The following is a 72,089-nucleotide window of genomic DNA, read 5'->3' as shown; positions in this document are numbered from 1 at the left end:
GAGGAAAAAAAAGTTTGGACGTATAATTTTACCTACGCACGTCCTTGTGTGAATCTTCTTTTATGCTATGGTGACCAATCATTCTCTTTTGCCCGTGCATGTGCTCTTCTTACACACTTTTCGAAGCGTCCCGAGATTTACGGGGTTAGGTAGCAAAATACGGACTGTTCATTTGTGTTAATTTTTAATTAATATAGGAAGGTTTTACTTGAACCATGATGGCAAGACGTGCCTTTTTAAGATCTTTAAGAAATCAGCAACAATTAGTGGTTTGCCTGTTGGAAAACAAATTGTCAATATTTTGTCACCTTTTGAGGCTATGATAAAAAGCATCATCAATGAAGCAGGATGTCTCGTCTTGGAGACTTCCAAAAGGATTCTAGGGATATTTTCAAAGGAAACAACCCCATCATTGAGTTTGTCGATGGCAGGATCCATAGTGAGTAAATTCAAATAAATATGGATTAAGTTCCATCAAATGCTTTACAAATTTTAAAAAAAACCTACGCTGTTGACGAATTAGTTGTTTTCTTATGCGAATAGGAACGTCTCATTACTGTAAAATATGATCCATTCACCATTGCGTTTGAGGTAATTTGTTATCTTCTTGAAGCTTCCAAACGGAAATCCATTTGATTTTGAGCTATCAACATACCTCAAAGATCTCCTTCTATCCCATTGGACAGCTTCAGAGACTCTAGACTTGCTCACCTACACCTTCCTGGCAAACTTTGACATGCTCATTGTTGGATTGACCTCAAACGCATGTTAAGCAGCCTTTGAGGTCAATTTTATTGTTGGGCCACTTCTAGGTCCCTTAGGCTTTACTCCCCCCTCTACAATATGGCAATTTCTAACTTTTTTGATTCCATTTTAAGTAATAATTAACTTATAACAATGTTAGACTACTATTTGTAAGCAAAGAAATCTAGCTTTAGGTCATGTAAACGGAAAAATTTGAAATGAACTTTACAAAACCTCTTAAATCGTCAAATATAAGTGGCCAAAGACTTTTCCGATGGCCGTGTAGTATTTACGACCAAAAAAATGCAAGAATGTTGTTCAATTCTTGTTATTTCTTTATTTTTTTACATGTGCCTTTTTTGCATGTATCCATGAATCAGATCCAATTTCAAACTATAATATGTTTGTCCAAATTATATTACGATATTTTTATTATTATTGTTTTTGTTTTTTTGGGAACATAATCATATTTTTCTATAGGTACATGATAGGTAGGGTATATTGAATAATATTACCCCTTTATATACATAGTAGTGATAGGACAATTCTAAAATTAATAAATGCCCAATTCTTTAAAATTTTAAATAATTGCTTGATTTATGGTGTTTTTTTGAAAAAAATTCCAAAAATTAGAACTTTTTCAAAAAAAAAATAAGAAATTAAATTTTTTGGATAACAATTTCAAAAACCCATGGCTATTTAAAAAATTCACAACTATTCACATAAAAATTAAATTATTTAAAAAAATAACAAATCCATTTTTATTAAAATAAGACTAATTTTTTTTTTTTTAAATATAGAATATTAAATGATTTTTTTAAAAAAAAATCATTTAATCTCAAGTTGTTCTTAAAGAAATTGTTTTTGGAAAATGTAAATTAAAAATAAAGGTTTGTGTAAAAAAAATTTTTTGGAGAAAAATTTCAAAAATACACAGAAAATTAAATTCTTTGGAAAAAAAAAAATTGTAAAGTCAAATTCAAATATTAAACTTCGTTTTTTTTGTTTTTTTCATAACTTGGAAAAATAATAAATGTTTAAATACAGGTAATAAATAAAATTGCAATTATAAATTAAACATTATTTTTCCAATGCCGATCCGAATTCCAGACAAAAAAAACGATTTTCCAATCCTGATTAATCGTCCCATCACTAAATATTACCTCTGTATCTATGTAACTAGGTAAGTATGTACAACTCAAAAAGTACCATTTTGACTCTTTTTTACACATGTCGCATCTTGATATATGATGATTCTAAACTTCTGTTTCTTGCATTCCACCACGTTGAAGTCTCTTTTTTTTTCTTCTTTTTTTTACTTTATTACTTATTATTATTATTGTTATCATTATTGGCGTCTCATTTGTTGTAGGAGAACCCTACTTTTTATCAAACAGAGAGGAAGACTACTACATTGTTACATCTAGCCAAAAAGGTTACGAAAAATATAATAAATATTTTTATTTTTTTGTCAAATCGTGCTTTATTTAAACTCAGAAAACCCGTGGTGTTAATTATTTTTGCAATAATGTGTAAGCTTGAAATAGCATGGTAAATAAATCAATGAGAAGCTACCATACATACATTTACAGACGTCCAATACAAGTTGAAAATTTGTATTGAACTAAAATATGAAATGAAACTTTTCAACAGAGTATTACGAGTGTCGTTTGACAAGTCCGTGCAAAGTCCGAGAAATGACACTATCGGAGCGTATTGAGGTAATTTTTAGTTAGTAGCATTTTTTTTTGGAAGAACACAGACCAACTTTCTCAAGTTGGAACCCTAGATCTACTAATTTTGCGACTACAACTTCTGGCCCAATCGTGGGCATTTACCTTGCAGCTCGGCGGCTTTCAAACGGTCCAATAACGATGAATAATAAGGACCTGTAATAGTTTTACCCTTTTCCAGATAGTCGAAAGGGATTATTCCTAGCGAATCTAAAAAGACAGTCCCCATAATCTTTCCGGGCGATTCTTCGATTTAAAAAAATACCAAATCATTAGAAATGCACTGATCTGGCTGAAAGTAGGCGTTCGTTCTTCAAAGAGATGCTATTAACTATGCATAACAGACAGAGGAGGAGAGTAGCTTATCTGTCATGACGTTTTATTAGATCAGCTGTAAGCTGCTGAGAAGGGAAGGAAATTACTTCCACGTCGATCTTCAATTACACGTAAATAAGGACGAACACAAGACTAGCTATGAGAAAAATTATTATAAACACAAATACCATTAATCTAAATCTACTCAAAGCGAGAATTTACACTAATAACTACCAACATATCCTCATATACGTTGGTAGTTTTCTCTACGTCTTTCATGTGTACCACACTTAAGAATCAAAGAAACTAAAATAAGAACAGCGTTAGAAAATAAAAGACCTGCTCAAGTTGCAACTACAAAAAGTCTCTCATGCTTTCTCCAGGGCGTCCACAGGGGTGGCGGAAGGGTCTATAGCCTCCCAAACTTTTGGAATTTTTTCTATTTAACAGAAAAAAAAATTCATCATTCCGGCAAGTTATGCAACAAACCAAAAAAATTAATTTTTTTGTCAATAGCTATGGATTTTGGAAAAAAAATTTCCAAAAAAGTTATTATTTCGAATTGTTTCAAAAATAAATTAATTTGTGTGAGAGGTTGTGGATATTTGTACTTTTTTTAAATTTTTTTTGGAAAAATTTAATATTTGAAATTTTTTTCCAAAAATTTAATTTCTATGAAAGGTTGTAGACTTTTTTCCAAAATATTTATTATTTGAAAATGTTTTCCAAAAATTTTAAAGTTTGAATTTTTTTTCCAAAAATTTTATTTTCTGTCTGTACTTATAGATTTTGATTTTTTTTTTTTCCCAATAATATAATTTGTATGAAAAGTTGTCGATTTTTGAATCTTTTTTCCAAAATATTTATAATTTGAAAAAAATTTCCAAAAATTTAAATATTTGAATGTTTTTCCAAAAAATTTATTTTCTGTCTGTACCTATAGATTTTTAATTTTTTTTCCAAAAAACTTCATTTTTAAAATTTTTTTCTATTAAAATTAATCTTTCAAATTTTTTTCTCAAAAATTTAATTCTTTGTGGATCGGTATGCATTTTTGAATTTTTTGGATTTTCTTTGAAAAAAAATCCAAAAACCTAGCCCCTTAAAATAATCCCGCTGACAGTTTTTTCACATTTTATACAACTCTACGGTAAAAAACTTATTTAGCGAGAGAGGAAAAAAAGAGATGAAAAAAAATTCAAAAATAAAATAGTTATTTAATGAAGAGTAAGACTATAATAACAACAAAACTAACTGAGCAAGTGCCATAGAAATAATAATAAAGGCCATATTGTTCAAAAAATGAAAAAAGAAAAAAAATTGTATGACTTTTCTACATAGGTATGTACTAGTGTTGGTTTCGGTCTGAAAATCATAGACCGGACTGAGCCTGTTATGATTTTTAATGTAAGGAACTAATTCGGTCTAGATCCCGGTCCCATAAGAAAAATTCGATTAGGATCGGCCTTATATAAAATTGGTCTGGATCAGTCTTATTTATAATTCGGTTAATGACGTCAATTGTGTTTCAAAATCGTAAAGATGGATCTACAATAACGTAATATGAAACTAAAAATGTTGCATTAATCAATTTTAACCTGCTTATTAATCAAAAGTAAATAGGACAACGTCAGTCTAAAGAACATATGTCTATACCGGTAGTTGCATAAATACGCGGACCATTTGTGGCAAATAATTAAATGTGTAATAAAATTCGTAAGGCGTATTTTTTTGAGAATTATAAAATAGATAATTTATTATCGTATAAAATTTAATATAATTACTGAATGTAATCGCCATCAGCTGCTATGAAACCCTCCAAGTGCCTGCTGGAAGGCCTATTTGTGCAAATAATTAAATGTGTAATAACACATTGATGATGTAATGGTCTTCCATGGCTACCTATTGCTCATTGACACTGGACTTCAATGAGTCCAAATTCGGGTGGAGGGTAGCACAGGCCTTCTCCTCAATTTGCCACCACACACTGTAGTCAAGGGGATTCATATCAGGTGATTGAGGTGGTCAAATGTTTTTGTGAAGGCCTCCTTCACCTCATCCACATTGATTTTCCGTGGTCTGCCGGTCCGAACACCTTCCTTCAGACCTTTTCCCTCCTTGACAAGCTTCTGGACCTTGAACACAGTAGTCCTGGATAGTCCAGTGTCCTTGATTATCTTCTTGACAGACCTACCGGCGCGGAGGAGAGTGGCAACCATTTGACGCTTGGCATCGTCATTCATCGTAAACGACTTTGTTTGATGCGAGTAAGAAAAACTAAAACAAAGATACAAATATACAGTTTGATATTTAAGCTGTTTTCAAAAATCCACAACTATTCACAAAAAATAAAATTTCTTGCAAAAAAATTTCAAAAACATGGGGTTATTCTAAAATATCAATTTTTTGGAAAGATCATTCCAAAATCTACAGCTGTTCACAAAAAATATAATTTTTTGCAAAAAACTTATTAATATTAAATTTTATGGAAAAAAAAAATCAGGTATATTAATTTTTTTGAGAAAAATTTCAAAAATACAAAGTTATGGACAAAAAATTAAATTCTTTGAAAAAAAAAATTAGAAAAATTAAATTTCAAATATTAAATTTCGTTAGACCATCATGTCATCAGGCCTGCAGATTTTGACAAAACACGCAACCACTCATAGTCTATGACGTTACTATTACTAGAATGTTCAATTTAATTTATTATCCGTCTGTTGGGAAAGAAAAACAGATTTTAAAAAAACACGTAACCACTAATACAATATGACGTCACTAATAAAAGAGCCGTGGAAGTCAAGCATGAGTTGTACACGAATTATGGTATAACCTTAGATTTAAGCAATAAATAGTTCATACCAGTAATATATAAGAATCAGAATCAAAAATTATTTTCCCAATCCCAATTAATCGTCCCATCACTAATTAAGCCCAAAAAGATCGCTCCGCGATTTGAAAACCATTATATTTCGTTCTATGGTTTGAGATCGCCGCCCTCTTAAAATTGATATAGAAAAAAAAAATAATAAACCGAACCGAAAAACATATTCGATCTTGGACTGAGTCTCAACACTAATATTTAGTGTGTGCCATGGCTTGAAGAATGAATGAACTCAAAGAATGGAGGTACTCCTCTCCTTTTCTTACTCCACTGAATTGCAATTCATTTTCTTAAAGGGATTTTAATGTAATACTTTCCAAATTTATATTGAAACGAGTTTGTTTTTTATATATGTATGTAGGGAAGGCCGGGGACAGTTGCAACAGGGGCACTGTTATTGAGGTGGGAAGAAATCAAAATGATTTTTTGTCAAGTTTACTTCGAATACTTTGGAATAAAATTGATTCCCAGGTGTCAAATCAGTATTTTGAGGATCATTATTTTCATAATGCTACAGTAAGTTTTTCATTTTTCTAGCTCTAATTTGTATCATATTTTGAAGAATTCATCGAGTTGTTAGAGTTGATATAATTTTATTAAAACTTACTCATTGAAGAGAGATTTGGGATATTATAGGGCTCACTACAAAGAGGACGTTTGCTTGTATTTACCTCCATTTATTTATTCACTTTTTATTTCACATAATCATACATCATATCAATCAATTTTTTTAGCAGAGATGGGTCCTGAAGAGGCTTCTGGAAGTCAATTTATCCGCTCTTTCAGGGGATAAGTTCAAAAAAAAAAATATTATTAGTAATCATTTTATAAGGTGTTGATGCTATAAAAACAATACCCATAACCCCTCCATCCCCCCTCCCATAAACCCCCCTATCTATAATAATGATCCGTGATCCATTATATCAATCGAATTATATTTTAGCTACTTTTGTAATACATTATAACTAACTAATTCTATATCACCAAAATTTTTAGCTATTTAGTCATATTTTATTACATTTCTAACTCAAAATCGTTATTTTTGAACTCTTGTCCCTTGACTAAGAGTCCTCACAATACATTTCAAGCCATTGCTTAGCAGGAATGGTATTTTTGCCTCCATCAAGAAGCAGTGTACAATTAAGATACGAAATTTTTTTGACCCATTGTTTTGTAAATAAAAAAAGTAGCATCACACTCTCCTGGAATAACTCACAAACTAAAGAATAGATTGACTTGAAGTTTTGATTGTTGTCTTTTGAAGAGGTCCATGAAAATGAGGTGAATTAAAAAATAATCGCACCATCTATGTGTGATGTCCAGGACTGGTCATCCCATGACTTATAATGCTACGTTGTGCTAAAATTTGGCGAATCTAAGTCATACCAGGTTGGATTAATTGAGTTAAAAACAAAAAGTCTGGCAACTATAGCGGTCTCCCCTACCACTGTTGTATGTATACATTTTGGAGACCAAAAATAATAAGAAAAAAACGACCACGATAATAATAACAATAACTTTGTACGTGTTAATTTATATAGGTATATATATTTTTTAGTTTATGGCCTAAAATAGATTTTGAATGATGAAAAAACAATCAAGAACGAAAAAATATATTTATTTATTTTTTCCATTGCAGGTGAGGATGATGAATTCATTAAAAAAAAATTCTCGGATAAATTAGTCATAAGTGGTTCACGAATTTTGGCTTTAACTCCCCCCCCCTCGTTTCTTCACACTTAACTATGAGTGTATACACTTAAATAGTTATGGCAATGACTGAGTGAGTCTGACTACTCCATAAGAGAGGGGGGAGTAGTAGAGATGAAGGTGATAAATGGCCGTGATGAGATTCAATCCTTAAATGATGACAGACTAGTGATGAAAAATACAAAAGTTTGAGTTTTGATTCACAACAGTTAAATAATGTAATTACACATTGATTTGTAATATTCAAGGCATTTATTAGCGTGCAAGTTTGTTGTTGTTGTTGTTGACAATCTAAACAGTGTTGCTCTTGTATTTTTACTTATTTTTGAAAGATGTTATCACCATTCTTTTTTTTTAAGGATAAAAAATTTAAATTTAAAATAACCCTAGTGTGTGAAAAACAATTGTAATTCCTTAATTTTGTCCTTGCTAGATACTAAAAGCAGGAGTAGGCTTTATTTTTGTAATTTTTTGTGAACATCTGTGGATTTTGGATTTTTTCCCCAAGAAAATCCTTTTTTTATGAATAGCTATAAGACTCGTTCTAAGTAAGAATAGACTAGACTAAACCGAATAAATACGGACTGGCACAAAATGACTCTCTAATAATATTCAAATTGATAGGGTTACTATATTAATTTTCGGGTTTCTTTTTACATATGGAATTTTCTTAATACCTACAGCCCTTATACATACGAGGGTCGTTTGAAAAGTATGAGCAAAGTCCACGAGAGGGCACTACTGGAGCGTATCGAGGTTATGTTTAGTTAGAAACATTTCTTGGAAGAACACACACAAACTTTCAGCTAGATGGGTCCATTTCTTGCGGCTTAGCATTTGCTAGAATCGAGGAATTGGCCGTAAAGATTATGGTGACTGACTTTTGGATTCCCAAGGAATAATCCTCAGGTACAGAGTCTCCATAATCTTTATCAAGCTTATTTTTAGTTTCCTGAGGCAAAATTATTATTCGTGTGTTTATTGAAAATCACTCCACTACGAATGCAAAACAAAAGAGATTCCAAGAGATGCTACAAACTAAGCATAACCTCGATACGCACCAGTAATGCTATCTCTCTCGAACCTTGTACGGGCTTTTCAAATGTATATAAACTATACAAGTGTATTCGAGTCGGATTTTTTTATTGTAACTTGAACCAAATGGCTTGATTATATTGCATAATCGAATCCTCAGGATTAACTTAAAGCACTTCAATTCCAATTTTGATTCTAGGTTCTTATAACCTAGGTGAATGGATGGTCATTAAAATCATCTTTTATTTCTAAGAAATAAAAATATTAAGTTCATTGAAAATCACTCAAAATTGAAGATTTTTTTTTTTTCTTATAAAATATTTTTGAATGGTTGGTTAGAAATGGAGATTTTGTAAAAATTTAATGTAACTCTGAGACTTATGTTGAGGATGCTTATAAAAGATGATTTATTTTCTACAAATTATATAACACCTTTAAAATTGTCTTTCAAGTTTTTTGTAATACTGGAAGAGCATTAATGAGAAACTCGCAATTTTTCATTTGAATGATACGTTGATTATATATTGGCAATTGCATCCATGAAGTCATATATTAAATATAGTACCTATGGCTTCTTTTTTGTTTTCTTTTGTGTGTGTATTCCTTGAATTAGTCAGATGGAGTTTCACTGATTAAGTATAAGTAAACATTATAGTATTATAATTATACCATCTGACCTAGGAATATTCTATGAAGTTCCTATAAATAAAGTATATTTCCTCTCTAGGAACAACAGGGGAACGAACCTACGCATATTGAGTTCAAAATATTATTCTGACGACCGCGTTGTCTATTGAGCTACGTCGTTCCATAAACGAATTATAAGGTTAATAACGAGTTCAGAATACTTGAGTCAAGTCGTTTAAGCTTTACAATGTGACTCAAGTCACAAGAGAAAATGATTATTCGATGTGTCTGCCGTTGGCGTTGATGACATTGTCGAGGCGGGTCCGGAAGGAGGAGCAGGCCTAGACGACGTGTACGAGATTTACCTTGGCACAGTAGCTCTCGATTGGTTTCTTAAGGTCGGCCAAACTGCTATGGGGCCTCGAGCAGACTTTTTTCTCTAACTCTCCCTAAAATAAGTAGTCAATAGCGTTCAAATCGGGAGTCGAAAGGGCAAGTCTACGGGCACCAGAAGTTGACATTTTCATTGACTTTACGTTATTATAGGTTCAGTGATTTAATATTTTCCCGTCCTTGTCTTTTTACTAACTACATAAAGCACTATACAATTTGCTTCATAATAAATAACAAGGCGTTTTTCCCTTATTGCACTCTATGAGTCCTAAATTGGAGCATATTGACTCTACTTGGTCCAATCATCTACAAGGTACGTAATGTCAATAATCCCTATCACGTTCGTATTAATTGTTATTTGACAGCTCTCATATATATATATACATATATGAGCCATAAATGGCCCATATATAGATTTTTATACGTAAGACTATATAAGTAAGTATTGAAAGTTTGAAAATAAAGGTACGATTTTATACAAAGTATGTGTTTATCTTAGACTGTTCCGTTTTTGGGTTAGTTTTTTTTTTGTTTTGCTTTTTTCCCCTAGAGCACAAACACAACGAAAATGACTTTGGTACAGGTTGAGACATTTCAGTGGAATTTTGGTGGTGGTGCTACAGAAACTATTTATATATTCAACAAAGGTTAAATTTTATCCATCGACTTTTTTGATAGCTCTCTGGATAGTCGTGTGTGAAACCCCTCTTGCATGGGCCCCATTGACTTGAGGGGTTTGGCCTGGGTTGTTTTCTTTAACACCTCTGGGTCCAGTTTGGCCTTGGAGGTCGAACGAAAATTCGTCGATCCAGTTTAAGTCTCATTTTCTCGACTTGTACGTAAGCTCAGATTAGTTCAATTTTGTAACTAATTGTTTCTGCTTTAAAATATCGAGATATGAATTAATTTCAATCACTCAACCTTCATTAATTATTAATATTTATAAATATCTTAGATACTAACATACATATATGTAGGTATTTGGAAAGGTAAAAATGACACCTTTTTAACTAAAAAACCCCTTCCTCAAGTTAAAATTGAATTTACCATGGCAAAAATGAATTGAGATCCCCCAAACTTTGCCAAAGCCAGTTTTGTATTGTCCTCAGCAGAAATGTTCTCTGAGCAGAGGGGCAGGAGCATGAACCCGAAAACGGCACTGCCTAATGTACCTACCATTTATGTTCCTCCACACCCCATCACTCAAAGCTAATAATAATATTATAAAGATCTTCTCTTTCTATCTCTTTTTAAATTACATTGGGTGACAATGAGGCATTACTCCACACTTTAAAAAAAGGCTGCTTTGATTCCTCACTCTTTTTATTTTTCGTCATACGTATATGGCAAGAAGATTTTTTTATTTTTCTAATGCAATTAAAAATTGATTTTCCATATTTAAAAGAATTAATGAAATGGTGAAATTCTAGTTTAGATGATGATGATTTGAAGACTTGTCCAGATATTTAAGAATGATAAACATACTTTTTATTTTGGAATAAAGCATTTGGCTGTAGTGATGCAAGGATTGTCTTTGATGTCAGTCGTCTTGGAAGGGCCTAAATGTAGTTCAACTTATGTAAAAAAAAAAAAAAAAACAGTTATTTCATTCAGATTTATGAAAATGGACTTTTATAAAATAAACTGTCAAAAATATATAGTATACTAAAAAAAAAAATCCTGTCTAAATTATTTTGTATATATTATATTTTTTAAGAACTAATGATCATTATTTATAAATTGTTTTTATTAGAAATGTCTTCATTTCATTTAGTAAAAGCATCATCTATGACCCCCAAGATTCCACTGTGACGTCAAAGAAAACGCTCTACTTTTCCCAATTAATTCCTTTAGGAAGAGTTAAAAATGTCTTGGAATAATCAAGGCTGTAAGTAACACTGTATAAGTCATACATAGTGTCGATATTGCTCAGGGATGGAGTCATTAGGGGGACTCACGACTGTCATTTCCTCGGAGAGTGTTGGTGAATTAATTAGGTACTGTTAGGTACTCTATATATATTTTTTTCTTATTATTATTGAGCAGTGTGCGTGCCTCACTACGATTTCCTTTGTCAAAACTAAGGATGTTAACAAACAATAACAAAAGTTTAAACGTGCAAACGGAATAACAATAATATTACGAATAAAAAGTCGCCAAAATGGATGTTGATGTGTGTTTTATGTTTATTTCATTTTGTAAAGGTTGCGTGATGTATTGATAAGGGTAGTATGAGGATGTATAAAACTACTACTGTAAGCACCTGTCCAAAGACTCACGGTATTTAAACACCGGTCCGAAGGCCCTACAGTCTAAAGGATAATAAAAAAACGGTCCTAAGACTGAATTAAATAAATTCGGACCGACATAAGACTAAGAATGTTAATTATGGATTAAAAGCCTATTATGATTTATAAGAAGGTCAATTTGGCTCTGATACATCTATCCTATTTCAAAGAGAATATATTAAACAAATTCAGATTTGTACCCATTCACTCTTTTTCCATTCAATCTGTAAAAACTTTCCGTTCAATCGTTCATCTTTGAACTTTTAGATATTCATTTAATATTTATCTAGTTTAAAAAATCCAACCTAAAAAAAATACTCACTAATTTATAAAGCCCTTTATGTCTCGTAATACATAAAAATGAGCCTCAAGGACGTAGCTTACTAAAAGCAAAACAGGCAATACCGGTGGTCCTAAAATAATACTCTCAATTTCTGTAAAATAGTGTCCAATTTCTTCAATTTTTGTTTTTTTAATTGCCTCAAAATAGAGGCAGTACTCAAAAGTCTCCTTCCTTTAAGAAATAGCTAAATCCACATATTTTTCCATAGTTAATTTATTAAACGAAAGATTTATTCGTGTCATAGACAATATAGGCAAATGCTAAGTTTGCCGGTCATTCAGGGGTACCATAATGGGTGCGTTGAAAAAAGAGGTGACCCCAAACCTTACCCAACTTTCGGGCTGGAGTCAATTTTTCCAATATTATAGTTGGGCCAAGTTGCACCCATAAAAATAGGGTCTGGTCTATTTTTAATTGTCAGGACCAGTTTCATTCTTCTTCTTTTTTTTTTTTGTTGATTTTTTAAAAAGGTTGTAAATTCCTCCTGTGAGTTCATCTCTGGTATACCCACAGTAGTCTTAGTTTGTCTATAGTATTGTTAACCTCTCCAAACAGGTGGGTTCTGTTATTATTATTGTTATTTATTGTTAGAAACATTAATACCCGAACTGAATGCACTGCTCCGACCGGTTAATAACTGCATTTCTTAGTACGAAAATAATCAGTGTACATACATCAACGGTATACACTATACATATATTCCTGCAGTTGATATATTTTACAAATTATAGTTTAAGACAAATGCTTTGAATTTAATATTACAATACTAAATCCTCCACGGCTTGCTAGGTCCATTCATGAAGCTGTGTATGCTACCGGGCCTTAAAAACATATGGTTTTTCCTCAGTTTATTAAATAATTATTTGGGGGCAACTTCCCAAATATATGACGATTTGATTTCATAGTGTTTTGGACCTTCAGTAAATTAATTACCTTGGACTGGAGTTCACGATGAAAATCTATATGTAAGTGTAAATTATATATATTAATTAACCTTCTCCAAAAATAGAGCAAATCAAGTAGGTATGTTACAAAATGCTGATTTACGGAGAGAAAAACACTTGGAGGAGGCGGGCAATGAGAAGTAAGAGAATAAGACAAAGAAAAAAGATTTTGGACAATAACATGAAAGATGAGTAAACGATAGTTCAACTCGAATATTTTTTCTTCTCTAAACCTTATAATCAATCCTCTCCTTTGAAAAAAAGCTTAGAGTTCAGAATTAGTTTTAATTTCTAAATGTATTGGGCAACGCTGCAGAAAAACCAACTCTATCTTCTTGTAAAAAAGAGTGTAAAGATACACCAACAAGATGCGAGAATAATGCTTAAAATTTTACGGTCTTTGTTTCATATAAAGCGTTTGAATTCTTTACCCATTATAATTTCTTGAGATCCCAAACTAATACTGTGAAGATTAACTTTTGAAACAAAGGATATATTTTTTAGCATGACCTTCAGCTTTCACATTTATTTATATCATTTTGGTTGATTTTACGATTATAAAATTGATGTAATAATTTAAATTAATCCTACAAACTTAAATAGTGTAACTTTAAGTCTTTATCTTTTATTTTTGGTTAACATTTTAGTAGTTCATTAACTGTGTTCAAAAAAAGATGCTCACTAAGTGTAATTTAAGGAAATCAAATTTCCAAAATGAAAGAAAGAAAATAGCCCCCGCTCACGCCTGACCTCAGTTGTTAATTACTTTTTGAATCCCTTCCTAGATTAGGATTTAGCCATTGTGCTATCTGCTTCGCATAGGGCCTCGCATTAGTTGAGACCAGTCCTTGTTTTCAATTTTATTTTCTAATTTTGAATTACCCGCTCTTAGATCTCGTTTTTATGTTTGAATATCTTTTAAACTTGGTTCTTGTAATTTAAAATACAGAGTCCACATTGGCTTTTCATTAAAATATACCCCCAAAATTCTTTATATTTTGATCAGTATAATAAACTTCAGACATATTGAGCAGTTGTCTTGATTGATATACCTATTTAGCTAATTACTATATGATTTCGGGTGTCGTTTTAGTATATTTTTGGATTAAAGGCTGCAAAATACAATAAAAGTAACAAACCTTATACTTTTTCTAACTCTTGGACAAAAAAAAATTTTTGACAACGATGAGTAAAAATTATGGAGTGTCCCTAATAACCATATTTTGGCATTTTATTGGTTTTCCAGTAAATATCAATCAATTAATAGGCTATAAGTATTATATTTCCCAAATTATTTTTGAATAAATATAGATGAATGAGCTAAACATCCGTGACAGCCTTAAAGTTTTTATTCGTATTTACATAATAGTATAAAACCATTGAACAAAGGACGACCCCCACTCAAAAAAAAAAAAAAACGGGTACCTATTGACACAAATTAGTTGTGTACTCAAATTTGTGAGTGGAATTTAGATATATGCAGTATTATACATGTATATATATATCAAGTCTCCTTTATTACGTCACATGGGTTTTTCAAATTGTTATCCTAAACTTTTAAACAGTAACGACAGGAACCCCCAGTGTGGTTTGTCCGGATAATTACATATAATAATTATTAGTCACGTTTTATTTTTTAATAAAAAAGGGATTGATAAATCCTGGAATAATTCTTGCCTGAAGGATGTGATGTGTTGAATTGAGCTTAGCCGAGCCGAGTCAAGTCGATAAATTAGACAGAGATAAATGAATTAGCTACGCACGCCCAGTACTGCCCACTTATTAATAATTATTCAATGCAATCCTTTTAATGTGTACTTTGTGTATTGCTTACCTAATTTTTACAATGTTACGGCGAATAGAGGATAGGAGCATTGTTTACATATATTAGTTAGTAAATAAGGCAACAGAGAGTGGCGCCGTATTGCGACAAAATAATACACGAAAACAACTCAAATCAATTCACTCACACGACGTATACATAACAACTGTGCCTCCCAAAATGTCTTGAAACTTTGGTGAGTAACTGTCAACAGATGCTAAGTAGATGCATGCGACTAGCTTTGTTTGACATCTTCATGTTGAGGTTCGAAACTTTTCAGATCCCCCTAGTATATATTTAAATATAATTGTCTAATATTTTCCATGCACTAATGATGTTGTAACTGTAGAATGTTAAACTTTATATTATAGTAATGCCTTTTCTCCTTCCAAAAGCATATCAGAGGCAGCTGATGTTAATAGGGTTATTAATTCTGTGGTACCATAACTATAACTCTCGACTTCTCCTCACACTCTACGGAATGCACATATATTTGATCAAACGTGTATCCTGGTACTTAAAATGATGTTCCTCCATGATTCCTCTGACACGCCATTATTTCTGAACCCTTTCAGAATCATAGATATTATAAAACACTATGAAATAGATATAAATATGTATTAATGACCACCCCCGTATATTGGAGTAACTAAGATTCGAGATAATATAATGTCAGAAGGGAATTTTTTGGGTGTGTCACGTTGCTCTTGCAATTGGAATCAACATGTATGTACGTATGAACGAAGAAACAACGAAGCAAACAACAAAATGATATAACCATTTTACTAATGATATGAAATCACCATTAATAGTAAAAAAAAAACCGAGTAAAGACAAAAAATAACAAGAATCGAATGAATCCCTCAAGGACAAAATCTGGGCACTTCTTCCTGTTGCTGCATTAACATAAACATTTTTATACCCATGTTTGTTTCTTCTGTAATATATGAGCTTAGATGACGTAGATAAGGATAGTCATATGTATTTACGAGGTCCCTATTCACCATCACTGGTTGTCCTGATCATCCAGTGGACCATTTTCAAGCAAGGATTTGCACAGTATTTTTAAATAGTGTTGGTCAATTTTAACAATTATCCACACAGTTTTACTTTATTCAAATTTGAAAAAAAAAAAAACGAACAGACTTCATACTTCAAAATTGAGACGGCTTGATTTGTATCACTAAACCTCATTAAATAATGTTTTGAACTTCCTGGCGCTGCTGTGTAAATCGATTGTCTAATCATTCACAATGTATGTATATTAATGTTCTTCTATTTCTAATCTCTGAGGAGACAGACTAGACATACATATACCATGGCGTTATAGCAAACATCAGACACAAAACTTGCATTAGCAACAAAAAAACGTAAATTTTAGCACCAAGAAAAGACAACTACAAATTAATTTGTTATATATTTGAATACTATATTTTCATTCAATATGTTCTCCTTCACACACAATCACAGCCTCAACAAACCGGTGAACAGATTGGCAGCTTTTGACGATGAAGGCTGTGTCCATGGTGTACCAACCTGTTATGATGGTATCTCGAAGCTAATCCAAATTTGAATGAAAGTTGTGGTAGATATTTTTCTCCCAGACACCCCAAGCTGCAAAGTCCAGGGGTTGAGTTCAGGGCTCAAGGATGGGCAATTGGAGGCATGTCACAAGTTAGACGTCACACCCAAATATGGACTCCCTGAAGTCCTTCGTAGTTGCTGCATGGGGTAACTTGTGGGAGGAGTTTCTCATAAACTCCTGCATGGCCTTCAAGAGACGTGTAAAGGCTGTGATAGACGATTAAGATGGGCATATTAACTTAAAAAAGTTTTACAAAAACCTTGTCTACATGTTTTGCTATCATTTTTTTCCGCCTATTATTGAAAATATATATTCGTGATGTATTTTTAAGTCCATCTTGCTACCCTACCTTGAGTACTGTATTTTTTGTCAACTCTCAATTTTTCGGCTTCTTTTTCCTTAATCAATGTTATGAACGTTGATTGAACGAACTAGCTTCTGTTAGGCTGTCTACATCAACCGAAATTGTTAAATAATAATTCTATAGTTGGAATTCCTTAGCTATATGTTGCTTTGCAGCCTTTCTTCCAAAAAGAAACAGAAAATGGTCCGGAAATCATCTGGTAGTTAATAATGATCTCTTAAGTAATCCCAGAAGTAATCCCAGAGTATTATTGTCACATTATTTCTCCACAACTTTTAAAATGAATTACATATACCTTTATTTATATTCATAATATGGAAATCCTACATTATTAAAAGCGTACCTAGACTTTTGTATTTGGATATGATAACCAAAATTATTGATAAAAATATTAAATGTCCAATATATATATGACGTGGGATCAACAAGAAATTGTAGTCCTGTCCTTTGAGAAACGGAACATAAGTATTTAATAACCTATTTATTCGTTTATTTATATCGTACACTTGATGAAAATTAAATACTAAGTGTATTTCTGTGTTAGCTAGGATAACGGTAATAATAAAAAGGAAGAATAAATGCGTGCTAAATTGTGCGTAAGCACTACAGTGAACCCACCTCTAAGGTCTTTAAATTAGAAAGAGGACACTGTATATAATCAGCTGAAAAGAGAATATATATTATATTATAACATCTGAAAATGTGGCTATTGTAGATGTGCGAATATGTCTAAAATGCTTATAACCCACGGTTGCAGAAAGTCTTTTTACTTTCACAACAAAGTTTTTGCCTCTGTTTGTTTCTATGTACCCGGAATTACACCACGAGTCACAGTTCAATTTTGATCATTTGGTACGAAGATTATATATTGTTACAGTAAGAGGACATTACATTTTGAGAGACCAAGGTAAAAAATGTATAATCGACCATAACTTTGTAACAAATTGAGAATCATACCTCAATTTGATTTTAGGCCTACCGAGCACCCATTCTAGTTATTACTTTTTTATAAATGAAAAATTATCTACAGAATATCCAAAATATTTACCCATCAAAATTTAGAACTTGATATTATCAAGGTTAATGGAAATACGAATTCATACCATAACACTTTTCCAATTGATGTTTGACATCCCCCACGCTTTTTAATAGTGACGTCAAAGAGTTATATACCTTTACTATTAATCATATAGTTTTTAGTATTATATACTGTTAATATACCGTTGTTATACTCTATGTCGTCAAAATCTGTTTGTCTTGCCCAGCAGTCAGTACGGTACATCAAATTGAAAATTCATGCAAGAATGATTACATGATGAAATAACCTTGTATTTCCATTTCCCTTGGATATTATCGATAGTGAATTTTGCAAGTGTCATATTTTGATACATCACTAATATGTACAAACTGTTTTTCTTGAGTAATAAAACAAAATAGAAAGATATGTGTAAAGTGCATTGATACGCATTGTAAATGAGTGGGACTGTTTCAATACTCTACTAAGAGTAGGAACAGTGTACATGCATATGTCATAAATGCAGTCGTTATCCTTTTCTTCCACTCTCAAGGGTTATATTTTTCGAAATACATACCACACCTGAAGATAAGGAAGGTCCACTAAATAATCACAAAGTATCAAGTAGGACATGAAATCTATTTATAATATAGTTAAATATTGCTCCTGTTTTTTTGTTTTTTTTTTAGACAATTTATATTTTGGCTTACAATCCCTTCATAGCTGATAGTGGATATCACAGAGATGTTTCATGTATGAATATATGCCTAATAATTCCTATATATATATGGTTGTATTGTATGTATAGTGATATGCCTACATTATATTATATCATGACGTTATAAATACATATAGGACATCATCACAATGGCATCTTGCCTCATATTAATAGTGTTCTGAAATAAAGAATAAACTTTACAACTTAAGAAGAGAAAAAAGAAGTCAAAAAAGTTTGATATTGATCGATATTTTCAGTTTTCCTTGTATTTTTCTTATACAAGTTATCGATACTACCAAAGCAAAGTGTATCTGTATGTATGAAGGTATGAAAACAGTATGAGGGTATATAGTTCTCCCCCTGATATATATCATATACCAATAATTTAAAAACTTAAATGGACACATGGTAGAGCGGAAAACCCTCAGCCAATAATCAAGTTAGTTATTACTCTCAATTTGTTCCAAAGTTATGTCCAATCATTCGTTTTGTACGCTTTGCGTTACCTTGACCTCTCTAAATGTAATCGCCTCTTACTGTAACTATATATAATCTTCGTATGCGTTTTTAATCAACGTTTTGTGTTACGTTGACTTCTCAAAATTTATTAGCGTCTTACTTTGACCATCTTTGTAGCAAGTTTGACCAAAAAAATCGATCCATCGCTTTTTGTGTAATCCTAGTGACTAATAAACAAACTAACTAACAAACATAGGCAAAACTAGAAATGTTACCTTCAACTCATATTAAAAAAAAAAAATCAAAGTAATTAATATAAAATTTAAAAAAATGATATGACTTTAGAATATGAGTTTTAGCAGCGAGCTAAATAACTCCCTAATTGACTTGCTTATATTTAATTTCTGAACTTTTTTATGCAGCCTTTTGTATTGCTCATTTGGAAAATATCTCATACGAAAATTAAAAGCTAAACAAAAAAAATCAAAAAAAATCCACCGTTTTTTTTGTTTTTTTTACGGAAAATATTTTAAAGTTGCGATATAAGATTTATTCTTTAGCTTTAATTGGAAAATAATAGCTTCCTAATATAACCCTTTATTTTTGTATGACTATACATATTCTTTAGGAACTGTATTCAATATAACTTAGCAAGTAATTTATCTGTTGAATTCTGGAATGTTTTTCATCAAATGTTTTTACTTTTAATTTTCATCTACATTGTGTCCACAATAAATTGGAACTACTTTAAACTTCATCCAGATCCATAATGTGGATATTCGGGGTTAAATCCTATAATATGGAAAAAAGGTTGCATGAACAAACACTTTATTGTTTTGACTATACAATTCTTTAGGAACTGTATTCAATGGAACAAGCAATACACTATTCTGGAATGTTTGGGACAAATGTTTTTAACAATTTTATCTACACCACGGTGTGTCATGGAACTACTTTAAACTTCATCCAGATCCAGAGATGTGGACGCCGCTTCCTTAAATCCTCGGAATATGGCTTGAAAATACACTATAACCTCCACCTGGGTGAGCAAGCCCTCCAAGGCTGTGAATGAGGTCCTCGGGTACAAGTCCCCTGCTATCTACAAGCTTCTTAACTACCCCAAGACACGGTGTACCGGATCTTCAATGCCTGGGAGGTTGAGGGAAAGGTCTCCACAAGGCCCAGCATGAGAAGTGACCAAATCCGCACTCCCCGCTTCCTTGAAGGCCTCCGGAAGTCCATCAAGGCTTCGTACCAGGGACTTCCTTGTCCAGGTTGGCCAAGAACCGTGGAGTGAGCAAGCAGCTGGTTTCAAGGCTGTGAATGAGGACCTCGGGTACAGGTCATACCGAATGGCCAAACAACACATCCTCACGGCATCCATGAAGGCCACCAGGCTCACCAACAGTAAGCGTCTCCTCAATGACCTGAAGAGCCATAGAGGAAGAATCATCTTCTTCTCCGACGAGAAGAACTGGACTGTCGACAGAAGTCTACAACGTCCAGAATGACAGGTGGCTGCCAAGGAGAGAGAAGAGGTCCATGCGGTCTTCACCACAAAGTTCCCGGCCTCCGTGATGACCCTGGGTGTCATTTGCAGCACCTCCTGGTGCGGTGCAGAAGAAAGGTACTGCGAAGTCATGGAGGAGTTCGTCATCCCCTGGAGGAAGGATACGGCCGCTGGGAGGGAGTTCATATTCCAACAAGACTCAGCGCCCACACACATCGCCATGAGGACACTAACCTCTTCAACTCCCACGACATCACTTTCTGGGATCATAAACCTGGCCCTCCAACTCAGCCGACCTCAATCCGTGTGATTATTACTGGTAGGGGAAGTTGGAGAGGGAGTTGTGCAAGTCAGGCACAAGAGCATCGTGGCCCTGAAAGGCTACATTACGAGGGATTGGAATGCATTCGATTTCGCGGAAGTCATCAGAGCATGCAAATCCTTTAGTGGGCAGGATGGAGAAGATGGTGGCTGCTGAGGGAGGACATGTTGAATAAATTTATTGTTTAATATCATGTCTAACTTTTTCATATTAACAAATACACTCCAAATTCCATTTTTATCAAGCAGGTTGAATTTTAAGATAGTTCCAATTTATCGTGGACACCCTGTATATTTGTAATGTACAAGTATATGTGTAATGTACAAGTTGTAATGTACATGAGGAAGTCAGCTATCGTCAAAGCGATTAGACCGGTGACGTAACTCTATTTATAGGGCTCTGAGTTTTAGGACTGATTTGATAACTGGACCGAACCGAGACAGTCTTGAGTCCTAAATAAGGACTAACACAACATTAGATACCATAGATTATTATCCAATAATTGTTCACAGCTTATAGAAGGTCATTCTGATTCAACCAATCAACGTTCAGGGCATTGATTAGGAGTAAAGAAGAAGAAATATCTATATCTGACACAAAAATACAGCTTCAATTTTTGTGTCCGTGAGGATGTGCCGTGATAGACCTATTGGCCCTCCCTTGTTCCATCTATACATAGGTAGGTGCGTATATGTTGTGGCCCATAAATAAAAACACGATTGGCAGCATTAAATGAAGCATGAGTGATGTCCTTAGCTTAATTTTGATTAATTATCCGTCAAAAAGAGCAAATACAAATGAAAAATTCAAACTCATCATTTATACTAGGATGGACCCTGTCTTAGGTCTCTATACGTATGTAGTTATCCCTATCAATACATAACTGTGTAACTACTCACATCAGTGAATTGCTTAATCATTATTATTTTACTCACGTGATTAGTCTCATGTTTTTTTTTTCTTCCTTTAGCTCTCTAGCTCCATGATGTTTATTCCTTTACTTGGGATTTGTTTGGTTTTTTTCTTCTTTATTCCTCTTTTTATTATTATATTTCTTACATCGTGAATGAAGATGTTCCTTCGTCGTAGGAATCTTATAAGAGGTGAGAGGAGTCATCTTGAAGATGAGGAAACCCCTACTGTGAATCCCCCATCCATCAAAATTGGTCTGAAGAAGTGACTGCCCGATTACAGAGAGTCTTCTTTCCTGAGCTCAATATATTTTATCACATTATTAATTCAAATAATATTTTAAGAAATTAATGAATAGGATACATTGATCCTTTTACTCAAAGCTGGGGTTTCCCATAGTTCAATGTGCACGATGCAATGTTATGGATCAAATCTATTAAAGAATATGCAAAAGGCAACTACGTACTATGAAATTACCTCACTTACAAAAAATTAGGCTGTTTTCTCTTTTCAGCTCTCGATGTACCTGCTTATTTCCCCTTAATCATTGTTCTAAACGATGATTGGTTGAATAATCGAATTATCGAATCATAATTTCATAAAATTGGTTAACTACCAACTGATTTGGGCCCCTTACTGCATCATTTTGTGTGAAAGGTTGCGTGATGTAATATAGATACCGATAAATAAAATATACATATAAAGAACTACATGAGTAATACGGGAAGTACAGATGAATTGGCAGGCTTATTTTTTTAGGAGATATTAAACAGTTGAAAGGCAGTTCAAGAACTGAATATAAATTAAAAAATATTTAAAAATACCTAAACCTTGTGTTTGACCTTGACCAGAAACAACAATTTATCTTTTAATTAATAAAAATGTTTATAGGGGCACTATTTAAAAAATTATAACGAAATAAAAAAAAATTGAAGACATAAATTTCAACACTTTACTATTGAATTAAGGTAGATAATTGTTCTTCCTTTCTGTTCCTCGCTTCTTCCCAAGGTAACTATATAAAAGGTGTGTCGATAAGAGATTTCTTTTCTTTTGCTTATAATTGTACAAGCTATTTTATTGACGTCACAGAGGAGTCAATTGAGGAGGAAATTCAAATTTATTAATACATCAAATAATAGTATTTTATTTTCTTATCAGACAATTCTATTAGTGTAAATTTTTACCCTGTGACGATTACCGTACTAAAATTAATTAAGAAAAATAGATTTTATGTTGTTTTGAATATTTTAAAAAATAGTTCGAAACATACATTTTCAAATAAATAGGTATAGTATAGCGAAGAAATCCATAATGCATTTAGCATAATAAATGGATATTATGCACTAAATATGAAATACTCATTTGAAAAACGTAAACTACCAACAAGATCTTAATTTGTCATTTATCTTAAATATAATAAAAATAGAGTTCAATATAATTATCATGCTAACATAACCGAATATGATGCCTTGAATAAGCTTCTTTTGCTTGTGAGTTTGATTCTTCTCTCTAGATATACATATATTAATAATAATGCTAGGGAAATCAAGTTTTCTAAAGCATCCCCACTTTTATATGCCATGGAATAGGTACAAACCAATAATAATTATTTAACTACTAATAGGAAAGAATCTCAATAACGAAATAGCATTCTTAAGGGCAAAATAAAATAAAATGAATCAAATGATCGTTATATAATTTAGATACATTTTAAATATTGTCTTCAATCAAACAACTTATAGTTAGCTCGTATGGCACACTCTTAGTTATTTATTTATTTTTGTAAAGATCCCAGATTTTCCATAGAGTGTTATTCCAATATGCTAAGAAGTAATTTAAACTGCTTAGATGAGGATTCCTGAGTCAATAAGTTTGATTCCAATAAATTATAAAGAATAAAACTATGAAGGAAAGAGAGGCACACTATCTTTAATGTCTATAATAATCTTCCACTTGTTTTCCAATAACAAAAGGGACTCACAAGTAATAAAGAAATCACTAATCAGGGGTCAGCCGTAAAGAGTCTACGTTATATAATTATCCATATAGACCATTCATGTCTGCATTATATGCATCAAGGACACTTATCAATGAAATAGAGTACATAGAAGACCAAGCAGAGTTGACTCAAGAAGAGGGAGACTCAGGTACTTCAATTAAGGAGTAGTGGATGGAGGATGAACTATCCATGTACCTCACTGGATGTTTCATTTGATTATTCTGACGTTTTATGGAACTCCGTAGTTCTTATATGTAGTAGTATACGATGATCTCGTAAAAGATCTGGAATAATTTATGTATTCCAGACCATAGAGTCAATGATTCACAAGGTCAGAAGTCACAACCATAGACCTTGATGTGAAGTGCATTTGCACAATGCAGGATTCTTCCATTAAATAAGATGATATCCACCGAGTGAGGCACAAATACTAAGAAGCGAGATTCCTTTAATATGTAGTTGAAGAGAAGATCAGAAGACGTAGTATTGGATATCCAAATGCAAAAAATATGAATTACTAGGAAGGGAAAGGATGGGTGGAAGCGGATGGATATATACGAATCCTTTGTGCAAAAGATCCATCCAAATCACTATGAATAAATGTATTTCCCCTCAGTTCACAACTTTTTTATCCTCTTAACACTTAGTAGTAGTGAGTATTAATGATTTTGTTTCCGTTGTGACGTCATCAAAAAAGTTGTCAGCTAACGTCAACCAGACTGCGTTGCATGTTTCTTATCGAAACACCTTATATTTAATAACCTTGGCTTCTTCCATTTGGCAGACACGTTCCTCTTCTGGTCTTTATATATTTTCTTTGGGAGATGTAGCTGTAAAAAATATGACATGCCGGTATGCTAAAAATGAAATCGAACATCAATATGTTAATCCTAAAGATTTAAAAATAGTAGCGAAACGAGGGCAATAATAATAGAAAGGTGGATAATTTCTTAGTTAGAATTTACTTTTTTTGGTGCGTCATAGGGAATATTATATTATTATCTCTACCTTCAAGTAAATAACAACTCTAGCTACTAGCTACAAACTAAAATATATTCGGTTATTAATAAATAAAAAAAATAACTAGAGTTGAATCCTTCAGTGTAGAAAGTAGAATATTAAATATATATATTATATTCTACTAATTCTAGCATTACTAAATAACTATAAAAGATAGTTTAGTAATTTTAGTGAGATGATTAGATGAATGTATGAGAATTTTCTGATAATGATCTACTTTGACAGCTTTGCAGCTTGTCCTTCAAGGTAGCAGATGAGCTTTTTGACCATATCAAGAGTAATTGTAGAGAGGAACTCAAATAGTCAACATTCAAGTCTGCAGTTTTGGATGAGTTCCATTCTAAAATTCACAAGGAGGTCCTTGAGGAGGATGAATTGACGTTTTTTTGTTCTCGGACGAGGCTTCAAACTTCAAGGCTCTATCTTTAAATCCGTCATGCAATAATTTGTTGGGCTCTATCCGGAGGTGGATAAATTGATGGACACTCATGAGGTTAAATCGGAAGTTGAGACAGCTCAGTACTGATCTGCAATGAAAATGCTCGTTTTTTTAGACGGAAAAGAAGGCAAATTGACCCCGGACTTAAGGTTTTAGAATTTATCTCAGATGAAGGATATATATTCCATAATGAATTAAAAGAAATAAAATATATAAATTGTGCTTGAACTTTCGTTCCTTCTTTTCAACTTGTTTGCTATAAAGCTTGTATTTGCTTTTTAGTTTTAGATTCCTTTGTGGAAAGATACTCACTTCACACATGTATCGCTATTGGGGAGGATCTTCTTATGAAGAATCTGCCTCCTATGAACAAGATGTAAAACTAATTAGGCTCCAATGATAATATAAAATAATAGTAGCAATATATCGTCAATTGGTAATTTTAATTAATTTCTTAGATGGTTTGTAATTAATGGTCTGTTCCTTTAGTTCTTATTAACTTGGATATCTCATTCATGACTATTTACTGAATCTATTAGTAATTTCAATTTATATTAAAACATTATACGGTCAATTCATGTATCGCAAGATCCTGGCATAAGAGCATATTTAAGGTCAATTTTTCCTGCAAAAATTATTTATATGAAGCCTGTGAGATGATCTTCGTCTACACTACTTATCAAATTCCATCGGAAAACTTGGTACCGAAAACGAAGATCCAGAAGATATATTTGAAAACAATGGGAGCGAGTGGATGACTTCAAGGAAACACAGAGGTCAAACTTCACTTATCCAAGGAAATACAAATAAATTGGGGTCTTAATAATATAAATGATATTTTGAACTTCATTGTAACTGCTTTCCTGTGATAGCGACTCTGAAAAGATGGTTTCAGCTCTCCAGATTTCATCTCCGTAGGTATACAATTGTTTTCTTCAAAGATGATGGTACACACAAATTTGCAAAACTTATGGATTTAGCATATTGATGTGTAATTTTATCTCCTTGCTGGAACCTCCCATCCGAAAAAGAGATGCCAAACCCGGACAAAATTTATTTTCTTATAAAACAAAGAGGCTCCTCCGAGAAGGAGACAGCCGGTTCCTTTACTCCAATAGAATCGAAATATTCATTGATCTGATGTGTACATATTTTCTTCTCAGCAGATGGAAAGCTTCCCACACTTCTTTTTGTCGTACAAAGGACTCATTTGAAGGGAAAGAGGCTACCAATAGACCTCCTTCCTCATCTTCCCCAGGTACCTCCTCATAGGAATCAAACTCCTCCAAAACATGAAGACGAGAATGTTCAACTAGGTCTCCGACAGTCGGCAGTAAAGTCTTACAATTAGGTTAAAATCCGTTGAATTCAAAATGAGTCAAAGGCTGATAAAAAAGCTCGTCAGCTCCTTAAAGGACAGGTTGCAGAGCTTACAGACTAAACTCATTATTAGAAGGCCCCGATCAATTAATCTTAACATCTGACATAATTAATTTCCAACTAAAAAGTAAAATAATTAACTCAACTTCACTGTATAAATATTTATAAAGACAAGTGTATTAATATAGATAAACACTTGCTATCGTTTATAGTATAAATAAATGAATAACGTCTTAGCAAAAGTTACATCTTGCACTCTTGCTGTCTATTCATAATACTCCCCACATTACTCTACTATGTATATGTTCTTTGGGTAATCCTGACAATTTGAAGAATGTTTTCCAGGAGGGCAGCTTAGCTGTCATGACGTTTCATTAGATTAGCTACAAACAGCTAGAAGATGAAGAAAATAAAGACAAATCCAACTCCGTATCTTACAAGGACATAGACAGGAAATACTCGAATGTCAATCCTCAATTCTACTCCGAGTTCAAAAAGACCTTACACTTATAAATCCGCAATAAAACCACAGTGTTACTTCTCGTCTTTTACCCACTAGTAATTACTTTATACTTAGATGTTTTCTCTTCAGAACTAAAGTAATAATGATAACGGCTTTAGAAAATAAATAAACACTGTTCATGTAGCAACTACAAAGAATATTGCACTCGTTCAATATTATATTTTTCATATTTGGAAAAACCATATCCACGGAAAATTATTATAAATTCAGGCATCAAACAATTTTAATTTGCTGCTCTCACTACTCAGCGAATAGAGTTAGTAGTATACTTCATAAATATAATATCAAAGAAGCATACATTTTTCTTCAAGATAAGTTTATTATAGGTGAGTTAAAAATAAATCCATAAGAAATCCATTATTTTAATTATTCGGTTGGACTCGGCGATTCAAAGGTTAATAGAAATACCAGCTTAGACCATCATGTAATCCGTCTGTCTAGAATTTTCAATGTGATGTATTGTACCGACTTCTGGGTAAGACAGGCAGATTTTGACAAGACACGCAACCACTCACAATCTATTACGTCACTATTGATAAAATAGTCAATTTAATGATTTTGACAAAACATACCACCACTCATCTACTATGACGTCAATATTAAAAGCGTGGTGGAAGTCAAAAATCAGTCGTACACGTGTTACGGTATAACCTTGTATTTCTATTAACCTTGGACGATTCCTATTATTTGATCCACTGTTTCGACAATTGGGCTTCCAGAGCGTGTTGCATCTTTGACATCCAAATTTGCCAGAATGGAATCCACGAAACCAAAGTTGCACTTGCATTGATTTTATAGTATCAGGACTATAAACACTATTCACATTGTCAGCCACTTGGCATATGTTTCCATTTTTACTGAAGAAAAACTGTAAAATGTGACATATTTTCTCTTTGCTGGCGTCCATCTTTGACATACACTCAAATGATACTGAGTCAAACAATCACACAACACACTTACAAGTTTTTTTAGTAGGAAATCTGATCTTTCCAACGTCATCCAGAATAAACGGATCGCACTTATACAACGTAAGATACACATTAATAAGGTCATTTATTGGAAAGATAATGGATTTATTTTTACAACAGCTATTATTCAGAATTTGGTAAGTTAATGCAACTTAACCTAACATAGATAAGTTAAGCTAATTAATTTTTAACTTAACTAGCTAATTTTTTAAGCAGCATTATCTTAACTTTAACTTAAACTTTTTAAATTCTTAAATTGATTAAGATAATTAGTTTAAGCTAAATTATTTTTTTATTCTCAGTTGAAAAAAAAAACATTCTTTGAATAATCTTTAGATCTCCGATAATTTAGTTAAACACTGAGTCGACACTATCTGTTTTATCAAACTTTGGAACTGGGTCATTCAACACCAAATCGTTTTTATATTATCTCCGATATTTTTATAATTTTACATATAGTTTAAAATTACATAAAAACTCAAAAATCTAAATTTAGGTTTCTTTGACCTTCATTTAATTAATTAATTTCTCTTTCATTGTTTTTTTGCTTCAAAACAGAATTTGTTGGGAGTTTGAATTTGTATTTTTCTCTTGATCGTTCAATTGGAAGAAGAGAAAATCCCAGCTATGGAGACTGACAGAATAATCTTTATTATAAAGCCTTGATAAATCTATATATGGACTAACTTAATTAGTTATTTTTCAATATCGAAATTAATTTGACTTAACCAAGATTGGGTGAGTTAATTTAACTAAAAGTACTCTTAATTTATTTAACTTAAACTTAACTAGTTAAAAAATTAAACTCGAAATTAACTTTAACTTAACTAGTTAATTTTCATAGAAATCGACATTAACAGTAACTCAATTAGTTATTAAAAAATAAAATAATAATTAACTTTTACTTGATTGGTTAAAAAGAGAAGTTAACTTGCCTATCACTGCTATTATTGATAAATAGAATCTTCTTTATTAATGTTGGTTTCCTAGTTTTTTTCAATCATTATTATCCTTATTATTGATCTCCTTTCTATAAAAGTTTTCAAAATATCCAAATTTTGAAAAAAAATAATATTATTTATTTTCTGGGTGTAGCTTTTTTTATTATTATTGCAACTAATTTATTTATTTTATTTGCTGTTCCATCCCTTCTTAATGTACCCATAAATATCACAGAAATATTTCATTGATCTCAAAAAAAGTAATTTGGCTAAATCACACAACCTTTTCTGTTAAAAGCATTATTTTGGATGAGAAAGTAATTTTAGCAAACTAATATGAAATTGAAACAGTTGTACCAATATAACTTGTTATTTTATCTATTTTTTTTTTTCATTTTTTTCATATTTGAAATCCCAACAAAATGTTTTTCATCAAAAAATTATAGACATGAGACTCACAACGTTTATATGTACAGTTTAAAATACTTGTTAATATTTATTTAAGGATTTTCTTCCGTAAATATTCCATAGAAATTGATTATTTTTATTAAACTGATGTATTTACTCTGCAAAATGATAAAACAACTTCAATTTATGTTTATAAAAGATTATTTTAATAATAGGACTCCATTAAGAATTTTGGAGAAATCATATATCTTATGAACTTGGAGGAAGTTTTCTATTGTCTTTAATTCATGCAAAAAAAGAAAATATAAAAAAACACAGCTCAACGCCAAAAGTTGAAACGAAGACATCGAGTTCAATATTTGACGAAATACAGAGTCCTACCCGACAATTTGTTTTTCCACTAGGGACGCTGATGGTGCCATTAATTACTCTCTAACTAACTATGCAAACTCCATAATTTTACCCTGTAAAATAAATTAAAAGTGATTTTAAGTCATCATGCGAGGAAGAAGAAGTTTACGAGAAGCCGAATAAATCTCATCAAGATAATTTTTGCGTTTTTACTAGAAAATTTAATATTTGAATTTTTTTTGTAAAGAGTTGTGAATTTTTGAAAATTTTTGTAAAGAGCTGTGAATTTTTGAAATTTTTTCAAAAAATTTAATTTCTCGAAAATAGATAATTGAAATTTTTTTCGAAAAAATTAATTTTTTTTCAAAAAAAAAAAACCACCTCCCAAAAAAAAATATGATTCTGCGTGCACCCTTGCTTTATTTCATAGTTTTGCTCTACACCTGACAAATAATATGTAATTATTTGAAAGTAAAATTAATTCAACAGGAGTACTCCCAAAAATAAAAGTAATTTAATTCATTTGTTCCTTCATATCTATTAAAAAATTAATTGATTATATATAATATCCCTAATTAATTGGCACAAAAATGAAAACGATTTATTAATGAAGATTCTCTTTTTTCAATTCCTTAATTAAATCACAAGAGAGGATGATAATTCATACCCATCATTAACATAAAGTATTTGGATATTTTATGATTTGTGTTTATATAGAGTGATTTATTCAATATTTTGATGGATAGAAGTAGGGCAGAGCGGGTCAGGTATAACTGGCTCTTCTTCAAGAGCATCAAAAAAGTTAGAGTCATAAAAATTTATATTAGTGTTGTATGATCTGATGGTGTTTTAAATATATATATATATATAAAGGGTGGCTTTTTTAGATGGTTTTTTGATTTTTAATGATGAATATCACCATTAGTATAAATATTTATATTTGAGTTGACATCACAACAAAGATTTTTTGTTTCAATGTCCACAAAGTGTGTTTAATCTTTTTTCATCTCAAATGACGAGAGAAGCAATATAGAAGCTGAAAGATTAAAAAATCATAATGCACCACAAACATCGGATTCCATACGGTGTGACAATCAACCAGGAGTATATTAAAAGTTCTTAAAGACAGCCATAGATGACAAAAAAATACTATCTATCGGTATGTTGAAAAAACAAACCGAAAATGAACGTAATGTTAATTTGAAGAATATTTTAGAGAAGACTAGCTTAGCTGTCTGACGTTTCATTGAATTAGCTGATAACAGCTATGAGATGAACGAAAACACAGCCCCTACTCCGTATCTATCAAGGATATAGTGGAAAAATTACTCCATTGTCGATCCTCAATTCTACTCTGAGTCCAACAATGACTTACACATACAAGAGCAGTGTATATTTGGTATGCAAGATTTTTTGTATGTTAGTACATTCGAAAAAGATGATTTATTAATTTTTAAAGTTATATAGTATGTTTGGTTTGTTTGTGAGAGGCATAATGGTTAGAAGTATTTTGTGTGTTCAGCGAATTTTTGCTATTGAAAATATGGATCAAAGAATTTGCTTTGAACTTTGTGTAAAAATGAAATTAAGTGCTCAGAAAACACTTGAAATGTTGACAGTGGCATACTGTGATACTGTTCTGAGTAATAAAAAAAAAAGTCAATAAGTGGTAGAAACTCTTTCAAGATGGCAGGGAAGATGCCAAGGACGAGCTTCGCTCTGGATGCACATGCACGTCGAAGCAGTGAAGAAAATTGAAAAAAATCGCTGAACACGCAAAATACTTCTAACCATTATGCCTCTTGCAAACAAACTAAAGATTTCACATAGATTTCAACAATAAATTTATGTTCTTTTTTTAATGTACTAACATAAAAAATAAATCAATCTAGTATACCAAATATACGTTACCCACGAAATTTGAAAAGTAAACTTACTTTTGGAACCCACCGTGTATAACTCCTCAGCGTTACTCATGAGTAAACACATTCGTGGTTACACTTTATACGTATGTATGTTCTCTCCTCAATAATGAAAGAAAAATCAGAGCGGCTTCAGAATATAAAAAAGCATACGAGTATATTATCAACAATAGACAGCTGTATCATAAAAAAATCACAGCCACAGGCAAGCACCGATTTGATCTTAACATCCTGTATAAGTAATTATATTACGGTGTTGATAATTTTTGGCGCTAACACCCCTCACCCCCAATGAAGAAAAGCTAGCAACGCCCCTGCATGAAATTATAAAAATAAATAATTGAGGCTTTATGGTTTTATATATTCACATGTTTGTGTTGCTCCAACCAGCATAAACCAACTTGCCACTCTCCAACTACTCTTAGACTTCAAGCATTAATGTCTCACTAAATATTTAACCGATCAACTCCATTCAACTCATAAATTAAACACAAATAGTTAAATTTTTATAAAGTAATAAGGGTTCAAGAATTAAGGTGAATACTCGAGTTTCAGAAGAAAATTAATGAACATGGAAAAATTAATTCTGAGAGACTGCTCAGGATTGAGTTTACTTACCACCATCAAAGGCCCTACCTAATACTATATTTATATGTGGTTAATGGTTATTCCACCGAAAGCACTGGAGCACTCCGCGACATTAACAAACACCAACTCGACCGGTGAGTAGTGCTGGATCGGTCTAAAAATCCAGTCCTAATAACATTTGTCAGTCCTAGAACTGGTCTATAACTACAATAGCTTAAATAATGTAGTTACAAACTACGTCCAAACTAAGAGTAAAGAAAATAAAAAGATAGCAGGCACTGCAGTGTTATGTCGGTCCTTATTTAGGACCGATGACTGCGCTCCAGTCCGGTCCCATCCAGTCCAATCCCACTTGTCGGTCCTTAAATAAGGTAAAATCGATCCCTCGTGACGTCAATGAGCGTGTTTTCCTTCTTTTAATTATTTCCTTATATAATAATAAATGTTATAAGGGTCATTCCATCTCAAATCACCTAAAAAAATACATAATTTGTAATCCTACCCTCTCCGATTTTGATGAAACTTGAGACAATTGATGCCTGTGGGTAGAAACTAACTCTTGTGAAATTTTATTCAATTTGGATATATAGTTTAGGAGATATGATCTTTTGACTGTTTCGACAAATTCGACCTGGACCCCAAATTTTAAAATCCCATATCTCCGAAACCACTAGACCAATATCGACGTATGAACTATCATTGAAAAGTTAATAAGCCCAGAAAACCAATTCCGGTATCATTTTTAGACTTGAAACATAAAAGGGGAGTAATGACCTTCGAAACTATAATTTGACCTTGGATTAGACCTTAAAGACCTCGTGACCTTGTCTTGATCTTACATGAAAAAAATGAATATTCAACATATCAAAAAATTGGAGGGGTATTATTCCTTGTGCATGTGTTATTTAGAGTTGAAGTTCAAATTTTATAACTTGTATAAAAATCAAAGATAATAGTTAATCCCTAAGTATTTTATTTTCTATTTACACACATTATCTCAATTGATTATTATATAAGTTAATTTATTAATTTGAACTTCAGCTCTAAATAACACGAAATTTATTTTATTATGCATTTGAAAAACAATTTACACATGATAGACGATAATTATTCTTTTAGAAGTAGATGTTAACACACCCACGACTGATTAAATAATGAACAAAAAAGAAGAAAGAGCACACGCATCACCCGTTTTTCCTTTTCGAATCGCTATACTTAATTTTTTTCTTTACACACATCTCATCATTACTTTTAACTAAGTAAATGACTTTTGGAACAACCTACATCTGATAATTTTAAAATCAATTAGAGAGCTCACTAACACAAAAAATTACACAGTATTTTCTTATCAGCTGTGAATGTTTTTGCTTCGTTTCTCCTAATCAGTGTTCGGAACGTTGATTGATAGAATTAAAATTAGGTCCTGTATTTTTAAATACGCAAATACCTCATTGAATAATATTATGTAATTAATAGTTATCTACTCAAGTCAATAATTCCATGTATTGTTTAATCTAAAGGACTCAACACTTGAGTCCTTTAGATTAATCAGTCAAAGTAAATATTATTTATAAAATCATGTATAAAAGTACTAGTAACTTGAATTAAGAACTAATTCGATAATATACTCTGTATTATAAAGGATTGCATTTTTTGTCAGGCAATGCCTTTAAAAAGTTGTTAAGTTCGCTGGAAATAGAAAAAAAGTTGCGTGAAATTACTTTTTTACGTAACTCCGTTGGATTATTTGTACATACCCATAGAAAAAGGAATAATTTTCTCTTTGGTACATACATACTTATTGAATTCAAGCGGGATACGACTCTTCCTGCGTTTAACTCCCACCTTGACATTTTTTTTGTAAATTTTTAAATGATTTAAACAATATGGTTAAGCAAGGAAAAAAACGTTTTCTCGTTGACCGTTCCAATTGGATGGGAGAACTAAGTGAGAATGTGAGAGAATCTGTTATTCTAAGTAAACTGTCAATACCTGGAACACACAACTCCTTTACATACTCATTAAATAAAACTAGTGCCATTGGTCCAGATTCACCCGAATGGCTTCAAAGTTTAGGAAAGTATTTACCCATCGTGAGGCCTTATTTCTTCTTATGGTCAAGATGTCAGAACCTTGATGTGAATAATCAATTGATGGTAGGAGTGAGATACTTTGACATTCGATTAGCTGTGAAATCCAAGAGGGAGATAAGAGTCATTCATGCACTCTATGGAGATGAAATCAGTCCTCTTCTACAGAAAATAAGGGATTTCTTACAGATTCATAAAGATGAGGTTGTTATCTTGGATTTCCAGCACATGTATGCCTTCAAAGAGGAACATCACAATCAGCTTGAAGCTCTAATAGATGTAACTTTTGGTAAATGGATTTGTCCGCACTCTGTAGCCAAAGAGCAACTTACGCTTAATTTCCTAAAAAGCAAAGATATCCGTGTTATTGTCATTTATCCGGGGAATAGAAGGCACTATTGGAGTAGGAGTGATTGTTTGAATCCTTGGCCTAACACAGTCAGTCCTAAAAAGATGTTATCATTCCTAAATGAGCGCCTTCCTCTTCGGGATCCAAATATACTCTATGTCTCACAAGGAATTCTTACTCCGGACGGTTCATTCATTCTGAAGCATTTACTTTCCTCATTGAGAAAGGCTTTAGCGCCATTGGCGTCTTCAGCTATAGTCGACTCCTGGTTACCTATTGTTAAAACTAATAATATCGTTATTATAGACTACATCGTAGATTATCCAAGTTTTATCGACAGCATATTGAGGAAGAACGCTGTTCATTCTCAGTAGTGGTCAACAATTATATCATTAGTTATTATGGGAGTATAAAATCTATCTTTTTGTGTTATTGATAGCTTATAAATCTGCTTTGTATCTTCTTTTTACCTCTCGATGTCAATTTCACACTTTGTATAAATAAATATATTTTACAGATATATGCACATATTATGTATACCATTCCTGAATTTGTAATGAAGTATTTATCCGTGATATATTCATCACATTACGAGGCTTTGCATATGATACATCTGCATAATAAGAAGCATTAACTTATTTAAATAAGGTTAGGACTATCATAATTGTTGTTAAATTGTTTATTCATATGAAACAAACACCTTGGTATAATACACAAAAGTATATTTCAATACATAATATAAATTATATAAACTACTTTTTGAATCAATTGAGAGAGCGCGTCAATATGAAACAACTTATGGATGTATGTAGTATAAAAAAAATAACAATCATGTAGGCTCAAAAACAGAGCTTTCTCGTATCACCAGCCAGTAATGATAAAAAGTGGATTTAAAACCCACGATTTGAATTAATAGAGGAAGCTCATTTAAATTTTTTGCTCTTTAGTAAAGCTTTTTTCAAATTCCTTTGTTTATCCACAAAGGACCGTTTGACTTTAAACTTAAGTTTGTGCTTCAACATGGAAAAGTTCTTCTTCTTGTTTTTAACTTTATGTGATGATCCAGAATTCTCATTTGATTTCCCTCGATTTGAGCCGAATTTTTCACGATCCTCTCTTCCTTTCTTAACGGATTCTAATCTTGCCTCCTTGTCATGTTTACGCTTTTTGTAGACCATTTCGATATTCGCCAAATCAACTAATTCCTCACGTCCACCCGAGGTCTCTGAATTGGTCGTCTCCTCGAATTTTCGCTTCTTTCCACCTTTTCTAAAGGCTGTGATTTGCTTCTTCAATTGCGCAGCGTCAACTTTTCGGAAATCTGCATCTGTCAGAATTCTACTCTCAGTAATCGCAGAAGCTTTACTCTGTTTTTCGTCCATGGTCAAAAGTTGTTTCTCTTTTTTCTCTTCTTCAGCCTCAGATTCATCCTCACTTTGAGAAATATCTTCCCATTCGCTGTCGTCACTATTATTTTTCTCTTCCGCGTCCTCTTCAGGCTTGTCCAAATCCAATGCTTCAGCACCAGGAATAAAGCTCTTAGCATCATGTTCTCCATAATTTTTTCGTGAAATTTCTGCAACTGCTTCTGTAGGTCGACCTCGATCCTTTTTATGTAGAAGTTGAGGACAAGATAAACGATAAAGTGATATAAGAGCCTTTGAGGCCATCATGACTCCTTTATCTTTGTACGTTTTATACATCGCCAAGTCACGTAAAAGTGTTTCATCAATGGCCAGAGGACAACGCTTGCAAATTTCTCGGACAGCATTTAATCCGACAGCCATTACTTCTGCAGAGTTTCTTTCAGTAATAAAATTATTGGCTAGAGCCTTGAGAATCGGCTCAATGACATCTGGAGGAATTAATTCATGAGCTGCTTGCGCCGAAAATTGGAGCATTTTTACAACTTCTCTTTGATGAGGATTAAGAAAGCGAGCAATGTATGTATAGTAATTCAATATAAAGAGTTGATGCGTACCAATGAGTCGTGAGATGAGATCTAAAAACATTAATTTGATTTCAAACTTTTCTTTCAGATTCTCCAACTTTTTAAATAATTTTTCAGCAAAGCCTTGAGGATCGTGTATAAGATGAAGTGCTGAGAAGTTGAAAGACTCTGTTTTTTCTTGTTTTTTCTTTTTCGTATGGGACTTTTTTATATTTTCTAAGAGTTTCTTTCGCTTTCTGGACTTTTTGTTGACTTTGTTAGCGAGAGCAATATCCTTCACGGAGGGTAATTGATCCTCATCATCATCGTCATCGTCTTCGACCTCGTCATCCTTTCCCAAAAAGAAGTTGAGAGCCGTTACAACCATTTTGAGATTATCATGGAGACATGCTTCAGTTATTACGTTGACAGTTTTAGCATCATGCCACGCACCACTCTTGTACAAACGAGTACACACGTCCAGAGCTATCTTTGCACCATGAGAGTGGGAGTGACGCACGTTGCTCTGTACAAAGTTGGGTATTGCCGTGTTTTTGGGAGCAGATTTGATATCATTTACAATGCGATCCTTGAGGAAAATCCGCAAGGTTTTATCAGAGCACTTTAAAAGAATGAAATAGAGCGTAAGTAGTTGAATGGGCTGGATGGACCCTCTTCTTCCAAGGAGTGCCAAGGCTCGTACCATGGAAAACCGAGTCTCCGAATCCAGGACAGTGCTATGACGTTTTAAAACATCAGACAAAACAGTGGGGAAGATCCATTCTTTGTAGGATTTAGAGTAGAGATGCCAAACTTGGGAGAGGAAGTGAAGGATCTCCAGGAGGTCATGGGAACGCGAATGCTCGGAAGGATCCAACTCTAGGGTCTTGAGAAGGGACTGACATCGAAGGACTTGGAGGTCAAACTCTTCAGCATACGATTCAGGATCCCTCTTAATGAGATTTTGTAGAGCTGGGAGATTGTTCGGCAATTGATTGGAGGCTGAACGTCGACTCATCTCGAGAATCACTTCAACGCACGTGGACACTACTGCTCAGTCCTCACCTACGTAACAAGTAACATCAGTTTTTTAGAAATGTAAACAAATAACACAAGAGAAATGACGTCGTGCTACTATTTTTATTATATCATTACTCTTCGTATAAATATACAATATGACGTCACTTTATTACTAAAAGTAATGTGACAAAACCATTTTTAAAATGTACTAGCTATAGATAAAGATATATTATAATTTATAAGCCAAAGACAACCTAAGACTCTTTAAAATTCATTGATTTAATGAGTTTCCCTCCTACCTAGAGATTGCAATATGTTCAAGACCTTGACAAACCTTCAGTACATGATGATCAAATTCTTCATCAATGCTATGTATAAACAATGTCACCCAAATAATATTAATATAAATTATTTCAACTCAAAAATCCTTTTTTTTTAGTAAATAATGTCTATAAAATACAAATAATTAGATTGATATTTAAACAAAGTAGTTATTTGTTACATAAAAAGGGGAAATATCGTAGAGCCATATCTGAGGCGAGGTGAACGTAAACATCATCATAGAAAATATTTGTATTACAATTTACGAATATTCATCTTTTCTTTCGTTTGATTTAAAAAGTTCAACAATGTCTTTAAATGTTATTTAAACGAATTTAAGTAGTTGTTTAATTGCATAGGCAGAGTTTGAAATTTAAAAAAATTATATGTTGGTAACCTGCAAGATATCAGTGCTCTTATTGGTTATTTCTCCCTATTTTGAACATTCAAATGTATAGCTTTTATAGTGATTTGATCTCTGCGCCTATCACTTATCAGATATAATAAGTCGTCTTTTAATGTTAATTTTGCCAACACTTTTCTTTTTGATTTACACTAACGAGGATTGCGTTAATTTGTACATCCTTTATAACACATATTTAGGGTCAAGGGGGCTAGCACTCTAGCAAGCTCCTCATATGGTTACTCGGGCGATGAAATACAAGAGCAAGCTTGTTAGTGCATATAATATAAACTACTCTTTGAGTATTTGCATTATATTTAAGAATCTTTATGAATCTCCTGACTCCCGGCTCACTCATCAGCTATAAATTTTACTTTGTATGTGCCTAGTTATTAAAAATTACATTATTTTCATACTTTTAAGCTCATGAATGGAGTTATAGAAAGTCTTGACTGATGTTTCCCATTAGTTCTGTTTCGGCACAGAATATAAGAATCTTGATCATCCAAATGAACTTATTATATTATTAATGCAACATTAATGTGGGGGATATTTCATATTATTTGAATTAAACTTAATCTAATTCAACTCCATACGTAAATACAAGCAACTTTACTCACTCCCTGCTCAATGAAATGTAATTACTTAAAATTACATTATTTTGATCCTTCTAAACTCAAGAGTACAAGTACTAATAGATGCATTCTGTTTGAAGTTTTGTATCCCTTTCTGTTCAGCAACTAACATAAATACATAAGCATCTTATTAATTAATTATATTTAATTATTATTTAAAGATCAGTGGATGATATAATATTAATAATCTTGTACAAACCCGATCTGAAGTTGACAATTTATTTTTGTTGAATAAATTCATCATTTTAAATGATTAGTTTAATAATGTTTTTAAAGTTTACTTAAGAAAACCCTTTAACATATATCTACTTTGATTTTGAGTTGTATACATTAGGTAAATCCATCATCTTTTTGCTCAAAAACAATTTTTTAGTATTTCAAATATTATCTCAAAATGGAAGAATTGCTTAAAATACCACGTTACGTTGCGATAAAATTATAACTACGACAAATATTATGTAGAAAGCTCATTTGAGTTCACCACGTAAAATTTATTATCAGAAAGATGTTTTTCGCCACAATAGGTTGCGGGATTGGAGCTTTGTGCTCCGCCAGGTGGTATTAGAACTCTACAAGGGTATATACCTTGGACATCTGTTTATATGTCCTAGCATATCATTATAAGGGTGATAATTTTGATAAGAATACAAAAGCGTGCTAGGAGAAGGGAAGAAATACTTATGGCATCATTGATTAAATAATATACATCTTCTTCTATCAAGCAAGAACGTTATCATTCCGCCTTTATTATTCAATATTAATATAATATTAGATGATGATAGTCGATAGAGAACTGAATAAAATGCCTAAAATAACTTCGCCTTCTGTCTGGATTTATGAAAATGGAGGCCCAGGAATTTGGAAAATACTTACCGGATGAGAAACAGATGGTTTGTCGATATAAATGTGCCTTTAGTCTCCTATCTAGAATTACACGCCACTCATTATCCTCATCTCATATGAAGAGCATGGATATTCATCTAAAAAATCAAGTTAATGATGAATACATCAAGTCAGACTTTAACTCTGATCTCACAAAGATACTTATTGCTTATAATATAACCTTATCCATTGCTAATCATCTATGTGCAAAAAATTTATGGAGAAATACAAGGGTAAACCTATCCCTTCCCGAGGAACCATCATTAAATTATCCACACCAAATCACGATCAAGTTATCAGTCAAAAGTATTAAATATTTACTAATTTCGAAATGGAACTCTGAATTTTGTACTATGTAACAGTAAGTATTCAAGTCATCAATTTGGCTTCCTTTCTGGGAGCAAAGAAGAATTGAATAAAACAGAGACCTGGGAAGACATTTTCAACAAGTTAGTGAAATTTCTCACCTCCACAGAATTGAACCTAAGCTCTCTTTCATTCTTGAGCAAATGGCTTTCCTCTTCACCAAACCAACAGCTAGATAATATTCACCTTGTCTTCTTTCAACCGCACTCATGTGGGAGAATGTGAGCTCAGGACTATGTGGAATATCCTAAACATCAAGACACCTGGAGTTGTCTACGAAAAGAGAGATGAGCTTCGTGGACCAATCTCTGAGAAGAACAAACTTGGCCTCTCTTTCTTGAGAGATTTTTTTCGACTTTCTCATCGAGTGGCAAAACAGTAATGCACCTGGCCTCAGGCACCTTTCTAGCAACAAAGTAGACATTCTTTGCTGTAGCAGATCTGGTAGAGTATCTTCTCCTAGATGAAGACTTCTCCAATGTACTCCTAGGCATGTTCCAGTCTGATCCCATCGAAAGAAGCTTTGGCTGGTACAGACAACTAAGTGAAGGTATCTACTACATCAGCATGAGACAAATCCTGGAAGCAGAGAAAAATATTCGTATTCTGAGTCTTGTCCAATTCTCAAGCAAATAAGATATTTGTTAATAGTAAGCTTCTTTATTTAGGTATTACTTATTTTTACAATATAATAATATCATAACAATATTTGACTTTTTTAAATTTTCAGGTCAGACTACTTCAGAAATTAAAGGTCTGCTGGAGGAAGTCATGGTAAAAGCTGAGCTCATGGATGCTCTCTACTTAGTTGCCGGGGATATTGTTTTTTCTTTGAAGAATCAGATCATCTGTACATCATGCCAAGAGTTAATGGTCATCAGAGACACACCTCTGGACTCAATGACCTTCGATAGCCCAACCAATCAGCATGTATACCTGAAAGAGTTCATCGACATAATGAGCAGAGGGGGGTTGTCGACTCCATCCGACCTTCTCTACCTCTCCTGTCTTTATGCTCACCCCATGTTATCTTACATCACAGCTACTCCTGAAGAGAAAGACAGTTTACTTGGCACACCAAATTCTAGAGCTTAATTTGTTGCCACATTCATAGAGAGGATGCAGGACAGTTTAAACTGACATTATGTCCGTTGTGGGAGTAAAGTGCAAGGAAGGACACTCCTGGTCAGCTTTTCTTCAAATAATTTCATTTGCTTTGTTTAATGTCATGGGTAAAAATTTAAGTGCTAAAGTGAATGATGGCATCCGATTTTTAACAAAAAAAAGAATGGCAACTAAGAATTCAGGAGCTAATAGAAATGATTTTGATTGAAATTTAGCTTTTTTTCCTATTAGCTTCTGAATTCTTAGCAGTCATTCTCTTTTTTGTTAAACATAGGATGCCATCATTCACTTTAGCACTTTAATTTTTACCCATAACATTAAACAAAGCTACTTTAATTTTTCTGAGGGCTTCCACTGGGGATTGATGACTATTGTTTCCTGTGATGGCACGAATCCGTAAGAATACATTCTCCAGACGATCTTGATTAATATGAGTTGTTAAAATGAATCTTGCAAAATAAGCAAGACCCTGATCTGAATAATCATTGGAAACTTGAAATGCTTCGTCTGTATCTGCTGAAATTACTTTTACACTTTGAAATAATGATTTTGTTGAACGAATGGATATTACGAATGTCTCTGGAGGATTTTGGCTTCATCTGAACTGAGAGAAGCATAGGGAATATGGACTGAGGGCACTAAATCTCTTTTTAATTTCTTCCTGGCATTTAAGTCAAGAAGAGAGATTCCGACCAAAATCATTGGTTTTAAAATGTCTATCACAAATCTTAGTATTCTTTATAAGGGGTGATTCAAAACGAGCGGATTTTGGATTGTAGAAATAAAACACATAAAATAATATATTATGTTCAAAACTTTATTATGAACCGAAAAACAATCCTTTACAATTATTTCTAGATAATAATCCCCTTCATATGTTGGCAGCAAATGGCCTTTAAATGGTCCATTCTTTTGCGCCAATTTTCGATGACGTTTTCGAGCATTGTGACTGGAATCTCACGAATAACTCTCTCAATATTTGCTTCCAATGCTTCAATCGTCACTAGTTTATCCACAAAGACTTTAGCTTTTACGTAGCCCCAAAGAAAAAAGTCCAAAGGTGCGATATCACACGATCTTGGTGGCCAATTCACCGGCCCATAACGTGAAATTAATTGCTCAACAAGATGATGTCCCAATAAGTCCATTGTTACGCGTGCTGTGTGGCAAGTGGCACCGTCTTGTTGGAATCAAATATCGTGGAGACCATGTGCTTCAATTTGAGGTACCAAAAAGTATGTTACCATGGCGCGATAACGTTCGCCATTGACGGTAACGTGTTTTTCACGATCTTCGGCTACACTCTCGGCAACGGCCGCAATATTTTCTACGCTGCGAGCTGTACGTGGCCTACCAGACAACTGGACATCCCAGCAAGTTGCTGCCCCTTCAAATTTTTCGATTATTCTGCGAATTGTGAATTCTGAAGGTCGATTATGGGAACCATAAGTTGGGCGTGATTTGCGAAAAACTTCTTTCACAGAACGCTGATTTTCATAGTACAATGAAACAATTTGTACAAGTTGTTATGGCATATATCTTTGCATGAAGAATTGTAAAACAATACAGAGTAAAAATGACGTATGAATTTGACATAACTCGCGCGCACCCGTCAAAAAATCCCTATCCCTTTTTATCCATATTAATTGGATCTTTTCTCCAGCAGATTGAGATTAAAAGATGCTGAAGCTTCGAATTTTTCTGAGGAAATGGAAAATACTGGGCATCCCGTGGATTGGAACAGCAGGGCATGGCACAAACACGCTTTGAATCTCGAAAAGATTTTTAAGCACTTTTGCTTAACAGATCCAAATAAGTGAACTTCACTTCAATGAAATTATCTGAACGGCGTCATTACGTCAGCTAACACCGTAGAAGACCCTTGTTGTCCCATCTTGAAATATAGTCACCTTGCCTCTAAAGGACTCTTGCCTCATCCGCATCTGCTTACGCTTATTGTACTATACAGGGTATGCACGATAAATTGGTACTATCTTAAAATTCAACCTGCTTGATAAAAATGGAATTTGGAGTGTATTTGTTAATATGAAAAAGTTAGACATGATATTAAACAATAAATTTATTCAACATGTCCTCCCTCAGCAGCCACCATCTTCTCCATCCTGCATTCCCTGATGACTTCCGCGGAATCGACAGCATTCCACTCCCTCGTAATGGAGCCCTTCAGGGCGCGATGCTGTTGTGGCTGACCTTGCACACCTCCCTCTTCAACTTCCCCTACCAGTAGTAATCACACGGATTGAGGTCGGGTGAGTTGGAGGACCAGGTGTTGCGATCCCAGAAAGTGATGTGGGAGTTGAAGAGGTTAGTGGTCCTCATGGCGATGTGTGTGAGCGCTGAGTCTTGTTGGAATATGAACTCCCTCCCAGCGGCCATCTCTTATTGCCGGAGCATTGCCAACAAAAGTGGGAAGCCGTATTCCTCCACTTTTTTGCAATCTGCCGACTGTACCCTCCATCTGTGTGATGATACTTGCGTTGTCTGCGTTTGTCTCTGAATTGAGAACGGGGACCAAAACTTTTAAAGTCCTGTAATTGTAAGAAATATAAGTTCCGATTTTTGGGCACTGTAATTCAGCGTCCCATACGAATCCCCTGTTTATAGGTATTCTGTGACCTATGTCAGCACATCTCTCTGTTGTATTATCCGGAGATATCAGATGGAATGTTGGTACCACTTCAGGATACATATTAGCTTGGATCCAATAGCTGATCGTCATCCACGATCTCCAATCAATTACGCTGGGTATACCGGTTGTGATAAAATGCGATACCATGCTGGCACCCTTAACAGCATACCAATCTCGGCGTGATCTCGTCTTGTCACTTATCATCGATGCAATGTTGGGAATAGTTGCACCAGGTTCGGTGATTGCCCAGGCACACGGCCATCTCTCCACCTTATAAATAAGTTTGCGTCTCTCCCTCGTCAAGACGCAATCCCTGTTTATAGGTATTCTGTGACCTATGTCAGCACATCTCTCTGTTGTATTATCCAGAGATATCAGATGGAATGTTGGTACCACTTCAGGATACATATTAGCTTGGATCCAATAGCTGATCGTCATCCACGATCTCCAATCAATTACGCTGGGTATACCGGTTGTGATAAAATGCGATACCATGCTGGCACCCTTAACAGCATACCAATCTCGGCGTGATCTCGTCTTGTCACTTATCATCGATGCAATGTTGGGAATAGTTGCACCAGGTTCGGTGATTGCCCAGGCACACGGCCATCTCTCCACCTTATAAATAAGTTTGCGTCTCTCCCTCGTCAAGACGCAATCCCCTGTTTATAGGTATTCTGTGACCTATGTCAGCACATCTCTCTGTTGTATTATCCAGAGATATCAGATGGAATGTTGGTACCACTTCAGGATACATATTAGCTTGGATCCAATAGCTGATCGTCATCCACGATCTCCAATCAATTACGCTGGGTATACCGGTTGTGATAAAATGCGATACCATGCTGGCACCCTTAACAGCATACCAATCTCGGCGTGATCTCGTCTTGTCACTTATCATCGATGCAATGTTGGGAATAGTTGCACCAGGTTCGGTGATTGCCCAGGCACACGGCCATCTCTCCACCTTATAAATAAGTTTGCGTCTCTCCCTCGTCAAGACGCAACAGTATCCTTCATCCAGGGGATGACGAACTCCTCCATGACTTCGCAGTACCTTATCGCGTTAAAGTTTGCGTCTCTCCCTCGTCAAGACGCAACAGTATCCTTCATCCAGGGGATGACGAACTCCTTTCGTTAAACCTTTCTGTTGGGATTGAAGAAGAAAGGAGGCATCACCTCACCGGTGCTGCAAATGACACCCAGGGTCATCACGGAGGCCGGGAACTTTGTGGTGACGACCGCAGGGACCTCTTCTCTCTCCTTGGCAAGTCACCTGTCATTCTGGACGTTGTAGCTTCTGTCGACAGTCCAGTTCTTCTCGTCTGAGAAGAAGATGATTCTTCCTCTATGGCTCTTCAGGTCATTGAGGAGACGCTTACCGTTGGTGAGCCTGGTGGCCTTCATGGATGCCGTGAGGATGTGTTCTTTGGCCATTTGGTATGACCTGTACCCAAGGTCCCCATTCACAGCCTTGGAGACCAGCTGCTTGCTCACTCCATAGTTCTTGGCCAACAAGGTCACTTCTCATGTTGGGGGCCTTACGGCAGACCTTCCTCTCAATCTCCCAGGCATTGAAGACCCGGTACACCGTGGTCTTGGGGTAGTTAAGAAGCTTGTAGATAGTAGAGGGTCTGTGTCCCGCGCGAGCCAACTCGAGGATGGCGTCTCTCCTTGCTTGTTCCATGATGACTATTGTATGTCGTCAAAACAATTGTGGTGGAAGTTATAGTGTATTGTTCACGCAACCTTTTATATTAGTATGATTTAACCCCGAATATCCACATTATGGATCTGGATGAAGTTTAAAGTAGTTCCAATTTATCGTGGACACCCTGTATATATTCCAACGCAACCTTTCATCAAATCAAAGGTTATCCTTCAAATTATAAATTAATAAATATATAAAATAATATTTGTAAACACAATTTTAAATTATAATTTAAAAAATGTAACATAGGAAGACACTTCCATATTTCGACTTTCGATGTAATGTTTTTTATTGGTATATGACATCATGACGTATTTCATATTTTCATATTTTGTTAACAGTCATTGTGTTTAGGAAACAAAATTTAACCTGTTCAATAACGGCTATATCAATGTATATAAAGAATTTTTTTTTTTTAAAGTGAATTTTCAATGTATTAGAGCTATCATTTTTTTTTTAATATAAAGAGTTATAAAGGACAAAACAATTTATTCGTATCCATAGACAAATGTATTTTCTACTCCTAGCAGCCAACAACCTGAATATGTAATCAAAAATCAAATTTTGACAAGTCCTATAGTGTCAATGGGAGATGAAATAATTTTATAAAATTTTGACAGTTTATAGAAAAACCCTTAAGTTTTCCGGATCATACCTCTAATTTATTGGAAATGCCTGAAAGTTGACGAAAATTGTCCGTTTTTTATAAAAGAACTTTATAAAGCCAATTTTGAATGTATTATATCTATTCAAACGAAAAAATTTTATACAAAATTGTAGCTGACATAAAAATGTATAAGTAATTTTTTATAAAAATCTCTTTCTTATGTTTTTGTACCCTACTAAGTTTGAGATTACGAAACAACATTTTACAAATATAATAATGTATATTTCAGTAAAATAAAAAATGTATTAAATTTTGCTAGTTCATAGGAAAAGCCTAAAGCATACTGGATTATACCGGTTAGTTTACCGGAGATTTCTAGAAGTTGACTGTTTTTAAATGATTTAAAGCTATTGAAACACAAAATAATTTACAAATAGCTGTAGCTTTACTTAAAAATAGATAGCTGAAACAAACAAAAATAAAATAGCAAAAATTAATTAATTATGCAGAGTAATTTACGATTGAATAACTGCATATATATTTTGTTTTTTTGAAAAACAAGAAAAATCTCAAACAATAAGTATGATTTCTAGGTTTTGTAACATGGCTATATAATATTAATTGTTATAAAAAGTCAGTACAGTATGACATATTCTTATTCAAATTCAAACATCAACAGTTTACATGCCACTCTAGCCAAATGTTAAGATACTTAGAGTCTTATACTTAGTATCTAACATTTACCAATTACACTGGTCAACAAAATTTAATTTATTTTCTTGTATGGACTTTGACAACGGATTCTTATAGAGTTAGGGCTGTTGATTCCGAATATATGCTTAGATTTGCCACATCACATCAAGTTTTTGTGATATCTGATATTTATGGATGTTTACATAAAAAAGCCTATAATGATACCACGTGTTCCTGTTATGTATGTATCCTTCAATATCTTTTTACTCGAGTACTTAACGTGTTTTAATATGTATCTTGATGTGTGCCAGCTCTTCCTTTATCAATCAATATATCGTTTATTTAATCCAATCTATACCAGTAAAATTCTCATTGGATATTATTTCTTGTGTTGCTCTCATTTGGATTTAGTAAACGTTGGAGATTATATATTAATATTTTTTAAATCACCATCTTGGCTGTTTACAAAATCCGAACACATCTGTATAAGTGTATAATCTATCCATGTCTACATCCTCACGAAGAAGAAAGTGCTGTAGCGACCCAAATATATTCTGCTATATCTGTGGATGATTCACTTTATCACCTCAAAGACGGAACATAACTTACTTCGTTAAGAGTGTGTACCTTGCTTATTTTAAAGTACCGCTTGGAGACTAAAACAAAAAATGGGTACCTCACATAGTATGCACGCCTTGTCTCGAAACTCTGAGATCTTGGTCTCAAGGAAAAAATGCTAAGCTTAAATTTGGTGTGCCAATGATTTGGAGAGAACCAACTAACCACCTAGATAATTGTCACTTCTGCCTTGTAAATGTTAAAGGATTCAATAAAAAGAACAAGTGATACATGACATACCCTAGCATCTCCTCTGCAATACGGTCAGTTCCTCATTCGGGCGAAATAACTGTACTTGTTTTCACCAAGTTAGCAGATATTGATAATGAAGCACATACTCCAGTCGTTGATGATGATGAAGAAGATAAAGATGCAAATTACACACCATTGGTTTGATTGTTTGGTCAACCTTTTCCGTATCGTCAACTTGAGTTGAATGACCTGATTCGAGATTTTAATTTACCAAAACAATCTGCTGAGTTGTTGGCTTCCAGACTGAAGAGCGAAATATGCTTGCTCAGGGCACAAGTGTCACATTTTATCGTAACAGAGATCCAGAACTGAAGAAGTTATTTGATTCCAACAATCACTTTGTATACTGCAGTGACATTGAAGGGCTTCTTGTGGCTATGTGCGTATCATTCAAGTGAGTGGAGACTCTTTATTGATAGCTCAAAAAGAAGTTGAAAGTGCGTTATACTTCACAATGGTAACATATATGGATGTATCCCTATTGGACGCTCAGTCTCCATGAAGGAAGAGTATGGAAACATCAAAATAGTACTTGAACAATTGAAATACCTCGATCACTAGTGGTTAATCTATGTAGATTCTAAAATGGTGAACTTCCATTTGGATCAACAAGTAGGTTACACAAAATAACCTTGTTTCCTATGCTACTGGGATAGTAGACCTAGCAAGAATAACTGGGTTAGAATGGAATGGCCATTAAGGGATACGTTGGTACCTGGAGAGAAGAATGTCATTAATGAACCACTAGTTGATCATCCTTCCACCATTGCACATTAATCTTGGTATTATGAAGCAGTTTGTAAAAGCTCTTGATCACAATGGTAATTGTTTTCAATACATATGCAACCTTTCTGAGGCTTAGTGATGCAAAGAAAAAAGCAGGGATATTCGACGGACCCAAGATCAGAACATTACTCAGGGAAATACATTTCATTGAGAGGATGACCGCTGTCGAATCTCGAGCGTGGACTACATTTACTAATGTGGTGTAGGGGTTTCTTGGGAACAAGAAAAATGACAATTACCAAGAGATTGTGGATGAACTTCTCCTTAGTCTACAAGAGCTCGGGTGCAGAATGACCATCAAACTGTACTACTTACACGGTCACCTGGACACGTTTCCAGACAACCTTGGAGATGTTAGCAATGAACAAGATGAGAGGTTCCACCAAGACATTAAAGTCATGGAAGACAGATATCAAGGTCGTTGGGACTCTCATATTTAATGGCTGATTACTGCTGGAGTTTTATGAGGGATCATTTAGATGCTCTACATAAGAGGGCGTCATCAAAAAGGAAGTTAACCCAAAAAATGAACTAATATGTTTGTCTACAAACAAAAATACACTAATCCTGCATCTACTAGTTTGATATAAGTTATATCAAACTAGTAGAAACTATCACCATCTAATAATATATTAATATTGAATAATAAAGGCGGGAATGATAACGTTCTTGATTGATAGAAGAAGATATATATTATTTAATCATTGATAAGGGTGATAATTTTGGTAAGAATAGAAAAGCGTGCGAGGAGAAAAGAAGAATTACTTATGGCTATAGTTGATAATATTGTAGAGAAAAACGCGTGCGAGGAGGAGGGGAAAAAAAAGACATATGGTATCATTGTTTAAAATACTGATGTGATTATCATCTGCCTGCTTTATTATGATTTTGAGGGTATATCTAATGTATTTATTAGCAAAATGTTTAATGAAGATATACTACGTATAATTGACTTTGACGTTTTTTATCCGTTACAGTAGATTTGAAAACGTCACACTCCATGAAATTGTAATTCATTATGAACCTTATTCTCAGAATAATAGCTAATGAAACGACAAAGTAGAGTATTTGAAATATATTTGAAGCTCAAAGTTTAAAAAAGAAGGCTTTAATTAAATATAATCTACATACTAAAAAATAAACCATTAAACATTTAAGTTAAATATACAAAATTAAACAATTAAAATCATATAACTATTAATAATAATAAATTATAAATACAGAATATTGAAATAATAGATTGATCCAAAATATTTTCTTGTTCTGACATCGGAATCCAGTTAAATATGTCATACCTTTAGGTTGCAAAACACAAGCGAGACGTGAGTTTAATCAAAAAGATAATCACCCTCTTCTTCAAGTGGAAGTTGCTATATACAATTGTGCACAAGATAGATATATCTCTACCGATGAGATCTAACTAATTATTAATAATAAAGTAAATGTCAAAATCATAAAATTAGACAATAAATATATTAATAAAAAATGTTAGAAATACATTCATCGTAAAGATTTAGAGCAAAAGCGAATTATGTAGTAATGTCCGGCGATATTACTCCTATTAAGAGCATCAGAAAAGACGTTTTTTTCCCCGTTATTTCTGCTTATATAACAACATAATATTATCATGAAAGATTTACAAAATTGTTAATTATAATGCAACACCCAATGTAACTACCCTCGTTGTTGTGACCATTTAAACAGTTGTTTTTGCCTTTTATGATGAACACCAAGCTTATCAACCATAGCTAAGCCTTTAGTGATAAAAAAGTAATATTTATTGACTATGTAATATTGGAAAACCTAATTATCATACCCAAGTCTTAAAGCGAAGTAAGTAGTCTCAGACAAACTAGTTGCAAACCATCCAAAGCTACTACCCCGTTGTTGTGACCATTTAAGCAGTTGTTTTTGCCCTTGACTGAGTTGTGTATCATAATTGAGAAACATGGTGATATCCACTTTTGTTTCCCAAGGTTGGAAATGGAAAGTCATATTCTTATCACGGGAACTTACGGAACCAATCATATTGAAAAGGTATTTGTCATATATCTGAGGACTGTATGTTTTAGTGGGCTGTAGAGGATGATCGACTTTAGGCACAGTTTCCCGCTCTGGATGTCCTTCCGCTTTTTGGGTCCTGTAGTTGTACTTAAGAAATATAATTATGGTTACATTTGAAAAAAATAATACCATTACAAAATTCAGACAGTAAATACTTTTTTAATAACAAAATTTTGTGTGGATGACTCAAAAAATTTATATAACTATTTCTAATAAATAAAATAATCCAGAAACATTGCCATTAATTCAATGATTTTTGGATAAATTACCCTTGTATTTCTCACATAAATTTTTTGCTTCATATGATCAATGGATAATATATTCATGCAATAAAATCAATTTGTTCTGAAATTGATAATTAATATGCACATCGATAACTAATATTTATTTATTTAATAGATGATTATCCATACGCTCTAGTTATGAGATGAGGATCATACGAAAAATGAGTGGCGTCTTTTTAGACAAGGGACTAAAGGTACATTTATATCGTATTTTAAAAATATCCAGAAATGTATCACAAACCACAGATGTCTAACAAATATTGGGGGTAAATCACAATTTCTGCGAGTTAATTTAAATTTATGGAGTTTATCAAAATGATGTCCATTTTATATAGAAGGCGACGTTATTTTAGTCATTTTATTCAGTTCTCTATGACTATCCCCTTCTAATATTAATATTGAATAATAAAAGGCGGGAATGATAACGTTCATGATTGATAGAAGAAGATGTATATCTTAATCAATGATGCCATAATATCTTCTCCTATAAATTTTCTATTTTACCAAAATTATCACATTTAAATTACTTATTAAATAATGAAAAAAACAAGTAAATAGAGCAAAGCATCAAACGTTTTTTTTTTAAATAGATTTACGCTGTTATTTCTTTCAAATACATACCCTCTTTATGACTATACGAAAAACCCCTCGTGTTTTAATAAATAAAATACCCCCTTATCGTTAAGATTTGCCATGGTTTTAGCTCCTTTTGAAAGTCTATTTTAAAACTTTCCGGGGGGCTTAGTCAAAAAACATAAAATTAATAATTTGAAATTAGTCAGGATGAATAAAATACGGTCACCTGGGACAAAGTATATTTTCCGTTTATAATTTATTTATATTTTAGAAAATATATTGATCAATGGTCTTGTACATTTTGTCACACATAAAATCTGACATTGAATGATTTTATAAATAATTATAATAACAGAGCGGTTAAGTTGACCAACTTATCCTTTACGATGAAAGATATATAAAGTCTTTTAAAAATAGTTATGTTATTGATAACATCTAGTTTTAATTTTTAATCTAAATTATCTTAAGAATGGAAAAGCAAGAGAAAATGAATTAAAAAAATAATCATTTTGTAAACTACGTTATCTCGCCTTTGTATGACCTGAGAAGTTATGACATATTTAACAGTTAGAATAGTCAAAGATCCCCCATCTCCTCTTCAGTTTGATTTTAGTATTGCCTTTTATGAGATTTTTTCCCCATTGTATTTATTAATTTCTAAGGAACGATTAGTTTATTACCTATCTTTTTATGCTACAATTGAAGAATATAAAAACCAAATAAAAAATGAATAATTATAAGTTAAATATACAAAATTAAACAATTAAAATCATATAACTATTAATAATAAAAATTATAAATACAGAATATTGAAATAATAAACTTCCTTAATTTTGTATTAATAACTTAAAATGTTTAAGAGTATATTTTTTTAGGTATCATATTTAATTGAAAGAGGTTATGATAAATCTTTACAGGAAAATAATTTCAAATAACGTCTATTTCAATTTCATTGCTATTACTGAGAATTTCGATAAGAATTACAATTTTCCTTGTACTGACAAATTTTCAAATCTACTGTAACTGATAGAACGTCGCAGTCTTTTTTAGTAGTGTTTTCAGAAACCATACTACCCTAACTAAATAAGTGTTCTACTCCTAAAAATCGTTGTTGTAAAGATGATAAACCATTTAAATTAAAATTACCATATGTTTTTCCCCCCTTGACTGTAGTTTTATCATAATCAACTATAATATTTTAGCTAAAATAGAATCATATTTTATGGTTAGATTTAAAAAAAATTGAATAGGGGAAGAAAAGTGTCAGTGAGATACCCCGTTGTACAAAATTCAGATTGAACACTTACTGAGAGATAGTACAAAATTCAGTCCATTTCGATATTCGTAAATACTTTTTACTGATAACTTGATCGTCATTTGGTGTGGATGACTCAAAACATTTTTATATGTATTTCTATAAATGACATCAGTAACAACATCCTCCATTAATTTAATGATGGTTCCTCGGGAAGGGATATGTTTACCCTTGTATTTCTCCATAAATTTTTTGAACGTAGATGATTAGCAATGGATAAGGTTATATTACATGCAATAAGCATCATTGTGAGATCAAAGTTAAAGTCTGACTTGATGTATTCATCGTTAAATTTATTTTATAGATGAATATCCATACTCTAGTTATGAGATGAGGATAATGAGTGGCGTGTAATTCTAGACAAGGGACTAAAGGTACATTTATATCGACAAATCCGACAAACCATCTGTTTCTCATCCGGTAAGTATTTTCAAAATTCCTAGGCCTCCATTTTCAGAAATCCAGACAGAAGGCGACGTTATTTTAGTCATTTTATTCAGTTCTCTATCGACTATCCCCTTCTAATATTAATATTGAATAATAAAGGCGGGAATGATAACGTTCATGATTGATAGAAGAAGATGTATATTATTTAATCAATGATGTCATAAGTATTTCTTCTCTTCTCCTCGCACGCTTTTCTATTCTTACCAAAATTATCACCCTTACTTATTAAATAATGAACAAACAAGTAAATAGAGCACAAGCATCAAACGTTTTTTTTAAATAGATATACGCTGTTATTTCTTTACACACATCCCCTCTTTATGGCATTCGGTTATATACGAAAAACCCCTCGTGCTTTAATAACGTCCCAAATAACCCCTCTTCAGTTAAGAACCACGGTTTTAGCTCCTTTTTTGAAATGACCGTCTATTTTAATTTCCAAAAAAAGATAAAATTAATCATTTGAAATTAGTTAATAAAATGGAATAAATTTATATTTTCCCTTTTATATTTTAGAAAATATATTTATAATTTATGGTCTTGTACATTTTGTCACACATAAAATCTGACATTGAATGATTTTATAAATAATAAAAAGCCCTCAGATAGAATGTACATAATAACAGAGCGGTTAAGTTGACCACCTTATCCTTGCTTTCAATACTTATAGTCGAAAGATATAGGCAAGTCTTTTAAAAAAGTTAGTTTTGATAACATCTATTTATGTTTTTAATCTAATGAGATAAGAAAATCCAAAGTAAATGAATTAAAAAATAACCTTTTTCAAAAAAACAACAACATTGTTTCAATATATTAACCCCCTCCCTAACTAGGGTCAGATCTAGAATAGATTTCCTAATCAGATCCCCCATCTCCTCTTCAGTTTTTTAGTATCGGTTCCTTCTTTTTCCCCATTCGACATTTCTAAGGAACGATTAGTCGGTCCTAGCTATCTTTTTATGCTACAATTGAAGAATATAAAAACAAATAAAAAAATGAATAATAACTAAACGGGTATTAATAACTTCTATCCACAGAGCTCCTATTTCAATAAAGTTCAGGTATCATATCTATTTGAAAGAGGTTATGATAAATCTTCAACAGGGGAAATGACGTAATTACCAATAACGTCATTTCGGTTGTTGTAGTTACCATAAAAGATCGATAAGGACCGGTCCTTGTACTGACAAATTTTCTAAGGACTGAACTGATAGAACTGCAGTCTTTTTTTTAGTTGTTGTTTTTCAGACCAATCCAATACTACCTCTAACTAAAGCAAGTGTTCTCTCCTAAGGAAATCAAAATGAGGCAACTCAACTATGGAATGGATAAATCCATGTTCTAATTGAAATTAAAATTAATATGATAAAGGATTTTGAATTTATGGTAGTATTTGTTTTTATGTGACTGTGGAATATGTCGTGTTTATTAGGCTCATTATATGTTATGTATGTATTTATTTATGTCTGTTTATGTTCTTGTTTGTTTATCGGGGTCTCAAATGTTTATAGTACACTTGTAAATTATAGAATAAAGTTAGTTAGTATTAAGTAATACAAGACTACAAGACAGTGACTCTTAAGACAAAATAATTGACCACTCCTTGTTTAGATGGTGCATTAAAGAGGCGTTGATAGTTTTAAACTGTAGAAAAATATACCAGAAATATAATAATATATTAATTTAGTAAATCTGAAAGGAACAGATTAAATCTTTACTTGCGATTTGTCTTGTTTTGAGGCCTTTATGACGAGGATGGGGCTTCCATTTGTAATATTGAGACTATAAATAGGAAATCTTGGACTGTAATAAATTGATACTGAGTGAAAAATGCAGTGTAAGGTGAGAAATTTATTAGAAATACGTGAGACTTGAGAGCCCTGCAACTACGCCCCAGAGAACAATATTAAACTAGGATATTAGTCATTATTCTATGATTTAGTACTTGCGTTAACATTCGAATAAGTGGGCCTCTAATCATCATATTCTTATTAATTATACCTTCGTTTGATTGACACAGACAGATGTATATATACTTTTCTGAAACTGTTATCGACAGGATTTGATTATATAGTTTATAAGTTCCAACACTACTTTTTATTTCAATACAGCCACTGTTGTTGAAAAAATGATGGAGAGGTATTAATATTGTCGAGAAAAAGATAAGAGCGTTTTCACTGACGTCATAAATTGCATTATGATATATGGTGACCCCATCTTGGGGGCTCATTGTTGATATTTTTACTACATAAAAGGAAAAAACAACAGGTGGTTGACTTTTTAACATATTAATAAAGTGTCGTAGGCGTTGTTCATGAATTGAGGTTGCATTGTATATAGTGTTCCCTGGTGTATGTCGTATTTATATTTTTTATATAAGAAATAACAATCTAATCATATTAATGAAGTCTAACAGGCGTTTTGCATGTAGCATCGGTCGTGCATTGTATACAGTGTTCCCCGATGTATATCATATAACTATACAGAATAGAGAAAGAAAAGAGATATAATATACAGAGAGCACTTTGCACATATTGCTCTTTGATGTATATCATAATTCATATACATTTACAGTATACCTATGTTAAAAGTTGTATAAAAGTATGAAACCCTTTTAAGTAAAAATGAATGAAATTTAGCAGACATTAAGTACTTTATATAAGATTTAATAGAATGAGTGTGACTTTAGATGAGGCTTCGTAATGAGATAAAATATCAAATCCTATTTATAAAAAAAACCTACAACTGTTATTTATATTTTTTATTCTTGAGGGGATAACGTATACTTAAATATTGAGTAGCTATGTGTGAGTATGCTCATGAAAAAATGGAGAGCAATACCAATGATTTGTTGGAGAGTTATCTTCTTTATTATTATAGCAAAATTTGTGGGTTTGTCGACGCAATAATTCGATAACTCAAAATGGCCGACCTCAACAATGCTGACGTCACATCAAATAATAATGAAACAAGTATGTAAATTATGTTCACTCACTCACACCCCTTGGATCAAAAGATGGCTAGGATTGGGACTTTTGTAGAACGCGAGGAAAATAAAGTTTTTTTCTTTTTCTCAAAAATCCCATCCTAACAATGATACGAGTCAAAAGATAAACATATCACACTTAATCCATTTTAAACCTAAAAGATTTCACCATAATAATTTTTGTACTCATTCATATGTTTGTCGCCTCCTTCCGTTCAGTTTCAAAGTCAAGGGAAGTTGTGTTAAAAGAAATATTATTTAATTAGTCACATCTCATGGCAATGTAATCTGAGTTAAGTCTACTATTTTTCAGATATTTTAAATACAAATTAGTAAGATATAATGCATAATCATATGAATTAACTTTGTATTTTTCTCGTTATTTTAGATTTATATAAGGTATAACATTTCTTAGTCAGTACTAACAGATGTGTCTCCTTCTTTTTCCATATTATTCAGACAAGTACAATTTAAATTATGTTATTTATTAGTGTTGGAGTCGAGTATTACTTAATCTAAAATAAAAAAACTTCGATTATTTTCGGAAAACTATTCAAACTCACCGGTAATATTATTTGAAAAACTCAACTAAACTCGAACTCGAATGATCAAAAGTGAAAGTATTCGAGTATATGTAGATTAACTTCATTTCCATTGAAATGGTGGAACAGTGAAAAAAAAAAAAAAATAAGAAGGACACTCTAATATGCCCTATAAAAAAATGTATTTTACGACAATTTTAAGAAATAACGAATAGCCTCAAAACCATTTTATTTATTTTTAATGTCTTTACAAACTTGTTTGAGCAAGCCATGAAATACTTATCTTTTATTCCAGCATATTTGGTGCCGATTTTTACGGTATTTTCTATTACTGGGGAGATTATATCGAAAATAAGAAATAGAATAGGACATAGTAATGTGGTTGTAATGTTAATATTAAAGTACTTCCACTGATGTCATAAATTGTATACTAATTGAAGGAGATGTTATTTTGGGGGCTCAAAGTGGATATTTTTACTACATAAAACGGTCAAATTTCCAATAAACTCAATCAAATGACTTTATGAATAAAAAAAACTTGACACCTGCATTAAATACTACTTGATGCTCATAATAGACACTGATATACTGTATATGTACGTACTGAAAATCTTTAAAAATAGTTAGTCTTTACATTTTTTGTTTTGTTTTTGTTCGATTAGGGACAAAAAAAATAGGATAGTTAGAGAAAAAGATCTTATTTTTCCATTATAATAGTTAATTTGTATATATCACACGGAAATAAGACTGTATAACAACGCACTAAAATATTTTTCATACATTTTAGGATCATATACTCGTATATATAATAGAGCAAGGCATTTGAGCGATAAACTTTTGATAGGACGTAATGTTTAAGTCCTTGTATTTGTTGGTCCCATTTGGAAATCCAATAGTTTACTATTGTACTTAATATTCATTGTATTTTTATTGTTATAAAACATGAGTTTTTAGGCCCACAAATGGAGGACATCAAAATTGTGACGTCACGTGAAAATGCTCTATACATTAGATGACAACTTTAATTAATTTATTTTACACTTTATTGTGATTATATCGATCTTATAATAGTTTTTTTGAAATAATCTCCTATTAAGCAAATAAACATGTTCCAAAATTACCTACAGTATTTGATTAATAACTGACTGCCTTATTGACGTAGTGCCACATAATTGTTGAACTTATTTTATAAATTCATTGAAAAAACATTTTTATTTGCCGATGTCTTTTTTCGAACTGGATAATTATAACTCGAATCCAACACTACTATTTAATAGTAAAATACATAAACATAACTAGTCATGACTCATTCTCTCTAACGTTTCAATTACGACCCTCCTAGCTACAAATTAATATTTCATTTGCAAAATATTTTTCTATTAAATAAAAAAGAAAATCAAACGTATGAAACACTTTATTAAAAGGATTCTCTTATTTTTTGCATTATATAACATTGATTTGATGTATTATTTATTTATTTTACATGACATGAGTCACTAATAGCCTCAGAGGACGCTTTCCAACCTCAGCGTCCCCTGCGTACAGCACAATTAAGTTCCCCTAGAAAAGCCCGCGTAATACTCTATTTTATGATTTTTCTTTTTTAGCCAAAGGTACGTTATATTGTTTTTTTTTATTTAGAAGAAGAATTCTTATTTTTCTTTCCCATCCTCTGATTGGCCAAGCGCACAGCTAACGTTTAGATTTGGACCAAAACAACAAGAGTATTTACAAGGAACGAATAGAAATACGTGGAATTTTGTCTGTTGGTTCAGCATGGAAAGCTGCTTCATTATTTAATTACACTTTTCTCTTTCTTTTCATTATTATACTACATTGATGTTGTAGTGTTTATTGTGCTGAAGTTCTTAGAATCCGATCCTTTTAAAATGGTTAAGACTGAGGTGTAAATCAGGGGTGGAAATGCCGCGAAAAAAGAGGAAAAGGACGGGGTTTCATGGATGGGATGCTCCTCGAAGTCACTCCAAGCCACTTGCAACGGATCATGTAAATAATATTTGTTTTTAAAGAGAGAGAAAAAAAGTAGCGCGAGTTGGGTTTTGACATTTATTTATTTATATTTATTTTTTGATAGGAGAATGAGTCGTCCTTTCATGGCTTTTCCGAGGAAGAGCTATTACGTTCATCCCGCCAAGGACATAGCCTCCGACAGGATCTGCAGAGTCAGAGTCACTCATTTATGTACTTCCGATCTGTTGTGGTCGGAAGTGCGAAGGTAAAGGGATCTTAGCGAATTACTCCTCATTCACTCATTATTCCTTTCCTTTTTCTTCCAGGAGAAGAAAAGACATTGGAAGCATTCGGCGTCAGTCTCGTCGCCACCGGATAGTAAAAGCACCAAGAAACATGTGAATATTTTCACAGACAATATAATTATCGAGGGGAAGCGACGATGGAAGCCTACGGAAAGAATAAAAGAATCCGATCCCAAATCCTCCTTTGGCCTCCATAAAAATTCCTTGATCTCAAAAAACACACGACGGGAATCCTCCGATCTTTTCCATCGTAGTAGTTTTACTAGATGTATGGATACTACTAATAAGAAAAGTGTGCCTGAGGACTCCTCAAGAGGCAACCCGTCATCCTCCTCTTGGAACAATAACGATCCAACAAAAGAAAGTGCAACAAATCACTTGAAGGATGCTCCTGAAGAAGAAGTGTCCTCTTTTTCCTCTTCTGTGATAAAAGTATTCAAATTGGATGAAAAGACCTTGGAGTATTTACAAGAACCAAAGCATCAAATTAAATTTTATACAGCTATTCAACGATCTATTCAAAAAATGGAATTGTCTCCACCTAAACTAGTCGAAATGGGCCACTCACCAGAGTGCTCATTTATTAACCCTGCTGGAGCAGCATTAATAACGGAGGGGAAAGCTTACAACAACAACAATTTAAAAAGAGTAACTACAAATCTTAGGAGTCTGTCCAGTAATTCTCATTCCTTGGCGGGAAATATTGTTTGTGGCATTTGTGGAGCCATACGATATTTTAAATCTGTCTTGCAAGCGAAAAAATTTGGAACTTTTAGTTGTGATTCATGTAGGAAATTTATATTAAATCTTATTCGTATTTTGAAGGAAGGTGGTCAACTGGCAATGAAATGTGTATACAATACGGGTCTATGCATCGTTCCTCCTCAATCTAACATAAGTGATAAAGTGCGATGTGAGGCGTGTTGGCTCAAACTATGTCTTATCGGTTACCATTTAGAATCTGGGATGTTTAATAAACTCTATGCAATATTACCTAAAGACGTTTATAACTCACCAATATTGAACGAATCAACATCTGTCTGGAACTCCCTTACTCCTTACCGTGGGGAAGTTTTAGAAATTAAAAATTTACCTGAATTGTCGCAACCTCTTTTTCAACGATTTGGTGCCGATTCCTGTGAGATTGGGCATAATAAAACAGTACCAGTTTCAGAGCCTCTAAGAAAAACGAGTAGTCCTGAGATAAAAAGTATTGAAAACCCTTCCTCCTCCTCTCCGTCGAAATCTTCGATATCTCACATCGTTAATTTACGTCTACCTAGTAATTGGTTCAAAAAGTCTTCTAAAATTTTGTCTGGTGAACGTAAAGGAGAATGGGATGTTCAACTCATTACACCTGATCAAAAAATCCTAAAAAATAATGCTGAATTGAAGTTGTATATCGCTAAGACTGGTGTCATTATTGATTCTAATGTGATTAACTTTTCTTTACCTCAAAATACTTATAGCACAGACAAAAAAATTAGTACAATTGGCCGATGCCAGTCTAAAACTTTTTCTACTGATTGCTTAGAAGTTGAGGATGAGATTTTTTGTAATGATTCCTTATCTGGATTTCAAGATTACTTATTAAGTTCTACCATGAAGATTCCTGCTAAAAGGAAATCATCTTCTGATGAAAAAGATGAATCAATAAATTTTCAATTGAGTCCTAAAATAGTTAGGCATGAAGCACCTGAATCCAGCTCTGAAAATGTATCACCGAAGGCATCAATTGTATCGGCTTATGCAAAGAAGTCTGAAGTGCCTAAAAATTCTCAGTTTTTCGCAAAAAAATCTGCCGGTCAAATAAAGAGTCATTCTGAAGAAACTCATCCCTCTACGCCAGTGTTTGCTAAAAAGTCAAATGTTACTGTAGATGAAAAATTAACATCTCCTTCATCAATGGAGGTCTTTGCCAAGAAGTCAACTCCTCTTAATTTGGTACAATCTAGTATTATAAATGTTCACACAAATGTTTTGAATACATTATCTGAATTTAAGAACAGTCATGCACAAAGTGTAATCCAGGAGCCTAAAGAAATAAATCTTCATAAAAGTGAGGATAGGAAGCTTGATGAAAATTCTGATGAAACGGATAGTCTTCCAAACTCGTTGGCTCTAAATCGTAGTAGAAGAAGGAGTAAAAAGTTGCCCTTAAAATTTCGTGATAATGAAGTAAATTCGAAAAATGATAAGTTGGAGATAGGGATTTATAAAAAAAATCGAAGTTCTATAGAAGGGGATGATGCATCTCTTAATGAGAAGAAAGCTTTAAATATTACACTTAAGAAAATAGAGAGTGGCTCAAGTGATCAAAGCGAGGGGACAACATCGAAAAAATTGAAATCCAGGAGATGTGGTACTTGTGCAGGATGTATAGCAAAGAATTGCAAAACGTGCAACCGCTGTAAGGATATGATATGTCATGGTGGACCTGGTAATTTGAAACAGGCTTGCGTTCAAAGAATCTGCTTAAATCCTTCTCCTCCTAATGATGTTTCTTCTGCTTCTAAAATTATTTGTCATAATTCCAGTAGAAGACATTCGCGAGGAGTTGAAACATACACTGATGTTGTAGGAATAGAACAGAGAGAGATATCTTCCTTAATGACCAAATTCTCTACCTTTAAAGATACAAATGAAAGTATGGATAAGCTCTCTATAAAAATAAAGCCAATTGAAACAAAAGAAAAGCCAAAGTTATCATATAGTGCGCTTATTGCAATCGCACTTTTCAATTTACCTGGACAACGAGGAACTCTGAGCATGTTGTACGAATATATTACGGAAAAGTTTCCATATTACAAAACAGTAGATAAATCTGGATGGCAAAACTCAATCAGACATAATTTGAGTTTAAATAAATGCTTTGTTCGAACTGAGAGAACCAATAGAGATGGTATTGGCAAAGGAAGTTTTTGGATTTTTGATCCTGAAAAGGTCAAAAATGGCACAATAAGAAATTTCGAGAAATTATTAGAGTCAGATGAGCTGTTTATTGAGAGTGAATCTCTTAAAGAGAATTTAGACAGCTCCTCTCATGAAAGTCGAAGTAGTATTAATGAAGAGGAGGAAGATGATACTGAATTAGAAAACTCATCTTACAGAAATTTTATTGATGATGAGTTTGAGGTCAAAGTAGTCCCAGAATCCAAACTTGCACCAATAAAAGTCATGGGATCAATGGACTACTGCGAAGAATATAGCTTGGAAAGAGTGACAAAGAATGGACTTGGAGTCCTCAGCACTACTAAACCTCCAAATGAAGCAATTTGCTTTTTATGTGGTTCAGCTGGAAAGAATTCAGTTTTTATTCATTGCTGCGTTTGTTGCGAACCCTTTCATCCTTTTTGTGTGGATCCAGGAGACGCTCCTAATACTGAAGAAGAGGAGGAATGGGTATGTAGAAGGTGTGCCGTATGTCAGACTTGTGGCCAACCTGATGGAAAACAGCTCAAATGTCAAATGTGTAGACATGCATATCACGAGAATTGTCTACAAGACTACCAGAAAAAGTTTCTCAACGAAGGAAATCCCTGGGTAATTAGAACTTCAACTTATAATATTAAAATTGGGGATTATATATATATTTTTTAGGTTTGTACTCATTGTTTGAGATGTGATTCATGTGGGAAGTCTGAAGTTGAGCACTATACTGAAGGAGTTCCACTTTGCTCATTCTGTTGTTTGCAGAGACAGAAAGGATCTTTTTGCCCCATTTGTAAGGATTGCTATGAGGAAGAGGATTATAATACACGAATGATGGAATGCAATCGTTGTGGAGCATGGGTACATGCAAGTTGTGAAAATGTTGATATAGAAAAATATCAAGTTCTCAGCTCTCTTCCTAGCAATATCGAATATGTTTGCAAGTAAATTACCTCTGATTATTTGTTTTTTAAGTAATACACATTGGGCATGCGGGAGGTAAAAGTAAAGGGATGATAGTACATACTTTGAATTTTATAAGGAAAAAGGTGGGTAAATAAGTTAAAATAATTTCCCTTCTTTAAGTGTGACGACATGATATCACTTAATCATGTGTTTGGGGAGAAATTTAACTTTAACTTAATTAAATTTTCTGTAGGATTTCATGAAATTTTTAAGGTATATGTTTTCTTTTTCAATTCAAATTTCAAATGTATTTTATATCTATTTTTGTCCGTAAGAAATGCCCATTAGAGCGGCTTGTTTTCAACTTTTTTAATTTCGATTACGGCTAGTCTGGAAAGTTGTCATGTAGTGTGAAAATAACCATGCAAAATTTTACAGTGTCATCTTCAGAGATCAAAGTTTACAAAAAAGGCAGAAATTATTGATATAGATTAAAAAGAAGCATTATTTTTTATTTTGCATAATACTATTTTGATTGACATTGTCTAACCAATAAAAAATATTAATAAAGTTTTATTTTCTAAATCATTCAATGGAGTAAAACGAGAGAATACCGTAAGGAAATTTTGATCTTTCCTTTCTGAAAATTGATTGATGACATAGATATGACATTGTAGAACAATGAAATTTTGCTGCAGGTTCTTTTTTTATCTCATAACAAATTTTTCGCGGGATTGAAATTTGAAAAAGCAGGCAAACAACCCGCTCATTGACAAATTTTAATAATCATCAAAAATAAGCTTATTTAGTAGCTATTTGAATTTCTATCTCGAGTTGCACATTTTATTATCAGGTGCGATCTCCCAATATTGAAAAAAAAGAAGTTGTTACGGAAGGATAAATATCATTTGGTTCGAATTGAAGATAATGAGGAAGAACAGACTTTATTGCAATTACACTCTTTAGCCCCAACTTCAAGTAAACTTTCCATCGTTAAATCCGGGGCTAAAAGTGTTGTTGATGGGGATATAATGAAGTATTTCGATACGCCTACTACTACTACTACTACTACAAATCCTGTTGTTGAGAAGGATGAAATGCTTCAAGTCGTCCTCTCTCAAGACGAATTTTCTCCTCAAAAACCTTTTTAAAAAACTCTTTATATACATATATTTTTGAAAGTATCACACTTTATGAGGTAAGCTGTGGTGTAATTAATTGTAATAACACTCAAAAATTAAATGTAAAATAGAATTGTGCGAATGATCCAAACCAAATAAGGCTATACATCAAAGACTTTTTCTCTTTATAATAATGTTGATTTTTTGGTTCAAAGCCACACCGTTTTTTTTTCTTTTCCTTATTTTATGAATGTTTTTTTTTTTTTTTTTGTTATTGTTGCTTCCCCCTCTTCTCTATGTACCTTCATGCCTAGAGTAAGTCAAGGTTTAATTTTTAACTTCCTCGTCCACAGCTTAACTCAGCGAACAATCTTAGGATGGATAATACTTAAGGTTATAACACACTTAAATATATTGTAAAAAAAAAAAAAAATGTTTTTTCTTTCTCGTAGTTAATACATTATAATCTACTTATAAATATAATTATAATTATTTATGTATATTCTAGTTCAGTATGTTGTAATTAGAAATATAGTTATCCAAGTTTAAGTTTAATCCATTCATTTATAACTTAATTTAATATGAACTTATCATTTCTATTACAGAATATGCTACAAAAACGAAGAAGCAGATGAGGATAGTGAATGGATGCGTTCTGTCAAGTTGACAATGAAAACAGGTCTTTTATCCGTCTTAGATAGGATAACCCATTTATCCTCTAGCATTTTTATACAAGAATCATCAGCTTTTAATTCTACATCATTGGCCTCTACAGAAGTTGCACATTCTGGATCTACGATTAATGATCACAGTTCCATTTCTAGTGAATCAACGAGGAAGAACGATTTAGAAAATGAAGAAAAAGAGAAAAAATATAGAGGGCTGCAATTATATAATCATCGACTTCAAGAATTTAAAGTGCGTTTAAATGAAGATGAACATTGGAGCATTGGTCATTTTACCATAGAATTAAATGAAATTATATCTCTTCTCATTGAGGGGGGAGATTGTTCACTATTAAAGCTTGAGCTTCAAAAGTGTATTCATGAACAGTTTCCTTGGTTCGACATAGCCGATAACTCCATATTGTGTGATCCTATTTATATGAAGACTCGGCATTTAAGTCCTCCTAGTAAGGACCATACCTATGCCTCCTCCTCCTCCTCCAAACGAGTAGACAAATCTCCTGAGAAGAAAGACATCCAAGATTTCTTTTGTAACTTTGAAAAGATGCATGAATTAAAACATGCAGATGATCGAAGGTGTTGTTTTTGTGGCTGTGTTGGAGATTGTGAAATGTCGGGGCGATTGCTTCCTTTTCGCCAAGATGATTTTGTCAATCTTAATTGCGCTCTTTGGTCATCAGAAGTATTTGAAACAATCAATGGTGGCCTGCAAAATGTTGGTTTAGCATTGAACCGTGGTTTAAAGTTATCTTGTAGCTACTGTGATGTGAAGGGTGCAAGTGTTGGATGTTGTCAGGAAAAGTGTCCTATTAATTATCATTTTATGTGCGGCCTTAAGGATGGAGCTTCCTACAAAGTGGATAAGTCAGTTTATTGTTTTAAACATGCACAAATTCACAGTGAAAAAGAAGATTTAAGTGATTTTAGTGTTCGTCGCTCCGTTTTTGTTGATTGTGGTTCCGAATCTCGCAAAAAAGCAAAACTTGTAAACCTCAATAATATATGTTTTCAGGTTGGGTCATTGACCATTGAAAATCTAGGATATTTAAATTTAGAAGTGTCTGATAGACCCTCTGTACTCATTCCATTGGAATTAAAATGCTCACGATTGTATTGGTCCGTTAAGGATCCTCTTAAAATAGTGAAATATCACTGCCGAACTAGGTTAATTAAAAAAAAAATGAAAGCAGATCCGTCTGAACCGGCCTTTTGTTTTAACCACGAAACTCAAGATGGAAAATACCTCAAGGACTACTTGTCAGAATTTGATCGGTGCTTAGCAAATTATCAAATGAAAAATAAAAAGTGGGATTCTGCTGTTATTCTCCATCCTTACGCGGTTTCATCTGAGTGGAAAGGAATTTCCTATCGAGATCTGCACTATTGCCCTCTTCATGTCTCAAATAAAAAGACAATTTATTGAGAAATTCGAAAATTTGTAATATTCAACTTACTACGAAATTAAAAACAAAAAAGATAACATCAATTAAAAAGCTACCCCTGAAAATTACCACTCATAAACAGCGTTCTATTAAATCCACATTGAAGCAAAATGTACATCTGAACTTTATTTCTTCAAAAGACCCATCACATGGTGGCATAAAATGGACTAAACGACCCAACGTACCACCTAAGCTTGAAAAGTATAGCGCTCTTGTTATTAACGAGATAGATAAATTGAAAGAGAATTATGTTCCAGCTGGGGGGGTTCGCCGTCCTGAATCTATGGTTAAGTTAAATGAAGTCAAACCCATGAAGATTAATAATTATCATTTCAATGTAAATGACTCATCTAATGATTTTAATATTAAGTCAAAGGATATTAAAAACGTTTTACATCTTGAACAAAATCAACTCTCAAATATCTTACAAGTGGATGGTGCTGCCGATGAAATCAAACCCTCTTGCCCTAAGTGCAAAACCGCTATGAGTGATTGGAGTGTCTATGAACAACATGTTTTAATGTGTAGTGGTGTAGTAGTACCTGCTAAAAGACTATCTGAGGGGTCTTATTCTGAGGTTCGCCCTCCCAAGACACCCAAACCCGGAGAATATCATAATCAAGATGATGAAGTGAGTCCTCGAAAAGATTTTAGTATTGAAGGACTATTATCGCCTCCAGAACAAGGAGTTGCTTCTCAGATCACATCTAGTCGCAAGAGTTGCGAGGACGATAATAATCCTATAATAGTAGATGAAGATGAAGACGATGACGTCATAATTATATCTCAAACTAGGAGTAAGCCTTCTTCCAAATTTGCTTCTAAATTATCATCCGCAAATAATAGGAAAAAAATGCGCAAAGCTAACTCCGCTCCTACGTTGAAACAGCAACAGCAGAGGTCACAAAAATCCTTTCAAGGAACAAGTGGCGGTATGTTCATTCAACCCATGTCTTCTTCAATATTTCCTGATCGATCACCAAGTATCCGCCCTACTTTTCAATGCATTAACACTACTCCTACACCCTCATCATATCAAGTTGGCTCTGTTTTACATCCTTACTATTCAGGAACAGCCACTTATAATCCACAAATTCCTAATTTAATTCCACAACAACCACAATTTAGTTATGTCACCCCTGCTGGTTATATCTTCAATCAAAACAGTTTCTTCGCCGCCGCCGCCCCACCACAAACCAACCCAACTATTCTCTATAACCAGCAAGCTGCAGCTGCCGCTTATACTCAAAATTTATTTGGATACACTCTTCCTCCTGGTGTTACACATCCTAATCTCGTAGTACCTCCATCTCATGTTCCAAATCACCAACCTCCAATGGCAGGAACTTCATCTATTACTAATATCACCAAATCTAAGAAAAAAGTTGCTAGAGTTCATCCTCAGCCCGTTGTTGTCACCACCTCAGCCTCATCCACTTCAACTAGAGTGGCAAATCCTTCCATGGATCCGATCAAAGCGCTCTCTAATATGGTTCCGTTAAGAAAAAAGACATCAACAACCGCTTCTGATCTTACAGTTGCTAAATCAGTTTCAATTTCAAACACACCCATTATTGACTCTTCTCTAGACGTAGAAAAACAAAGATCCCTTGGAGCTCAAGGCCCTACATTTTTTGCTCCAGCTCAACTCCTTGCACATACTCCATTGAAAGTAATCGATTCTAAATCATTGACAAGACCAGCAAGTGCTATTAGTTTGAGTGACGAAAAGTTAAATTCTGAAACGTCAAGACCTAGTTCTAGTTCCAGTGTGTCCATTCTTAGTGAACCTGTTCATAATTACGAGGTTTATCATCAGTCGCTGAGTAATGGTGCAAAATTTTCATATGAGAATGGAAAGGAAAATTCAATCAAAATTGTTCTGCGACGCCAGAACTCCTCTCATCCAAGCTCTCTTCAAGTGAAAGAAGTGTCAGTAAAAGAGACAAAGGATGATACAGAAGTCAATCCTAAACTAGCTTCAGAACTTCTTAAGAAATTAAAGACTTCCAGGAAAAAGAAACGCAACAACCTTGCATTTGTATCTGTAAAAGAGGAAATTATTAACGAAGTTGAAGCAAATACTGATACCCCTCTTTCCCCTCAATTATGGCGACCTCACGAATCTAAAAAAGTAGACTCAACTGATGGTGAGTATAACGTTCTTTATGAGCTGACGTCTGAAGATGGATTTAAAGCTCAGTCTTTGGATGCGAATGAACTATGGAAGCAGGTCTTTGATGCGGTCCAAGAGGCTCGTTTTGATCGATCTCTAGCTCCTGTACCAAATGATGCCATTAGAAATGCTGGCCTGCAAATGTTAGGTCTTACTCATAATGCATTAGCTTTTATTTTGGAGCAATTACCAGAAGCTGTTTCCTTGGAAAAATATCGCTTTAAGCACAAAAAGGACTCTGCTGTCACTAACGTTGAGCCGCCTCTCTCCACTCTTCCTGAAATAAAAGAAAACAAAAGTGGTTGTGCTCGCACTGAAATTTATAGTGATAGATCCCCTTTGGATATGTTCTCATGGCTCGCTTCAAAGCATAGGAAAAAACCGGATTTATCGTCCTCCTCTTCAAAATATGTCGAATTTGAAACGATTTCTGTCAATAGACGTGCTACTTCGCTGGATCTTCCAATGGCCATGAGATTTCGTCACTTGGCGAAAAACGCAAAAGAGGCCGTTGGTGTTTTTAATTCTGGTATTCATGGGCGTGGATTGTATTGCAAAAGAGAAATTCGAGAAGGAGAAATGGTTATTGAATATGCGGGTGAGGAAATTCGTGCTGTGCTAACAGATAAGCGAGAAAAGTACTATGAATCCCGTGGCATTGGTTGCTACATGTTTCGTGTGGATAATGATACTGTCATTGATGCGACTCTCAAAGGAAATGCGGCTCGGTTCATTAATCATTGTTGTGACGTGAGTTCATTGCTTATCTTAGCCCTGTAGCGCCCACTAAATTTATGCGTGGTTAGAATTTTCTAATTTTTTGCAATTAAAATCCTTGTTCATTTATAAGAATGATTTTTTTTCTTTTCTAAAATCTGTTAAAATCCAACTTTTTCTTAGTCAAAAACTGAGATTTTAATATTTGAAGTATTTAAATGACTGTTCTTGCTGATGTTTATTTCTAAAAAAAAAATGATTTTCTCCAAGTATAACACCTTTGAAGCTATATTTATAATTTTCCAGAAATCACGTTTTTCTTTAGAACTTATCAATGAGGCATCATAAGTAAACAATTTGTATTTTGTCAGTTGAATAATAGATTGATTGTAATATATTTGCAATTGCATCTTAAAAGTTTTTGGTTCAAAAATTGTCTAAGCTTCTCAAATAATCAAGTATTCAAAAGCTCATGTAACAAATATAATGTGTAGGACGTTATAGGGTTAATTATTCTATACAAATAATACTTTATACACGGAAAGCGCACTCTTTATTTTCTCTTCCTTTTTTTTTTTTTGACCAACTAAAAGATATTTTTTCCATCAAAATAATACGAACTGAAAGAGAGAATTGAATTCAAGGAATCGTCCTAAGGAACTAAAATGACTTTAATTATTATTTTGATGACATAAAGTTCTACCCAAAAAAATAGTTTAATTCCTTAAGACTCAAATATTCAATTCCCTCTTTCATTTCATAACTACACGGTGCTTTTTTAGCAGAAATAGGTAGAAAAAAATATCCATAAAATATGTTCGAATTGATTAGGTTTACGTTCCAAATTTTAAAAAAAATTACAATCTTAACTATACACAAAGGAATTACAGGCATTTAAAAAAAAAACCAACTTTTTCTTTGATAAGCCATTAAAAAGTTTCAATGTGTGTTTTTTCAAGGCAGATTATATTCTCTAATTGGTTTAAAAATGCAATAATTTAGCTATACGTATAAAGTCTTGAAAAAGTGAGATGACTTCAAATTTCGTATATTTGGTATCCTCGATTTTTTTTATGTTAGTACACTGTCACGAATATATATTAACTGTTTCAGCTATATAATATGTATAGTTTATTTGTAAGAGACATAATGGTTAGAAGTATTTTGCGAGTTTGGCGATTTTTACTATTGAAAAACGTGGATCAAAGAATTTGCATCAAATATTGTTTAAAAAATGAAATTAAGTTCTTCATAACACTTGAAATGTTGACAGTGGTTCATGGTGAAACTGTTCTGAGTTGTTAAAAAAAAATATTAACAAGAGCCTGAAGAAAAGAATGAACTAATAACCTCTAATAAAAAATCCTTAGTTGGTCAAAAAAAAAAAAAAAGATTGCGCGTTTGAGTATTCCGAGCTTAATCATTCTATAATATATTTTTTCTTTTTCATATATAATTGCAGCCAAACTGCTATTCTAAAATTGTTGACGTTATTGGTAAGAAGCACATAGTTATATTTGCTCTTAAAAACATACTCCCTGGTGAAGAATTAACCTATGACTACAAGTTTCCTAAGGAAGATGTCAAACTACCTTGCACTTGCGGAAAGAAAAAATGTCGGAAATATATGAATTAGGAAATAATTAATTAATCAATTGACTTGAATGACAAACAGCATTCATCTATTAACATACTATATAATTGTATATATTATACAAAATTATCCCCATTCTTTGATTTATTTTATGTTCCTTCATTAAGATTTTATAATATCATAAAAAAAAGTAGACACGATTTACTTACAATATCAATTTTTCTAAATAATTTTTTATTCATTAAATTCATTCAGTTTTGATCAATAATTATTATTATTATTATAATTAATTAATCCGCATTCATTTTATTTAAAAAAAAAAAAAGTTTCTACAATCGAAAAAATAAATAAATTATGAAAAATGAATCTAAAATAATGACTGACTCTACTTTTTCCTCTTACCCTTCACCCTGTGACTAAACAAAATTATGTTTTTAGTATGTATAAGCCTAAGGTATTTTATTCTTCGCTAATAATATAGTCATCATAAATCATTTTATCAATTTCTTTTATTTCTAAAAAATGTACCGCATAGGTATGTCTTAATTAAGAATTAATGGCGTTATGCACGGCCATAAAGGTTTACTATAGAGCAGGGGTTCACCATCTTTTATTTTCATTACCCAATTTCTAAATCATCACAATAAAACCATCTCCTACCCCAGATATATGTCAGCTCAAAAATTGACTTCAAATTTCCCTTAATCCCGTTACGAACCACTCCTATACAGCCTTAGAGGAATGAAATAATATTTGATCTCAAATTTAATTTTGTGGAGGTGTGAATTAAGTTACTGGCTAATTTTATTATGAGCAATTTATTAATTATTGAATTAATTTTAAGGAAACTTGTGAAAATCAAATTCCATGATGGGCCACTTTGAAATTTTATATAAAGGCCGCTAGCATACATATACATCTTCCATGAGATATCAATTAAAATACAAATCTGTTAAAAATATATTATTACCTTGAGGACTGCAATTTTGGCAGTATGCTTTAAGACATGCAATTGAAATATTAACTTTTTTTGTTAAATGAAACGTTTTTTAAATGCATGTACATGGTTAAATGTCTAATGTACATACAAGTTGTAACTTTTACAAATTGCAATTTAAAAAGATAAATAGTTTAAGGGTACATGTAATAAGGATAATGTTATATTTGATGGTTGGTCGATATATTGATGATGTAACCTTCAACTGTTATTATTATATATTTTTTTCTTTTATAATTACTATTTGATATGTTAGTACACTACCACAAACATATATTATAATTAATTTATGTGATCAAAGCTTATTTATAATCTAAGGCTTAGAT

The 72,089-nt window shown here is 33.0% G+C and overlaps 3 protein-coding genes and 1 long non-coding RNA gene across 4 annotated transcripts; 2 read left to right on the top strand and 2 right to left on the bottom strand.

Moving 5' to 3' along the window:
* Positions 1-34,151: 34,151 nt before the first annotated feature.
* On the top strand, positions 34,152-35,224 carry LOC121113843 (PI-PLC X domain-containing protein 3). The gene has a single exon (XM_040707715.2). It carries the CDS (start codon positions 34,152-34,154, stop codon positions 35,076-35,078), a length of 927 nt encoding a protein of 308 aa, XP_040563649.1. The 3' UTR covers positions 35,079-35,224.
* Positions 35,225-35,368: 144 nt separating this feature from the next.
* Mys45A (SDA1 domain containing protein Mys45A) lies at positions 35,369-37,652 on the bottom strand. The gene has a single exon (XM_040707714.2). It carries the CDS (start codon positions 37,650-37,652, stop codon positions 35,628-35,630), a length of 2,025 nt encoding a protein of 674 aa, XP_040563648.1. The 3' UTR covers positions 35,369-35,627.
* Positions 37,653-54,826: 17,174 nt separating this feature from the next.
* LOC121132253 (uncharacterized) lies at positions 54,827-55,489 on the bottom strand. Its single transcript, XR_005869284.2, has 2 exons — positions 55,108-55,489; positions 54,827-55,033 (listed from the first exon to the last, which is right to left on the bottom strand). It is a non-coding gene; the product is annotated as an uncharacterized lncRNA (long non-coding RNA).
* Positions 55,490-58,660: 3,171 nt separating this feature from the next.
* On the top strand, positions 58,661-71,265 carry trx (histone lysine N-methyltransferase trithorax). Its single transcript, XM_071894130.1, is given in 9 exon segments — positions 58,661-58,924; positions 59,013-59,153; positions 59,215-62,736; positions 62,794-63,068; positions 63,884-64,178; positions 64,537-64,544; positions 64,757-66,257; positions 66,260-69,205; positions 70,635-71,265. Coding segments are annotated over 9 exon segments (8,946 nt in total). The 5' UTR covers positions 58,661-58,840; the 3' UTR covers positions 70,809-71,265.
* Positions 71,266-72,089: the final 824 nt, after the last annotated feature.

Source organism: Lepeophtheirus salmonis, chromosome 2 (genome assembly GCF_016086655.4).
Source record: "Lepeophtheirus salmonis chromosome 2, UVic_Lsal_1.4, whole genome shotgun sequence".
In the NCBI taxonomy this organism is placed as follows: Eukaryota; Metazoa; Arthropoda; class Copepoda; order Siphonostomatoida; family Caligidae; genus Lepeophtheirus; species Lepeophtheirus salmonis.
The sequence above is the reverse complement of the archived record's forward strand: the minus strand, read 5'-3'. Positions and strand labels throughout refer to the sequence as shown.

Bases quoted from the DNA above. Each gene is read 5' to 3' on its own strand.
- Mys45A (XM_040707714.2), bottom strand. From the start codon at position 37,652: ATGAGTCGACGTTCAGCCTCCAATCAATTGCCGAACAATCTCCCAGCT.
- LOC121113843 (XM_040707715.2), top strand. From the start codon at position 34,152: ATGGTTAAGCAAGGAAAAAAACGTTTTCTCGTTGACCGTTCCAATTGG.